Source organism: Solanum dulcamara, chromosome 7 (genome assembly GCF_947179165.1).
Source record: "Solanum dulcamara chromosome 7, daSolDulc1.2, whole genome shotgun sequence".
NCBI lineage: Eukaryota > Viridiplantae > Streptophyta > Magnoliopsida > Solanales > Solanaceae > Solanum > Solanum dulcamara.
The window spans coordinates 66,065,311-66,137,399 of record NC_077243.1 but is presented as its reverse complement, the minus strand read 5'-3'; the positions used below and the strand labels follow the sequence as shown (position 1 = coordinate 66,137,399).

The 72,089-nt window shown below is 37.5% G+C and overlaps 1 protein-coding gene and 1 pseudogene across 1 annotated transcript; both read right to left on the bottom strand.

Annotated features, from left to right (window-relative positions):
- Positions 1-50,952: 50,952 nt before the first annotated feature.
- Positions 50,953-51,396, bottom strand: LOC129894809 (uncharacterized). The gene has a single exon (XM_055970442.1). It carries the CDS (start codon positions 51,394-51,396, stop codon positions 50,953-50,955), a length of 444 nt encoding a protein of 147 aa, XP_055826417.1.
- A 1,207-nt stretch (positions 51,397-52,603) lies between these two features.
- On the bottom strand, positions 52,604-54,384 carry LOC129896977 (L10-interacting MYB domain-containing protein-like; annotated as a pseudogene).
- Between the last annotated feature and the right edge of the window lie 17,705 nt (positions 54,385-72,089).

Genomic DNA, 72,089 nt, shown 5'->3' with positions numbered 1-72,089 from the left:
CACTTCATAGGTTGAGCCTACACTTATAAAAGATAAATACCCGATCTATATGTCTCGCTTCCTGTCATTTTTCCATTCAATTGGGAATACAAATTTCACCTTGATCCTCACCACCTATGATTGGTCTCTAATGGCTCATAAGACTTCCTACGGACTGTAGGTAGGCTCATAGGGTCTACACTGGTCCCTATTTCTAAAACTTTTTTGCAACACTATCATCTACTTGGCCTTCCAACTTCTGGGGTCTCACAGTATATTTTGAGTCTTTTCTCATAATGTCAATGCTTTACTCGACCCCGGTGCTACTTTGTCTTTTCTGAATCCTTATGTAGCCATTAAATTGGAATTCTTCCTGAGTGAATCTTAGAACCATTAAGTGTTTCTACTCTTGTTGGTCTATCTATTCTAGATAAGAGAGTTTATCATGATTGTATAGTCTCCATCTATCATAAAAACACTTCTGTAGACTTAGTTGAGTTAGATATGGCCGACTTTTATGTAATTCTTGGCGTGGACTGGATTTATACTTGTTATGGCCCAGTTGATTGTAGAACCCGAGTAGTCAAGTTTCAATTTCCGAATGATTCGGTTATAAAGTGGAAGCATAGTCCAGCCTTGCCTAAGGTTTGATTCATTTCATACTTTAAGGCCGCAAAGTTAGTCTCCAAAGGGTGTATCTACCACATTGTTTGAGTTAGAGATGACAGTGTGGAGACACCATCCCTCCAGTCAGTTCCAATAGTAAATGAGTTTCTGAAGTCTTTCCTAAGGATTTACCTAGAGTCCTTCCTGATAGAGCGATAGACCTTGGGATATATGGTCTTCTCGATACTCAGTCTATCTTTATTCTGCCATATATAATGGCCCCCACATAGTTAAAAGAGTTGAAAGAGTGCACCTGTCCTATTTGTATTAAAGAAACATGGATCCCTAGGAATGTTTTCAACTACCGTTAACTGAAAAAAGGTTACCATAAAGAATAAGTACCCTCTTTTGAGAATCTATGATATTTTAGCCAACTTTAGGGTACCACTTGTTTCTTGAAGATAGACCTCAGATTAAGCTATTATCAGTTGAAAGTAAGAGAATGTGGCATTCTAAAGACATCCTTCAAAACCAGGTATGGTAAACTATGAGTTTCTAATCATGTCCTTTGGTTTGACCAATGCTCCAACAACATTTATGGACCTCATAAATAGAGTGTTCAAGTAGTATTAGACATGTTTGTTATTGTATTAATCAATGACATCCTACTTTATTCTAGAAATAAGCAGAGAATACAAACCATCTCAAAATTGTTTTCCAAACTCTCAAGGAAAAGGAGTTATATGCTAAGTTTTCAAAATGAGAGTTTTGGCTCTCATCTATGGCATTTTAGGCCATATTAGTTATGGTGAGGGTATTCGAGTGGATTCGCAGAAAATTGAAGTTGTTATGAACTGGCCTAGACCCACATCCCCGACTGATATAAGAAGTTTCTTAGGTTTGGATGGTTATTATAAAAGGTTTGATGATGTATTCTCATCCATATTATCACCATTGTCTAAGTTGACTCTGAAAAAGACTATGTTTCAGGAGTTTGATGCTTATGAGAAGATTTTTCAAGAGTTGAAAATGAGATTGACTACTACTCAAGTTTTGTCCCAACCCGAAGGAACAGATGGGTTTATGATTTATTGTGATGCATCCAGAGTTGGACTGGGGTGTTTGTTGATGCAGAAAGTCAAAGCATATCTTATGCTTCCGAACAGCTTAACATTCACAAGAGGAATTATCCGACTCATGATCTAGAGTTGGCAGCAGTAGTATTTGCTCTCAAGATTTTCTGGCATTACCTGTATGGCATGCATCTTGATGTGTTCACGTATCAAAAGAGCTTACATTTATGTGTTTGGCCAAAAAGAGTTGAACCTAAGGCAGAGGAGATGGTTTGAGTTGCTCAAGGATTATGACATGACTATTCTCTACCATCCAGGTAAAGCTAATATTGTCATTGATGCTCTTATCAGGTTGTCCATGGGGGAGTACCACTCATGTTGAGGAGGAAACGAAAGTGTTAGCTAAAGAGGTGCATAGGCATGCATGATTGGGAGCTCATCTTGTGGACTCTAATGAGGGAGGAGTGATTGTTCTGAATGGGGAGTAGTCTTCATTGGTGGTTGGGGTAAAGTAAAAGCAAGACCAAGATCCTATTCTCCTTCAACAGAAAGAAGATGTTCATAAACAGAAAGTAATGGCTTTCGCCAAAGGGGGGGATGGAGTGTTGAAGTATCAAGGTAGATTATGTGTACTAAGTATTAATGGTCTCCAAGATAGAATTATGGTTTAGGCCCATAGCTTAAAATTTTCCATTCACCCAGGTTCTACGAAAATGTACCATAACTTGAGAGAAGTCTATTGGTGGAATGGAATGAAGAAAGATATACCAGAGTTTATGTCCAAGTGCTCGAATTGCCAACAAGTCAAAGTTGAGCATGAAAGACCTTATGGTGTGGCTCAAAATATAAAGTTGCCAGAATAGAAGTGGGAGATTATCAACATGGATTTCATTATAGGTTTACCACGGTCTCGCAGACAGCTTGATTCAATTTAGGTGATTGTGGATAGAAAGACCAAAGTAGCTCACTTCTTGCTCATTAAAACAACATATTCAGCAGAGGATTATACACAGTTATATATTTGAGAGATATTCAGATTGCATGGAGTCCCTTTGTCCATCATCTCAAACATAGGTACCCAATTAACTGCATAATTTTGGAAGTCATTTCAGAAAGGCTTAGGTTTAAAGGTGAATCTTAGCACCACTTTCCATTTGTAGACAGATGGTAAGGCAGAGCATATAATTCAGAGCCTTGAATATATGTTAAGAGCCTGTTTTATCGATTTCAAAGGTAATAAGATAACTATTTGCCGCTTATTGAGTTTTTTTTTATAATAATAGCTTTTATTCAAGCATTCGAATAGTTCCATATGAGGCTCTTTATGGGAGGAGATGTAGATATTCGATTGGTTGGTTTAAGGTTGGTAAAGCTGAGTTGATAGGTCCAAAAGCTATATAGAAGGTAAAGATCTTTCAAGAGTTGTTGAAAACTATGCAAAGTCATCAAAATCCTACATTGATGTTAGGAGAAGAGATTTAGATTTTGAGGTATATGATTGGGTGTACTTGAAAGTTTCACCCATGAAAGCTGTTATAAGGTTTGAGAAGAAAGGGAAGTTGAGTTCGCGTTACATCGTTCCTTATCATATTATCATGAGAGTTGGCAATGTTACCTACGAGATAGAGCTTTCACCAGAGTTAGAAATCGTCCATCCAGTGTTTCATGTCTCCATGCTTAATAAATGCTTGGGATACCCTTAACTCATTATTCCTACTAAAAAACATTGGAGTGAAAAATAGTTTGTCCTATGAGGAAATTCCTATCCAGATTTTTGATCATAAGGTCCGTACATTGAGGACCAAAGAGGTCACTTCAATCAAAGTTTTATGGAAAAATCAATTCATTGAGGAGGCTACAACGAAAGAAGAATATGATATAAAAGTAAAGTACTAGCACTTATTCTTTCCTCCTAGCATCGATGTTGAAGGAATTATCCCTACTCTTATCTTTGAGATAGTACCTTCTTCAGTTTGACCATTTGAGTGAGTTATTCTTGATGTTGATGTTTTGAGTTCTTGCATTGTATTCATTCCTTGAGTAAATTCTTAGCTTAGTCATCATTCAAGATGAATAATCCCAAGGGGGAGATATTGTAACACCCGTACTATTCTACCTTAGACCAAGCCTGAGAACCAACAAGAAACTTGAGAAGAGTTGAAGAGTTGATTGCCTAATGCCCATGAGTGTCACCTACGGTCCGTAGGAAGTTTTACAAGTCATAGGTGGCCATTCGTAGTCCAACCCATCACTTGGAAAAATATGAGTTTCTTTAACCCATCCCACGAGTAGTTTCTACTTTCCGTAGGAGTTCTTACAAATCGTAGGTGAGGCTCGTAGATGGGGGATAAAATACCCGAAAATTCTGATATGCAAGATTTTTTCTACGAGTTACCAGAATGGTCCATAAAAATTCCTAAGACCCATAGGAAGTGGTCCGTAAGTCCATCAGTAACCAAGCCAAGTTCCTTGGTTCCTACGAGTGGAGTTTCTATCACTCATCTATGGGCCTATGACCCATAATAGAGTGGTCATAGACCCCTTAGGCAGTTTCTAATAAGTCATGATTTGGACCCCAGGTCCTATGAGGAGGAATTTATAGTTCATCGAATATCCTACGATCCATAGGAAGGGGCTTATAAATGGACCAGTTTGTTTTGATGAAGGGTATTCCGATATTTTTCCCACCTTTCTCAAACTAAAATTAAGTCCTTTTGGGACTAAATTTAGCCCCTTATCAGTACCTAATGTGTATTTTCTCTAATTAACACTTAGAAATTTTGAGAGCACATATTGGAGAGAAGAAGCAGAGTTAGGGTTCAAGAGTTTCAAGCCAAGTCTTCGATTTTCACTAAGTTAATCTTAGTTCCAGGTATGTAAGGCTATCATAACTTTATACTAATTTCATCCTCATTCCCTACATCTCTATATAGCCATGTTGAGTTTCCAGTTGAATTTTAATTCTGACAATGTGGATTCTTGGGTTATTTATATAATTTCCATTGAGTTCATGTATATATTCTACTATATATTGTTGATTTTAATGAGTTGGATAATTGAGAATGTGTGCTCATGTTTTCATTCACATGAACCCTAGTTGAGTCTTGATTTTAATTATTTGTGCACTATTTCAAGTTAAAGAGTACTTATTTTCGTCACTTAAATTGAAAAAGGTGTTGGAGCATGATTAGAGTTTGAAAAGTCTCTTAATCACTATTTTGAGCATGAGTATTATTGAGTATAACTGAGTTGAGCATTTTAAACATCTAATTTAAGATTTAATTGAGAAGTCAAAAAAAATTTAAAATACATTCATTGAGTTGAATTATGTCTATTTTAAAAAAGAAAGATGAGTTGAGAAGAGTCGATCTTTGAATTTAGTCCAAAACAAACTAAATGAGTAAAACTGAGTAAACGTACTCACTTGATTTATTAGCATAATGAACTATATTTTGAGAGTAGTATTGACTATCGATCTGGGTAAGAACATAGAATAACTCGAATCCTATAAACTACATAGCCAGCGTTGGATAGAATCGTACCGTTCATTTGGGTAACTCCTCATTGTCCCAAAAGAGGACTTTTATTGGATCCAGAGATGAGTTTGTGTCCCTTACCCTAGCAGGGTATTGGATGACTGTGGCAACAATAGTTGTTTATTGTATCATCACGTAGCTCATATGTGATAGTTGTAGGTTAGAGAAACTCCCTAACAAGTAAGTATTATATTTTCATATACCAAGTTACATTTACTATTTCATGTCTTTTAAAGCATTTTCATTCATGTTATTGCATGCTTTATTGAGTCGCATTATTTCAGAGTTGAGTTCCTTAAGTTGAGCATCTTGAGTAAGTTTCCATCTGTCATTTTGCATACTCATACATTCCATGTACTAACTTCATCCAACCTGTATTGTTTTATGATGCAAATATAGATGATAAAGATCCTTAACAGGCGCATCATTAAAGATTCAGCTTTCTACCCAGTTTGGTGAGAGCTCTTTACATTCAGAGGCACTCTTTTTAAACTAAGATCCGAGCCATTATGCAAATAGGCCGCCCGAACCCGATGACTTCTAATTGTATATATATTTTAGGATAAATTCCTAAATATTTGAAGTGTATTAGATTCATACGGAGCCTCTAGTACCAAGTCGAGTTCAAATCCTTTATCGAGTAAGTTTTCGTATAAGATTTTATAATGGTAAACTTCAAATAATCCTATCTCTCATAATATTAAGTGTTAGGTGGTCCATGACCTATCCAATTAAACATCTACGTGACCTCTCTCCAACGCTACTAAGTTTTTCTTATTTGGAATTAGGAGTAAAATGTTATGACTATTTTACTGGAGATGCTCCAACCTGGCAAAAGTATGCGATGGCTCCGCGTGCCTAAGCGATACGACGCTCGTTTTATATTTTAAGGGTATTTTTATCCTATAACTCTTTGGAGAGTTATTTTAATATCCCTAAATGTGTAGAAAGCAGTTTTTCCTCATTAAAAACTCTCTTATTTACAACTGAACTTTAACGCTCAAGAATTTTTAAGAAAACATCAAGTTAGGGTTCTCTTTCAAGATTCTTCAACATGGTAAGTTCTTCGTCATAGATTTCAAGCTTTCCAATACAAATTTCTTCATCTATTAATGAATATATAAGAGAAATCTTAAATCCTTACCATAGGTTTCCAAGAAAACACATCCAAGAATTTCAAGAAAGGGTCTCTTGATTGTTCTTCTTCGAGTTCGATTATTCTTCGATTTCAAGGTATACAAGGATACTCATAACATGGATTGAGTTCGTCCACTTACCCTACATATTTATTGATTCAAGTTGAGTTGAGTTTCGAAGTTCCATAAATTGAGTTCTTGAGTTATTTATAATTTTTATTGGATTTTGTGTATAAATTTCATGGTGTTCTTTTATATATTATAATATTCCTTGATGAGTTTCTTGAGTTGAGTTCTGTTGATAGTATGAATTCACATTTGCATTCACATGAACCCTAATTGAGATTTTGTTTTTATTTTATGCATTGATGGAGTTTGTAAAGAATGATTTGTGAATATTTTTGCATTAATTATTTTATGCACTATTTTGAGTTTAAAGAATGAATATTTTCATCTTTAATTGAGAAAGAGGTTGACCATGAGTTGAGTTTGAGAAGTCTCTTAATTATCATTTTGAGCATGAGTTTGAGGAATTCCTTAATTATTATTTGGAGAATGAATATTTAGAGTATAAACGAGTAGAGCATTATTACATGAAAACATCTAGTTTGAGGTTGAGTTGAGGAGTTTGTGTTTTAAATGCATTCATTAAGTTGAGATTGTATTTATTTTAAAGAGAAGAGATAAGTTAAAGAGCGTTGAGTTTTGAACTAAGTCCAAAAAGAGACTAAATGAGTTATTTGAGTATTTACTCACTTGATGTATATGAGCATAATAAAGTATTTCGGGAGTAGTATTAAGCACTGATTCGGGTAAGAATAGAGGCAACTCAAAATCCATAAACTACGTAGCCAGTGTAGGATAGAGGTTATGCCCCTCTAAGTCCCCAAGAGATGGGCTTTGATTGATTATGGATCCAGTAAGGGTGATCATACTTTACCCTGCAAGGTATTGGGCGGCTGTGACAACGGCGTGCGAAGCATTTTATCATCTCTAGCTCATAAGTAATGATTGTCGGTTTGAGAAACTCTCTAAGAGTAGATGTTGTATTTTTATATACCGAGTTGCATCTATTATTGCATATCATTTAAAATATTGTATTATTTTATTTCATGCTTTATTGAGTTGAGTTATTTTAGAATGAGTCCCTTGAGTTAAGTTGAGCTGAGTTGACTTGAGTGTCTTTGAGTTTGTTTCCTTTCAGCTATATTACATACTAGTACAATCCATGTACTGACGCCATTTGGCCTGTATTATTTTATGATGCAAATAAAGGTATTAGAGATCATCAATAGGTGCATCATTGAGGATGTACTTCTACAATTTTGGTGAAACCTCTTTGCATTCGGAGGAGCTCCTTTCTTTTCGGTCATTCATTTATTATTTAGTAGTTCTTTGAGGTAGTCGTGGACTTATTTCGGTAATTTTTTACGAGTCAGTTAAAAGCTTCATAGTCAAAGTAGAGTTAAGTAGAAGGATTCTTTCAGAGTCTATTTTTAAACCATAATTTCATTAATGAGTTTATGACATTGAGTTACATTATACTTTGAGTATTTTCAATCTATTATTTATTTATTGATGATAACATTTTTAAATGCCCACTTGAGTTAACTGTCTATTGAATCGAGTCTTTTGCTGAGTGAATGAATGACTGATCAGATCAAGTGGTTCGCTTGGGGCTTGCGATTGTCTTTGAGTGCCGGTCATGCCTAGGGTACCCTTTCGGCGTGACACATGGTCCCTTATCTTGAACTTGTTAATTTTGTGCTTGGTTATTTCCATCATTAGTTTTCTCTTGGGAGGTCTACCATTATTGTTTTTGAAATTTTTTTCTTAGGATTTATAGAAGTATTTTTGTGAGAATCAGGAGTAGCATTATTTGAAGTAATTAAATTTACATTCATTTTGATGTTGCTTTCTTTTGATTGTAAAAGTGCATCTTAGCCTCTTACCTCCTCTTCCATATGAATTTTCATTATCAACATCTCAAGAAAGGTTTTCTTTGGTTCGTGGTGCATACTTTTTTGTGATTCCTTTCAAGAAGGTGGAGGTTTATTGTAACACCCCCCAAAAATTTTCCCTAAGATTCAGAATTTTCTTGTATACGTGTAGGGTCGAACTCAATTATTGTGAAGCGTGTGCATAAGTTAGGATGATTTCCTAAGTAATTAAAGAGTGTTAGAGGTGATGTGGGGTCATAAAGGACCCCTACGACCAAGCTAAGTCCAAAAGATTCATCGTGGCTATGATTTAGGATGAGTTCGTATAAGGGGTCGACTTCTAATGACCCTATCTTTTGAAGGACGACAATCTGGGTGGCCTACGACCTATTAAATTAAAGGTCGTTGAGTCTTCTTTCCAACACTACCAAGAATGTAATTTTTGGAGTTCTGAGTCAAAAGATATGATGATCCTAAGAGAACTAGCACGGCAGGAATTTCAGGCCTGGGTTGCAACTGCTGGAAATCTGGGCTTGGCGCCGCAGTGGCGCGATGCGCCACTATCGCGCCAGGAACAAGCCTCAGTAGTTTGGTCCCTGGCGTGGTGCGCCACTAGAAGATGTGCAGGGTTTTTAAGCCTATTATCCAGAACCCAGAAATTATGGGCTTGGCGCTGTAAGGGCGCGACGGGCCACTATCGCACCAAGAACAAGCCTCAGTAGTTTGGTCCTTGGCGCGACACACCACTATCAGATGTGCAGGTTTTAAGCCTAAATTCGACTTGGCGCCGCAGTGGCGCGACGCGCCACTATCGCGCCAAGAGTATTTTAGCCGTTTTTCCAGATTTTTAAAGAAAGGGCAATTTGGGTATTTCCCCAAATTATATATACACAGCCTTGGGACATTTTTGGGACCATTTTCAGTCCCTCTCTCTCTCTAAAAGTCCTAGAAAATTTCCCTCTCCTCTTCTTCTTTTCCAAATCCATTTCCAACAAGGGTTGCTTCAAGAACTTCAAAGATTCAAGTTTTCCATTGAAGACCCAACATCAAGGTTTTCTTCAAGTCTTCACTAAGGTATGTAAGGCTACTCAAAACATGGGTTGAGTCCACCCATATGCCCTACACTTTCTTTGAGGTTAAATGTTCATGAGAATGGAGTTTCTTGATAGGCCTATGTCCCAATGAGTCTTGTCATCCATTAATGTGATTCTTGTTATGTTGATGTTGTTGAGACACGAAATTTCTAGAAAGAAATTTCATGTGAGTATGAGTTGATGAAGATGAGTTGTTAAACATGTTTTATTGATTTTCTTAACTATGTGGATTATGACAAAAATGCTAATTCTCTTAAATATGTTGTTCATTTTAAATTGTTGGTCTAAAACCTTAGAGTTGTGATGAGTTCCAAAGATGTGTTAAATGAATAGAGAAATGGTTGGATATGTTTGTATGATGCCATAAATGTATATTTAAATTTACTCTTGAATGATATGATTGGAATCGGTCGGATAGTATGATTAGGAGATGTTTGATGGTGATAGAGTTGATGAGTTGACAAGGTTCTAAATGAGACTTATCGATATGATTTGATTGAATTGATTGGATGGAGTTTTATGAGCATTGAGTCTTGGGAGGAGTATCGAGCACCTAATTGGGAAAGAGTATAGTCCATACTCGAACCCAATAACTACGTCGCCAAATGTAGGAGGGGATTGAACCATTAAAGTCGGATGCTTCCCCAAAATTATTGTCCTGACATTATAGGACTTTGTTGGATTAGATCCATGATTTGTTAATTCGTTCATGCCCTGGCAAAGTATGAACATATGCGGCAATAACATCGGTTTGTTGTACTTTCACTGGCTCATAAGTGATGGTTATCGGATAAGAGAAACTCCTGTATAGGTCTTGATAGTACTCTGAGTCAGATAGAGTTGAATTGTATGTGATTGGTCCCATCTAAATCATATTCTTGTTTAGACTTAAGGCACTTGATTGAGTTGTTATTTCTCTTGAGTTGAGATTCTGAGTTGATTTGATTCGGTCCTTTCTGATGTTGTTTCATTCGGCCATTTTACATACTCATACATTCCCTGATGCCATTTGTCCTGCATCATTTCATGATGCAGAGACAGGTACTAGAGATCATCAACCGGCGCACCGTTGAAGATCCACACGCTCCCAGCTAGTTGGTGAGTCCTCCTAGTTTTTGGAGGATGTTGAGTTTCCTGTATAGTTTTGTGTTGTTTCCTTTATTTTGATTGTTGGTATCCATGGGCTTGTCATTGGCACCTCCTAGATTGTTGATAGAGGCTTTATAGACTGGAGCGGAGAAATGTTGGATTATTCTTTTGAATAGTTCTTCTATAACTGTTGGTCGATTTGATAGTTATTTGGCCTTTGGCTCTAAATTATGAATAGTACTTCATTGATTGAGTCTTCCGCTGAGAGAATGTGTTTGAATGAATGTGTGACTGGACCAGGTGGTTCGCTTGAGGCCAGAAATGGCTTTCGAGTGTCGGCCATGCCTAGGGTACCCTCCCGGGGCGTGACAAACATGGTATCAGAGCACAGAGTTCAAGAGTCCTAGGGAGTCTATGAAGCTGTGTCTAGTAGGGTATTGCTTATGGGTATGTTGTGCACCACACTTATAATCAGGAGGCTATAAGATATTAAGAATTTTTTCAGTTCTTTCATACTCTGAATTCGTGCGATAGAGTTAAACTCTATAAAACTTCCCTTCTAATTCGTGCGTTTATACGTTACAGATAATGCCTCCAAAATATACTGTTAGCCAGAGGAATGCTGATAATGTCGAGATGCCACAGTCAGAGGTACGCCCATCGAGGGCTAGGGGCCGACCTGCGAGGTATGCGGAGCCACCTCAAATGCCTACTACTCCGCCTGCACCAACTTCAGAAGCAGATTTTTGAGGGGCGATTGCTATGCTCACTCAATTAGTGGCTGCCCGAAATGGTAACCAGAGTTCGCCAACTCTTAGCTCTAGTTCTCAAGAGTCATCTGCCAGCGCTAGAATTTGAGACTTTCTGAGGATGAATCCGCCGGCATTCACGGGGTCTAAGGTTGATGAAGATCCCCAAAATTTTATTGATGAGATGTGGAAAATCCTAAAAGCTATGCATGCTATGGAGATTGAGGGGGTTGAGTTGGTGTCCTACCAGCTCAAGAATGTGGCAAACATCTGGTATAACCAATGGGAACAAGATAGAGGTGAGGATGCTGAACCTGCTATGTGGGATAAATTTGAGGGAGCCTTTCTTGACCACTTCTTTCCTCGAGAATTGAGGGAAGTAAAAGTGGAGGAGTTTGTGAATCTGAAACAAGAAGGTATGACGGTTAAGGAGTACGGTCTGAAGTTCATCTAACTATCCAGATATGCTCCAGATATGATCCCAGATGTGAGGTCGAAGATGAGGAAATTTGTCTCCGGCTTAGGAAGACATGTGAAGAAGGAGTGCAAAGTGGCATTGTTAATCTCCTACATGGATATTTCAAGATTAATGATGTATGCTCAACAGGTGGAGGATGAGAAGAGGAAAGACATAGAGGAGCATCTGAGCAAGAGGGCAAAATCAGCGGGGCATGAGAATGAACAGAGGCAAAACAAAGGCAACAGGTCCTTCTTCCAGAAAAGGCCTTCCAACTATGCCTCATCTACCGCCAGTGCACCTATGCCGAGGAATAGGTATGATTGGTAGGGACAGAGTCGCCAGAATTTTAGACCCTAGGGTTCTCAATCCCAGGCTAGCGTGGGTCAAGGTTCGCAAGGGAAGCCACCATGCGTCAAGTGTGGTAAGCTCCACTTGGGAGAGTGCAGAGTGGGAGAACAGAGCCCACTATTCTACCATCGCACCACCAGCTAGAGGTAATCATAGGGGTACTACTTCAAGTACGAGCGAAGGTACAAACCGTCTATATGCCATGGGTAGTCGTCAAGATCAGGAGAACTCTCCAAACATTGTGACGGGTATTATTCGAGTCTATAGAGATTGCACTGTGTCAATGCATCATAGGGATACCTTGGCTGACTTAGTTGAGTTAGACATGGTTGATTTTGATGTGATCCTTGGCATGGACTGGCTTTATGTCTATTATTCCTTTATTGATTGTAGGACTCGGATTGTTAAGTTCTAATTCCCAAATGAGGCTGTCATAGAGTGGAAGGGGAGTCCTGTCGTGCCTAAGGGTAAGTTTATTTCCTACCTTAGGTCCAGAAAGCTAATCTCAAAAGGGTGTATTTATAATATTGTCCGACTGAAAGATGACAGTATTGAGTCTCCATCCCTTGAGTCGGTTCCGATTGTCAACGAGTTTCCTGATGTCTTTCTTGAAGATCTACCTGGAGTCCCTCCTGATAGGGAGATCGACTTTGGGATTGATGTCCTTCCTGATACCTAGCCTATCTTAATCCCTCCATATAGAATAGCTTCGGCTGAGTTGGAAGAGTTGAAAGAACAGTTGAAAGACTTGTTAGATAAGGGATTCATAAGGCCGAGTGTCTCACCATGGGGTGCTTCTGTCCTATTCGTGCGAAAGAAAGATGGGTCCTTTAGAATGTGTATTGATTACAGGCAGATGAACAAGTTCACCATAAAGAACAAATACCCTCTCCCTAGAATAGATGACTTATTTGATCAACTTCAGGGTGCCACTTGTTTCTCAAAGATAGACCTAATATCGGGCTACCATCAGTTGAAGGTGAGGGAGTGTGATATCCCAAAGACAGCTTTTCGGACCCGTTATGGCCACTTTGAATTTTTGGTCATGTCCTTTGGATTGACTAATGCCCCCGCAACTTTTATGGATCTCATGAACCAAGTATTTAAACCATATCTTGATATGTTTGTGATTGTATTCATAGATGATATTTTGGTTTACTTTAAGAATGAGGAGGAGCACGCCTGTCATCTTAGAGTCCTCTTGCAAACTCTGAAAGACCAGGTATTGTATGTAAAGTTCTCTAAATGTGAATTTTGGCTTGCATCAGTGGCCTTTCTAGGCCACATTGTATCTGGAGATGGTATTCAGGTTGATGCTCAGAAGATTAAGGCAGTGAAAAATTGGCCTAGACCCATATCCCCGACAGAGATAAGAAGCTTCTTGGGTTTGACCGGCTATTATCGAAGTTTTTTAGAGGGATTCTCATCCATATCATCACCATTGACCAAGCTGACCTAAAAGAAGGCTAAGTTCTAATGGACTGATGCTTGTGAGGAGAGTTTCCAGAAATTGAAGACCAAGCTAACCACTGCTCCTGTTCTAACTTTGCCCAATGGAACAGAGGGTTTTGTGATCTATTATGATACATCTAGGGTCGGTTTGGGCTGTGTGTTGATGCAGAGAGGGAAGGTGATAGCCTATGCTTCAAGACAACTTAAGGTTCATGAGAGGAATTACCCAACTCATGAGCTTGAGCTGGAAGTTGTGGTGTTTGCTCTAAGAATTTGGTGCCACTACTTGTATGGAGTGCATGTTAATGTGTTCACCGATCACAAGAGTTTACAGTACGTCTTCAGCCAGAAAGAACTCAATCTGAGGCAGAGGATATGACTCAAGCTACTCAAAGACTATGATATGAGCATCCTCTACCATCCAGGTAAAGCTAACATTGTTGCTGATGCTCTTAGCAGGTTGTCTATGGGTAGCACTACCCATCTAGAGGAGGGAAGGAAAGAATTAGCTAAAGAGGTGCATAGATTAGCCCGATTGGGAGTTTGTCTTAAAGAGAACAATGAAGGTGGAGTTAATATTCAGGATGGGTCTGCATCCTCACTCGTGGCAGAGGTAAAAGAGAAGCAAGACCAAGATCCCATCCTTCTCTAATTGAAGGAAGTTGTTCACAAACAGGAGGTGATGGTTTTTACCAAAGGGGGAAATGGTGTGTTGAGGTACCAAAACAGATTATGCGTACCAGATGTCGATGATGTTCGAGAAAGGATTATGGCTGAAGCGCATAGCTCCAGATACTCTATTCATCCTGGCTCTACAAAGATGTATCACGACTTGAAGGAAGTTTATTGGTGGAGTGGGATGAAGAGAGATATTGTGGAGTTTATTTCTAAGTGCCCGAATTGCCAACAGGTAAAGGTTGAGCATCAAAGGCCATGTGGTTTAGCTCAAAATATAGAAATTCCGGAATGGAAATGGGAGACGATCAACATGGACTTTATTACAGGTTTACCGAGGTCCCAAAAGTAATATGATTCCATTTGGCTGATTGTGGATAGAATGACTAAATCTGCTCACTTCTTGGCAGTTAAGACTACTGACACTTCAGAGAATTATGCAAAATTATATATACAGGAGATCGTCAGGTTGCATGGGATCCCCTTGTATATCATCTCAGACCAAGGAGCTCAATTCACTTCCTAATTTTGGAGATCCTTCTAGAAGGGACTGGGTTCAAAGGTGAACCTTAGTACGGCCTTTCATCCCCAGATAGATGGCCAAGCGGAGCACACCATTCAGACATTGGAGGATATATTGAGAGTCTGTGTGCTTGACTTCAAAGGAAATTGGGATGATCACTTACCTCTCATAGAGTTTGCATATAATAATAGCTATCTTGCAAGCATTCAAATGGCTCCTTATGAAGCTTTGTATGGGAGGAGGTGTAGATCGCCAATTAGGTGGTTTGAAGTTTGTGAAGTTGAGGTTGATCGGGCCTGATTTTGTTCACCAATCCATAGAGAAGGTGAGAGTTATTCAAGATAGGCTAAAGACAGCCCAAAACCGCCAAAACTCTTACACCGATGTGAGGAGAAGAGACTTAGAGTTCGAGGTAGGTGATTGGGTGTACTTGAAAGTGTCACCCATGAAGGGTGTTATGAGGTTTGGAAGGAAGGGGAAGCTTAGTCCCCGATACATTAGTCCTTACTAGATTGCGAGGCGGATTGGGAGTGTCGCCTATGAGTTGGAGTTACCTCCGGAGCTCACCTCTATTCATCCGGTATTTCACGTTTCGATGTTGAAGAAGTGCTTAGTCGATCCCTTATTGGTAGTCCCCATTGATAGTATTGGAGTTAAGGATAGCTTATCCTATGAAGAGGTTCCGGTCCAAATTCTTGATCGCCAAATTCGCAAATTGAGAAACAAAGAGATCGCCTCAGTCAAAGTCTTGTGGAGAAACCAATTTGTTGAGGAAGCCACGTGGGAAGCGGAGGAAGATATGAAATCTAAATATCCCCATTTATTCGTGCCTACCAATGAGAATGTTGAAGGTAATGCTCATTCCCTTGACTTGAATTCGTTTGGGCATTTTGAGTTTGGATAGTAATTTTTTTTTTATTTGAGAAATTGATTGGTTGATTGACTGAATTCTGATTGTGATTTGTACCCCGATTTCCATTCTTGGTTTACTCGTCATTCGAGGATGAATGATCCCAAGGGGGAAATATTATAGCACCCCAAATTTTTTCCCTAAGATTCAGACCTTTCTTGTATACGTGTAGGGTCGAACTCAATTATTATGAAGCGTGTGCATGAGTTAGGATGAGTTCCTAAGTAATTAAAGAGTGTTAGAGGTGATGTGGGGTCACAAAGGACCCCTAGGACCAAGCTAAGTCCAAAAGATTCATCGTGGCTAAGTTTTAGGATAAGTTCGTATAAGGGGTCGACTTCTAATGAACCTATCTTTTGAAAGATGACAATCTGGGTGGCCCACGACCTATTAAATTAAAGGTCGTCGAGTCTTATTTCCAACGCCAGCAAGAATGTAATTTTTGGAGTTCTGAGTCAAAAGATATGACGATCCTAAGACGAACTAGCATGGCACGAATTTCAGGCCTGGGTTGCAACTGCTGGAAATCTGGGCTTGGCGCCGCAGTGGCGCCACTATCGCACCAGGAACAAGCCTCAGTAGTTTTGTCCCTGGCACAGCGCGTCACTAAAAGATGTGCAGGGTTTTTAAGCCTATTTTCCATAACCTAGAAAATATGGGCTTGGCGCTGTAAGGGCGCGATGCGCCACTATCGTGCCAGGAACAAGCCTCATTAGTTTAGTCCTTGGCGCGATGCACCACTATCAGATGTGCAGGTTTTAAGCCTAAATTAGACTTGGCGCCGCAGTGGGGCGCCGCACCACTATCGCGCCAAGAGTATTTTAGCTGTTTTTCCAGATTTTCGAAGAAAGGGTAATTTGGGTATTTCCCCAAATTATATATACACAGTCTTGGGATGTTTTTGGGACCATTTTCAGTCCCTCTCTCTCTCTCTCTAAAAGCCCTAGAAAATTTCCCTCTCCTCTTCTTCTTTTCCAAATCCATTTCCAACAAGGGTTGCTTCAAGAACTTCAAAGATTCAAGCTTTCCATTAAAGACCCAACATCAAGGTTTTCTTCAAGTCTTCACTAAGGTATGTAAGGCTACTCAAAACATGGGTTGAGTCCACCCATGTACCCTACACTTTCTTTGAGGTTAAATGTTCATGAGAATGGAGTTTCTTGATAGGCCTATGTCCCAATGAGTCTTGTCATCCATTAATGTGATTCTTGTTATGTTGATGTTGTTGAGACAAGAAATTTCTAGAAAGAACTTTTATGTGAGTATGAGTTGATGAAGATGAGTTGTTAAACATGTTTTATTGATTTTCTTAACTATGTGGATTATGAAAAAAATGCTAATTCTCTTAAATATGTTGTTCATTTTAAATTGTTGGTCTAAAACCTTGGAGTTGTGATGAGTTCCAAAGATGTGTTAAATGAATAGAGAAATGGTTGGATATGTTTGTATGATGCCATAAATGTATATTTAAATTTACTCTTGAATGATATGATTGGAATCGGTCGGATAGTATGATTGGGAGATGTTTGATGGTGATATAGTTGATGAGTTGACAAGGTTCTAAATGAGTCTTATCGATATAATTTGATTGAATTGATTGGATGGAGTTTTATGAGCACTGAGTCTTGGGAGGAGTATCGAGCATCGAATTGGAAAGAGTATAGTCCATACTCGAACTCAATAACTACGTCGCCAAACGTAGGAGGGGACTGAACCGTTAAAGTCGGATGCTTCCCCAAAATTATTGTCCTGACATTATAGGACTTGGTTGGATTAGATCCATGATTTGTTGATTCGTTCATGCCCTGGCAAAGTATGAACGGATGCGGCAATAACGTCGGTTTGTTATACTTTCACTGGCTCATAAGTGATGGTTATCGGATAAGAGAAACTCTCATATAGGTCTTGATAGTACTCTGAGTCAGATTGAGTTGAATTGTATGTGATTGGTCCCGTCTAAATCATATTCTTGTTTAGACTTAGGGCACTTGATTGAGTTGTTATTTCTCTTGAGTTGAGATTCCGAGTTAATTTGATTCGATCCTTTCTGATGTTGTTTCATTCGGCCATTTTACATACTCGTACATTCCATGTACTGACGTCATTTGTCCTGCATCATTTCATGATGCAGATACAGGTACTAGAGATTATCAACTGGTGCACCGTTGAAGATCCATACGCTCCCAGCTAGTTGGTGAGTCCTCCTAGTTTCCGGAGGATGTTGATGTCACGCCCCGGGAGGGTACCCTAGGCACGACCGGCACTTGAAAGTCATTTCTGGCTTCAAGCGAACCACATGATTCAGTCACACCATCATTCATTCACATTCACTCAGAGGAAGACTCAATCATAGACACACTATTCATAATATAAGGACTGAGGGCCAATCACTATCAACTCATCAAACAATTATAATAAGACTACTCAAAAATAGCAGTCCAACCTTCCCACACTCTAGTCTATGAAGCCTCTATCAAAGTCTAGAAGGTGCCAATGACAAGCCCATGGCTACCAACAATCAAAATAAAGAAAACAAACAAAACAGTGAAGAAAGTCTGGCATCCTCCAGAAACTAGGAGGGCACACCAAGTAGCTGGATGTGTGTATATCTTCAACGGTGCGCCGGTTGATGATCTCTGGTACCTGTCTCTGCATCATGAAACGATGCAGGCCAAATGGCATCAGTACATGGAATGTACGAATATGTAAAATGGCCGAATAAAACAATCATCAGACAAGGATCATCCAACTCGCAAATCTCAACTCATAAATAAGTAACAATTCACTCAAGGGTCCTAAGTCTAACAAGAAATGGTTTAGACCGGACAAAATCCCATGCCACTCAACTCAACTGACTCGGAGTACTATCAAGACCTAATTGGGAGTTTCTGTTATCCGACAACCATCACTTATGAGCCAGTGATAGTACAATAATCAGACGTTGTTGCCACGTCCGTCCATACCTTGCAAGGGAATGAACGCCTCCCTAATCATGGATTCCATCGATTAGTCAAGTCCTATCATTTCAGTATAATAAAATGGGAAACATCCGACTTTAACGGTTCAATCCCATGGGAAGCATCCGACTTTAACGGTTCCATCCCTACCTACGTTGGCGGCGTAGTTTCTGGGGTTCGAGTATGGACTATACTCTCACCCGCTTCGGTGCTCGATACTCCTCCCATGACTCTATGCTCATAAGACTCCATACGATCATCTCAAACAAGCCCTCGCGGCTGGTTTTATTTAGAACTTTGCCGACTCATCAACTCTATCCTCAATTCAACTCAATCGAGTCATAATGGCAAGTCTCATTTAGGACCTTGTCCACTCGTCAATTCTATCCTCCAATCAACTCAATCAAGCCTAAATTAGATAAGCATTTATAACCTCCCATAAACACAACAAACCATTCCTCTCCTCATTTATCACACCCATATGACTCATCACACTCTAAGGTTTTAAACCAACAAGTCAAGAGGAATACCATATTTAGAAAATTGACACATTCAACATAATCACATGGTTATGGAAATCAACCAAGCATATTACCAAACCATCTCCATCAACTCATGCTAACAAGAAAGTTTTAGAAATTCTTAGCTCAATAACTTCAACACAATAAGAAATAATTTAATAGGAGATAAGACTCATTCAAACATAAATCTATCAAGAAACTCCATACCTTAAAATAGATTTTTGAAGAGACCTTGTTGTTGGGTCTTCAATGGAAACTTGAAGTCTTGAAGCTCTTCGAACAAGTCCTTGTTGGAAATGGAGAAGAAGATGAAGAGAGAATTTTTAGGGCTTTTTAGAGAGAGAGAGAGGCTAAAACATTATGTTCCCAAATGCTCAAGGATGATACATATATAATTTGGGACAAATTCCCAAATTGCCCCTTCTCAAAAGTTCTAAAAAATAGGCTAAAACACTCCTGGCGCGATAGTGGCGCATCGCGCCATTGCAGCGCCAGGTCGATTACGCCTAAAAACCTGCACATTTGTTAGTGGAGCACCGTGCCAAGGACCAAACTACTGAGGCACATTCTTGGCGCGATAGTGGCGCATCGCGCCCTTACAGCGCCAAGGTCATATTTTCTGGGTTCTGGAAATTTGGCTTGAAAAACCCTGCACACCTCGTAGTGGCACGCCGCGCCAGGAACCAAACTACTGAGGCATGTTCTTGGCGCGATAGTGGCATATCGCGCCACTGTGGTGCCAAGCCCAGTTTTTATTTCCAGCAATTGCAACCCAGGCCTGAAATTCCTGCCGTGCTAGTTCATCTTAGGATCATCATATCTTTCGACTCCGAACTCCAAAAATTACATTCTTGGTGGCGTTGGAAAGAAGACTCAACGACCTTTAATTCAATAGGTCGTGGGCCACCCATATTGTCATTTTTCAAAAGATAGGGTCGTTAGAAGTCGACCTCTTATACGAACTCATCCTAAAACTTAGCCACGATGGATCTTTTGGACTTAGCTCGGTCCTAGGGGTCCTTGTGACTCTTCCGCTGAGAGAATGTGTTTGAATGAATGTGTGCCTGGACCAGGTGATTCGCTTGGAAGCCAGAAATGGCTTTCGAGTGCCGGCCACGCCTAGGGTATCCTCCCGGGGCGTGACATTTATCTACTATACCACAAACAATAAAGTTATCTTCAATTTTGATCTACTCGAACCTGAGCTCTTCAACGATTATTATAAAGTCTTGAGCTTGTTCTACCAATGATTTGTTGTCCACCATTTGGAAACGGAAAAATTGGCTAGCAGCATATTTTTTTGCTCCAACTTCTTCGGTATCATGCTTTCCAAATTTTCTTTGCACTAGAGTAAGTTCTATCATAATCCAAGGTAAGGCTACGTACAATAGACTCTTGTGGTCGGGCCCTTCCCTGAACCCTGCGCATAGCAGGAGCTTTTGTGCACCGGGCTGCCCTTTTTTAGAGTAAGTTCTATCATAATAGTCATAAAAATTATCAGATAGACAATTAAGAAGATAATACCGACACTTGTATCAATACTCATCGTACTTTTCCACTTTCTCTCTAAGAGAAGTAAGTTCATCATCATTCATAGAGGTGTTGTCTACTTTGTTTGGATTCTTTTCAGTTAGCACATAAAAAATATTGAGAAGAATTAAGTAAAAAATTACTTTACCCTTCCATCTCATGAAATTGTTATCATTGAACCGTGCTTGTTAAGATCTCCCATCTTGATATCCGTTGATTTTTCAATTGTTGGCATTGAATCTCCTTATAATTGTTGGTGAAATTACATATTATAAATTACAATTGAAAAATAAAATGAAGAAAATATCTTCTGACAGAGCCGCGGGTAACCTGATCTCTTTAAGGAGATTCAAGTCCACTGCCGCAAATCTTTTCACCGTAGTAGTCCTCTTGACTTATCCCCTCCAGGATACAACAGCTTAATCACAAAGTATAACTCAACAAACTCTGAACAAGAGTTGAGTCCAAAGCTCCACAAAAAGAAATAAGAACTCTTTTTTTTGGACAACTTTTATGCACTCTATATTTTCTTGTATTCAAAACAAAGTAAGACCATCACTATTTATAAGTGAGGAATTCTTCCTTGCAATGAATTGAAAGATAATGAGATAGTAAATTAGGTATATAAAAAATCTAAAAATTACATAAGTTACAAGGTATAATGGAGAAATAAAAAGTGAAATAATGGAGTTTCAATTGACTAAGAAATGGTCATAGTTGACCATGTTAGTCATTAGAAGAAAGACAATTTAGCCTAAAGAGCATTAATCTCCAAAGGAATAATGCAGCAATGAATTGACCCAACGACAGCAACTCAAGCAATACTAGCAGCACTCTTAACTCCAAAATAAAGAAAATTAATATAATAAATATTAATATTAAAATGCCAATAAACCAACATACTCTTTATAAATAAATTATATCTTAATAAAAAAGTTTCGTATTGCATAAAATTGTAGTCTTAAAACTTTTTTCTAGCAAATATGCGTAATTTTAAATTTAATCAACTTCAAACTTCAAATCTGATAACTATTTTAGAATTAGTGTCCTATTAATGGTGAAGTTTTAAGCAGCCATACCAATTCTACAAGGAAAGGAACACATTAAACAGGTTCATATTTTTATATATGGAAGGCATTTACTTTGAACAAGATCCTAGAAGTTGAAATCAATTAAGAATTTAAATTTTCTTTAATTTTAGGATTTGATTCTACTGCGATGTGTTTTTCACTTCCCCACAATTTTTTTTACCTTATACAATTAGTAAATAAGCATTTTTGTTTCATTTTATAAAAAAAATGATGAAATTTATTCACCACATCGGAAACATATAGTAAGAAAAGAATCACATTACAAGGAATATAGTAATAAAGGATTTTATTTCCTCACCAATACATAATGACATAATTATGTAAAACTAATTGAATACATATTTCTTTTTTACCAAAAATAAAATAAAATACATATTCCCATTAATATTACCAGATTATAAAAGGATACGATCATCTTTCACTTAATTTAGTAAAATAATGCAAAGATTTGATTATGTAAAACAAATTCGTGTGTAAAGTTAGAATACCCCTTATCTCAACTGTTGTCATAACCATTAATCCCTATATCATCTAGTATTAAGTTAATGTAATAGCACTAATTTCATTATTCAAAGGAATGTAAGTTTATGCAATTGGATTTACCGTAATCTAAATATCTTGTATATAATTTTTTTTAAAATTGACGTGACATACATACTAATATTATTACAGAAAAGAGATTTTAAATCTATAATATTATAAAGTCACGAACCTTGCAAAGGCTAAATTATTCCTTCAGAAAAATTAAAATTAAAATATTTTCAAAATATATAAAAATATTTTTTTTAACAAACTAAAAAAATGTGGAACAAAAATGGAATCGAGGAAGTCTATTATCCTAAATATAGGAAAATGAAAAAGAAATTCAGATATAATCTAATTTTCATAGTCGCATATAATTACTCTGTGTAATACATATTCAGTATGTAGAAATACATTCAGTATACTATAAGAATTAAATTTAAAATATTTATAATACTTAACTCAAAATACACTTGTTTGTCGACTTAAACAGACATTTACAATATTGCTAGGGGCTATATGTGCGAGGTGAAATACAGACACCTGAAAATATGGTCACCCAATTACTCCAATTACTAATGTGAATTATTTTTGTGGTGAAATATTTTCGAAATCAAATGTATACCAAGAATATCATTATAAAGAAATATTATTGGTATGAACTAATAATATTTTTCTTGCCTCACAAAATATATGATTTTTGGTTATAAATAACTTGGCCTAATTTTTTTTATTGTGATTGTCAGGAAATAATGTGCAAAACACGTGTATAGAGACTAGTTATTATAATAGTATGAATATAAATGCTGATTGATCAAAATATCATTCAAATGTTAAATGACCTTTATACCCTTCTAAACACTAATCAAAAAATTTAGGTGACAAAACTTATAAGTCCAATACCCACAAGTTTTAGGAGACTCCCCACCACACCCCCCACACCCCAAAAAAATAACTGCTTCCAAACCTAACCAAAAGTCTATGTTTTTCTAATTTAATTGTGTTAACTAAAATTTAGATTAGTGAATACCAATACCAAGGGGAAGTAGGAATTAGATCGATAGGGCACTGCTCTCGTAACAACAACAAAAGGTCATGTCGAAATTTCATTACCTTATTCCTTAAATCCTAAAATGGAGACATTCGTACAGCAGGAGACTCCAGAGACCTCGAGTGTAATATACACTACCATCGGCGAGACTTTAGCCACGTCTTAATCCGAATGAGGCTATCAAGAAAGTAGTACCCGCATACGACAGATCTGTGGAGCTTTTTGGGTCGAAAACCTGTTCGACTTCAGAACCAATCTCAAAACCCCTGTCCTATCCTCTCTCCCCAAATCTCAACTCGTAATTTGAAGAAGAAAAAAAAGAAAATCCAATTAGAGATAAGCTGCCCATGAGCATCTTGACATAGGTAAAAGGGAATGAGGAGGAAAGTCCCCCCCCCCTCCTTCCCCCCAAGCTTGTTCTCTTTTTCTCCTTGAGTCGGATTGTCACGACCCAAGCCTAGGGCCTAGACGTGACATGGCGAATGAGGAACCCGAAAGTACCTCAAACAAGCCTCTTAGCATTCTTTTAGCCTTTCATAGGTAATGACGATAAATGAAAAAGCAGAAATCATAATAGTAAATATTCAACTTACATATGTCCAACAATACCTCTAACTATTAGATTTAACGGGGCTAAGACAAGTCCCTAGCTCACCCTTAATCATAATAGAAGAAATACCATAGTAAAATATCTCAACATATCATAAGCTAGAAATATAAAGGAGTATTGTTCCCGGAACATGGGAACTCACCAAAAGTAGTCTTCAAACAAAGTCTCAACTAGCCACGTGGAGGAGAACGAGGAGGAGCACTGATCCCTACATGGTGATATCATGTAGGCAAAAGAGTATGCATTAGTACTTTGAATGTACTAAGTATGTAAGGATGCATGAACGTGGAGGAAACATTATAACATTTATGTAATATGGAACATAATGCAATACATGTATAATAAATCATATGGATATCCTTTAAAATATTTATTTTGTGGGAAAATAACCATAACCGATATTTAAGACCATGCGAGCTATTACATGGAATCGAACATAACCCCCTACGTTGGCCGGGGAGACTACTTGCCAGGTAGAACTCCGTCAATTTCATTCATTTCTTTAGCTTTAACTTTAAGGGCTATTTATGGATCCATTAGCCTAAGCCTACAAGGGCTCCTATGTTGGCACATAGTTAATAAGACAAGGGGTTGCTACTAGGATTCCCTTACCGAATCCCACCTCAATGCCTCATTCGGTGCTAAGTCAATCCCACGGAATAGTTTAATACTTCAAAATATTCATAGCATATAACTTGAGAATTCAAACATCATATTCAGTAGAATAGCTCATTAAAACATTTAAAAATTCAAATATGCAAGAATTGTCCTTATTGCATAAAGAATCCATCATTCATATTATTTCATCATTCTTTATTTTTATAAGACTCCCTTTCGATCATAGATATTGCTTTCACAAACATTCATTTGGAGTCAAGGCTTTCAAGTCAAACTTTATTAAAAACATAGTAAAATTAGATGGGTTCAAATCACTTCGACTTGCAAATATGTATGTAAATAAATATACATAAATACTTTAAAATCCATTAATTAAAAATCATTCTTTAAACAATCCACCATGAATTTTAAGAACCTTTAAATAGATAAATAGAGGAATTACTTGTAAACCATCAATTCATACATATGAAATTATGTTGCATCAAAATACAACAATAATCATTAGTTTAACCATGATTCATACTATTAAGTAAAATTAAGAATTTTCCGTAAGAAAATATTACTTGAAACCAAGAGATTTAATTGAAAGAGTTTTTGGACTACATGGGTGGAAGAACCCATGGATAAATACACACATAACTTAGAGTAGAGCTTTAAAGAAAATAAATATAATTTATCATATAATTAAAATAATTTAGGCATGAGAGTGAAAGGAATACTCTCATTGAAGCCTTACATACCTGGAATCCGAAGCTTTAGTCGGAACCGAAAGACTTAATAAACACTCTTGAGTCCTAACTTTTCTCCCCGCTGGAACATTTTGTGACTACCCGGAGTATGTGAATCACCGGAATAGTATTTCTTCACTACTAAGAACTAAAACTATATTTGAGAATGTGTAAAGAAGTGTATAGAGAGAAGACTTGCTTGAGAAAGCTTGATGAATAAAATGAGGAAATAATGTGGGTATTTATAGGTGGGAAAGAGAGACCTAACAATAAATAAAATAATTATAAAGAAAAATCTGAAAATTTAATGTCATATATTGATTGTAACACCCCTCAAAAATTTTCCAAAGATTCGGGCCCTTCTTGTGTTCGGGAGGGGTCGAACCCGAGTATCTTGAAGTATATTCGTGAGTTAAGATGAGTCTCTGAGGGACTGAGCAGTGTTAGAGGTGATGTGGGGTCACCAAGGACCCCTAGGACTGAACTAAGTCCAAAAGATCCGTCGTGGCTAAGTTTAGGACGAGTTCGTATAATGGTCGAATTTTAACGACCCTATCTTTTGAAGGACGTCAATCTGGGTGGACCATGACCTATCAAATTAAAGGTCGTCGAGTCTTCTTTCCAACGCCACCAAGAACGTAAATTTTGGAGTTCGGAGTCAAAAGATATGACGATCCTAAAATGAACTAGCACGGCAGGAATTTCATTTTTGGCCTGGGTTGCAACTGCTGGGGAAATGGCCTTGGCGCTGTAAGGGCTCGAAGCGCCACTATCGCGCCAGAAACATGCCTCAGTAGTTTGGTCCTTGGCGCGACGCGCCACAAAAAGTTGTGCAGGGTTTTTCAGGCCAAATTTCCAGAACCCAGAAAATATGGCCTTGGCGCTGTAAGGGCGCGACGCGCCACTATCGCGCCAAAAACATGCCTCAGTAGTTTGTTCTCTGGCACGGCGCACCACTACGAGGTGTGCAGGTTTTAGGCATATTCAGCCTGGCGCTGCAATGACGCGATGCGCCACTATTGCGCCTGATGCGTTTTAAGCCTATTTTCAGAACTTTTGAGGAGGGGTAATTTGGGAACTTACCCAAGTTATATAGATATTGCCCTTGGTCATTTTGGGATCAAAAATTTCCATCCCTCTCTCTCTCTAAAAGCCCTAGAAATTCCTCTCTCCCTCTCTCTTCTTCATCTCCTTCTTCTTCTCCATTCTCAACAAAGATTTGTCCCAAGAGCTTCAAGATTTGAGTCCTCCATTGAAGACCCAACATTAATGTTTTCTCCAAGTCTTCACTAAGGTATGTAAGGCTATCCAAAACATGGGTTGAGTCCACCCATGTGCCCTACTCTTGCCTTGAGGTTAGATGTTCATGAAAATAGAGTTTCTTGGTATGGTTTATGTTTGTATAAACTTTGTCTCCTATTTATTTGATGCTATATGTGTTGATGTTGTTGAGCTAAGAAGTCCCTAAAATCCTTCATGTTAGTATGAGTTGATGGAGATGACTTGTTGTTATGTCTTGTTGATCTCTTTAGCTATGTGATTATGTTGTTTAAGTCAATTTCCTTAAATGCGCTATTCTACTTGAATTGTTGAGTTGAAGTCATAAAGTTGTGTTGAATCTTGAGGAGATGTCATAAATGTTTATATAAATGAGGCTTGATTGAGTTGATGTGAGGATGGAATTGACGAGTGGACAAGGTCCTAAATGAGACTTGCCATTATGACTTAATTGAGTTGAAATGAGGACCGAGTTGATGAGGTGGCAATGTACCGCATGAAACTAGCCGTGAGGGCTTGTTTGAGATGATTAGAGGAGTTTTATGAGCATGGAGTCATGGGAGGAGTATCGAGCACTGAGGCGGGTGAGAGTACAGTCCATACTCGAACCCCAGAAACTACGCCGCCAACGTAGGTAGGGATGGAACCGTTAAAGTCGGATGCTTCCCTTGGGATCGAACCGTTAAAGTCAGATGTTTCCTATTTTATTGTCCTGAAATGATAGGACTTGACTAATCGATGGTATCCATGATTAGGGAGGCGTTCATGCCCTGGCAAGATATGGATGAACGTGGCAATAATGTCTGATTATTGTACTATCACCGGCTCATAGGTGATGGTTGTCGGTTAAGAGAAACTCCCATTTAGGTCTTGATAGTGCTCTGAGTCAGTTGAGTTGAGTTGTTTATGAGTTATCCCCGTCTAAACTATTCTTGTTAGACTTAGGACATTTGAGTGAGTTGTCCTATATTTATATATATATATATGTATGAGTTGAGGTTCTGAGTTGATGTTGATGTCTTCTTGATGTTTGTTTCATCCGGCCATTTTACATACTCGTACATTCCATGTACTGACGCTAATTGGCTTGCATCATTTCATGATGCAGAGACAGGTACTAGAGATCATCAACCGGTGCTCCGTTGAAGATCCACATACACTTCCAGCTAGTTGGTGAGTCCTCCTAGTTCCCGGAGGATATTGAGTCTTCTTGTACAATTTTGTTGTCATTTCTTTTATTTTGAGTGTTGGTAGCCATGGACTTGTCATCGGCACCTTCTAGACTTGGATAGAGGCTTCACAGATTAGAGTATGGGAAGGTTGGACTGTTATTTTGAGGAGTCCTATTTTACTTGTTTTGTTGGAGTTGAATATGTTTGGCCTTCGGCCCTGTAATATGAATAGTATGCTATGATTGACCCCTCCTTTGGGTGAGTGTGATTGAATGATGAGGTGACTGAATCAGGTGGTTCGCTTGAAGGTCAGAAATGGCTTTCAAGTGCCGGTCACGTCTAGGGTACCCTCCCAGGGCGTGACAAACATGGTATCAGAGCATAGAGTTCAAGTGTCCTAGGGAGTCTATGAAGTCGTGTCTAGTAGAGTCTTGCTTATGGGTGTGTTGTGCACCACACTTATAATCAAGAGGCTATAAGACATTAGGAATTGTTTCACTTCTTTCATACTCTGAACTCGTGCGATAGAGTTAAACTCTATAAAACTCCTTTCTAATTCGTGCATTTGTACGTTACAGATAATGCCTCCTAAACGTACGGCTAGCAAGAGAAACATTGACAACGCTGAGATGCCCCAATCAGAGGTACGCCCAGCGAGGGCTAGAGGCCGACTTGTGAGGTATGCGGAGGCAACCCAAGTGCCTGCTACTCCGCCTGCACCCATGTTAGAGGCAGAATTTAGAGGGGCGATTGCAATGCTCACGCAACTAATGGCTGCCCAAAGTGGTAATCAGAGTTCGCCGACTCTTAGCTCTATCTCCCAAGAACCATCTATTGCCACTAGAATTATAGACTTTCTGAGGATGAATCCGCCGGCATTCACGGGTTCTAAGGTGGATGAAGATCCCCAAAACTTTATTGATGAGATGTGGAAAATTCTAAAAGCTATGCATGCTACGGAAATTGAGGGGGTTGAGTTGGTGTCTAATCAACTCAAAGATGTGGCAAACATTTGGTATAGCCAATGGGAACAGAGTAGGGGTGAGGATGCTGAACCTGCTAGGTGGGATGAATTTGAGGGAGCTTTTCTTGACCACTTCTTTCCCCGAGAATTGAGAGAAGTGAAGGTGAAGGAATTTGTTAATCTAAAACAGGAGGGAATGACAGTTAAGGAATATGGCCTGAAGTTCATCCAGCTGTCCAGGTATGCTCCAGAAATGATTCCTGATGTGAGGTCAAAGATGAGGAAGTTCGTCTCCGGATTAGGGAGGCATGTGAAGAAGGAGTACAAAGCAGCATTGTTGATCTCGGACATGGATATTTCGAGACTAATGGTGTATGCTCAACAGGTGGAGGATGAGAAAAGAAAAGACAGAGAGGAGCACCTGAGCAAGAAGGCAAAATCAGCGGGCCCTGAGGGTGAACTGAGGCAAAGCAAGGGCAACAGGTCCTTTTTCCAGAAGAGGCCTCCCAATCATGCCTCATCTGCCGCCAGCGCACCTATGCCGCAGAACAGGTATGATTGGCAGGGACAGAGTCGTCAGAATTTCAGACCCCAGGGTTCTCAATCCCAGGACAGTGTAAGTCAAGGTGCGAGGGGGAAGCCATCATGCAGTAAGTGTGGTAGGCTCCACTTGGGAGAATGCAGAGTGGGAAGGGTTGGTTGTTATAAATGCGGCCAAATGGGCCATTTTCAGAGGGAGTGTCCAACAGGGGGAAATAGAGTCCAGTATTCTGCCACCACACCGACGGCTAGAGGTAATCAGAGGGGCACTACTTCAGGCACCAGCGGAGGTACCAACCATTTATATGCCATAGGTAGTCGCCAAGATCAAGAGGACTCTCCAAATGTCGTGACAGGTATGATTCGAGTCTCTTCTCTTGATTGCTATGTTTTGATGGATCTGGGTGCCAACCTATCTTTTGTGACTCCATATGTGGCTAGTAAATTTAATAAAATTCCTGAATGTCTTCTTGAGCCTTTTAGTGTGGCCACTCCTGTCGGTGATTCTATCTTAGCTAAGAGAGTTTATAGAGATTGCACTGTGTCCATTTATCACAGGGATACCTTGGCCGACCTAGTTGAGTTGGACATGGTTGATTTTGACGTGATCCTTGGCATGGACTGGCTCTATGTATGTTATGCCTCTATTGATTGTAGAACTCAGATTGTCACGTTCAAATTCCCGAATGAGGCTGTCATAGAGTGGAAGGGTAGTCCTGTTGCGCCTAAGGGTAAGTTTATTTCATACCTTAGGGCCAGGAAGCTAATCTCAAAAGAGTATGTTTATCATATTGTCCGAGTGAAAGATGACAGCATTAAGTCTCCATCCCTTGAGTCGGTTCCGATTGTCAACGAGTTTCCGGATGTCTTTCCTGAAGATCTGCCTGGAGTCTCTCCTGATAGGGAGATTGACTTTGGGATTGACATTCTTCCTGATACCCAGCCTATCTCAATTCCTCCATATAGAATGGCCCCAGCTGAGTTGAGAGAGTTGAAAGAGCAGTTGAAGGACTTAGTAGATAAGGGATTTATTAGGCCGAGTGTCTCACCATGGGGAGCTCCGGTCCTATTTGTTCGAAAGAAAGATGGGTCCCTTAGAATGTGTATTGACTACAAGTAGCTGAATAAGGTCACCGTAAAGAACAAATACCCTCTCCCCAGGATAGATGATTTATTCGATCAACTTCAGGGTGCCACTTATTTCTCAAAGATAGACTTGAGATCCGGCTACCACCAGTTGAAGGTGAGAGAATGTGATATTCCGAAGACTGCTTTCCGGACTCATTATGGCCACTTCGAATTTTTGGTCATGTCCTTTGGGTTGACTAATGCCCCCGCCGCTTTTATGGATCTCATGAACCGAGTATTAAAACCATATCTTGACTTGTTTGTGATTGTATTCATAGATGATATTCTGGTTTACTCCAAGAATGAGGAGGAGCATGCCCATCATCTTCGAGTCGTCTTGCAAACCTTGAGAGACCAGGTATTGTATGCAAAGTTCTCCAAATGTGAATTTTGGCTTACATCAGTGGCCTTCCTAGGCCATATTATATCTGGAGATGGTATTGAGGTTGATGCTCAGAAAATTGAAGCTGTGAAGAATTGGCCTAGACCCATATCCCCGACAGAGATAAGGAGCTTCCTGGGTTTGGCCGGGTATTATCGAAGGTTTGTAGAGGGATTCTCATCCATATCATCACCATTGACTAAGCTGACCCAAAAGAAGGCTAAGTTCCAATGGTCCGATGCTTGTGAGGAGAGTTTCCAGAAACTGAAGGTCAAGCTAACCACTGCTCCTGTCTTGACTCTGCCCGATGGGACAGAGGGCTTTATGTTCTATTGTGATGCATCTAGAATTGGGTTGGGCTGTGTACTGATGCAGAAGGGAAAGGTGATAACCTATGCTTCGAGACAGCTTAAGGTTCATGAGAAGAATTACCCAACTCATGACCTTGAGCTGACAGCTGTGGTATTCGCGCTTAAAATCTGGCGCCACTACTTGTATGGAGTGCATGTCGACGTATTCACCGATCACAAAAGCTTGCAATATATCTTCAGCCAGAGAGAACTCAACCTGAGGCAAAGGAGATGGCTTCAGCTACTCAAGGACTACGACATGAGCATCCTCTACCATCCAGGTAAAGCTAATGTTGTTGCTAATGCTCTTAGCAGGTTGTCTATGGGTAGCACTTCCCATGTGGAGGAATGAAGGAGGGAATTGGCGAAGGAAGTACATAGATTAGCCCGATTGGGGGTTCGACTCAAAGAGAATAATGAAGGTAGAGTAAACATTCGAGATGGGGCTACGTCCTCACTTATAGCAGAGGTAAAAGAGAAACAAGATCAGGACCCCGTCCTCCTTCAGTTGAAGGAAGTGGTTCACAAACAAGGGGTGATGGTTTTCACCAAAGGGGGAGATGGTGTGTTGAGGTACCAAGGTAGATTGTGTGTACCTGATGTCGATGATGTTCGAGGGAGGATTATGGCCGAAGCGCATAGTTCCAGATACTCTATTCATCCAGGCTCCACAAAAATGTATCATGACTTGAGGGAAATCTATTGGTGGAGTGGGATGAAGAGGGATATTGCGGAATTTGTTTCCAAGTGCCTGAATTGCCAACAGGTGAAGGTTGAGCATCAAAGGCCATGTGGTTTAGCCCAAACCATAGAAATTCCAGAATGGAAGTGGGAGATGATCAACATAGACTTTATTACAGGCTTGCCGAAGTCCCCAAAGCAACATGATTCCATTTGGGTGATTGTGGATAGAATGACGAAATCAGCTCACTTCTTGGCGGTTAAGACTACTGATACCGCAGAAGATTATGCAAAGTTGTATATACAGGAGATCGTCAGATTGCATGGGGTCCCTTTGTCTATCATCTCAGACAGAGGAGCTCAATTCACTTCCCAATTTTGGAAATCCTTTCAGAGGGGATTAGGTTCGAGGGTGAACTTGAGTACAGCCTTCCATCCCTAGACAGATGGCCAAGCAGAACGCACCATCCAGATATTGGAAGATATGTTGAGGGCATGTGTGCTCGACTTCAAGGGAAATTGGGATGATCACTTACCTCTCATAGAGTTTGCATACAACAATAGCTATCATACAAGCATTCAAATGGATCCTTATGAAGCTTTGTATGGGAGGAGGTGTAGATCGCCCATTGGGTGGTTTAAAGTTGGTGAAGCCGAGCTGATTGGGCCTGACCTTGTTCACCAAGCCATGGAGAAGGTGAGATTTATTCAAGATAGGATAAAGACAGCCCAAAGCCGCCAAAAATCTTACATCGATGTGAGGAGGAGAGACTTAGAGTTTGAGGTGGATGATTGGGTGTATTTGAAAGTATCACCCATGAAGGGTGTCATGAGGTTTAGAAAGAAGGGGAAGCTTAGTCCTCGATATATTGGTCCTTACCAGATCTTGAGGCGGATTGGGAGTGTTGCTTATGAGTTGGGGTTGCCTTCAGAGCTAGCCTCTATTCATCCGGTATTCCACGTTTTGATGTTGAAAAAGTGCATAGGCGATCCCTCGTTGGTAGTCCCCATTGATAGCATTGGAATTAAGGATAGCTTGTCTTATGAAGAGGTTCCGGTCCAAATTCTTGATCGCCAAGTTCGCAAACTGAGGAACAAAGAAGTCATCTCAGTCAAAGTCCTGTGAAGGAACCAATTTGTTGAGGAAGCCACATGGGAAGCGGAGGAAGCCATGAAATCTAAATATCCCCATCTATTTGTGCCTACCGATGAGAATATTGAAGGTATTGTCCATTTCCTTGATTTGAATTCATTTGTGCATCTTGAGTCTTGATTGATAATTGATTAAGAATTTGACTGAGTTTTGATTGTGATTTGTACCCCGAGTCTGTTCTTGATTTCTCGTCATTCGAGGACGAATGATCCCAAGGGGTAGATAATGTAACACCCCTCAAAAAATTTCCAAAGATTCGGGCCCTTCTTGTGTTCGGGAGGGGTCGAACCCGAGTATCTTGAAGTATATTCGTGAGTTAAGATGAGTCTCTGAGGGACTGAGCAGTGTTAGAGGTGATGTGGGGTCACCAAGGACCCCTAGGACCGAACTAAGTCCAAACGATCCGTCGTGGCTAGGTTTAGAATGAGTTCATATAATGGTCGACTTTTAACGACTTTATCTTTTGAAAGACGTCAATCTGGGTGGCCCACGACCTATCAAATTAAAGGTCGTCGAGTCTTCTTTCCAACGCCACCAAGAACGTAAATTTTGGAGTTCAAAGTCAAAAGATATGATGATCCTAAGATGAACTAGCACGGCAGGAATTTCATTTTTGGCCTGGGTTGCAACTGCTGGGGAAATGGCCTTGGCGCTGTAAGGGCGCAACGCGCCACTATCGCGCCAGAAACATGCCTTAGTAGTTTGGTCCTTGGCGCGACGCGCCACTAAAAGTTGTGTAGGGTTTTTCAGGCCAAATTTCCAGAACCCAAAAAATATGGCCTTGGCGCTGTAAGGGCGCGACGCGCCACTATCGCGCCAGAAATATGCCTTAGTAGTTTGGTCTCTGGCGCGGCACGCCACTACGAGATGTACAGGTTTTAGGCGTATTCAGCCTGGCGCTGCAATGGCGCGACGCGCCACTATCGCGCCAGGTGCGTTTTTAGCCTATTTTCAGAACTTTTGAGGAGGGGTAATTTGGGAACTTACCCAAGTTATATAGGTATTGCCTTTGGTCATTTTGCGATCAAAAATTTCCAGCCCTCTCTCTCTCTAAAAGCCCTAGAAATTCCTCTCTCCCTCTCTCTTCTTCATCTCCTTCTTCTTCTCCATTCTCAACAAAGATTTGTCCCAAGAGCTTCAAGATTTGAGTTCTCCATTGAAGACCCAACATCAATGTTTTCTCCAAGTCTTCACTAAGGTATGTAAGGATATCCAAAACATGGGTTGAGTCCACCCATGTGCCCTACTCTTGCCTTGAGGTTAGATGTTCATGAAAATAGAGTTTCTTAGTATGGTTTATGTTTGTATGAACTTTGTCTCCTATTTATTTGATGCTATATGTGTTGATGTTGTTGATCTAAGAAGTCCCTAAAATCCTTCATTTTAGTATGAGTTGATGGAGATGACTTGTTGTTATATCTTGTTGATCTCTTTAGCCATGTGATTATGTTGTTTAAGTTAATTTCCTTAAATGCGCTATTCTACTTGAATTGTTGAGTTGAAGTCATAGAGTTGTGTTGAATCTTGAGGAGATGTCATAAATGTTTATATAAATGAGGTTTGATTGAGTTGATGTGAGGATGGAATTGACGAGTGGACAAGGTCCTAAATGAGACTTGCCATTATGACTTAATTGAGTTGAAATGAGGACCGAGTTGATGAGGTGGCAATGTACCACATGAAACTAGCCGTGAGGGCTTGTTTGAGATGATTAGAGGAGTTTTATGAGCATGGAGTCATGGGAGGAGTATCGAGCACTGAGGCGGGTGAGAGTACAGTCCATACTCGAACCCTAGAAACTACGCCGCCAACGTAGGTAGAGATGGAACCGTTAAAGTCGGATGCTTCCCTTGGGATCGAACCGTTAAAGTCGGATGTTTCCTATTTTATTGTCCTGAAATGATAGGACTTGACTAATCGATGGTATCCATGATTAGGGAGGCGTTCATGCCCTGGCAAGGTATGGACGGACGTGGCAACAACGTCTGATTGTTGTACTATCACCGGCTCATAGGTGATGGTTGTCGGTTAAGAGAAACTCCCATTTAGGTCTTGATAGTGCTCTGAGTCAGTTGAGTTGAGTGGTTTATGAGTTAGCCCCGTCTAAACTATTCTTGTTAGACTTAGGATATTTGAGTGAGTTGTCCTATATATATATATATATATATATATATATATATACGAGTTGAGGTGCTGAGTAGATGTTGATGTCTTCTTGATGTTTGTTTCATCCGGCCATTTTACATACTCGTACATTCCATGTACTGACGCCAATTGGTCTGCATCATTTCATGATGCAGAGACAGGTACTAGAGATCATCAACCGGCGCTCCGTTGAAGATCCACATACACTTCCAGCTAGTTGGTGAGTCCTCCTAGTTCCCGGAGGATATTGAGCCTTCTTGTACAGTTTTGTTGTCATTTCTTTTATTTTGAGTGTTGGTAGTCATGGACTTGTCATCGGCACCTTCTAGACTTGAATAGAGGCTTCACAGACTAGAGTGTGGGAAGGTTGGACTGTTATTTTGAGGAGTCCTATTTTACTTGTTTTGTTGGAGTTGAATATGTTTGGCCTTTGGCCCTGCAATGTGAATAGTATGCTATGATTGACCCCTCCTTTGGGTGAGTGTGATTGAATGATGAGGTGACTGAATCAGGTGGTTCGCTTGAAGGTCAGAAATGGATTTCAAGTGCCGGTCACATCTAGGGTACCCTCCCGGGGCATGACATTGATGTCATGGATGATGTTAAATGGAGGACAATTTATGTCATGAGTGATGTAAAATGTATCTAGATCTTTCCATGGTAGGTGAAATGAGTTATCTTTGACAGAATACTTCTTTTTGGAGCTGCGTTTGAACAGGATAAATTCCTTATTAGGATTTGGTGTCTTCATAAGAATTGTAGATATAGAAGTCTAGTTTTATGTCATTCAAGAATAAACCAATTTGGATAATTCTGCAGTAAGATATGATTTTTTTCTATAAACACTCCTTTCCGTCACAGCATTCTGTCTTACAATAATTAATTTATTTGACCTACTTAACCTCCTAAACTTAAAATATGGTATTCACAAAAGTTGTAGGTAATAATCTTGTGGTTACTCAGAAATTTGAATCACCTAATTTGGACAACTCTATAAAAGGTTGTGCCCAAATTACAGAGGTTGTATCATTTTTAGGCGAGAATTGAGACATCGTATACAACGTTTTTAGGGGATGTTACACGGATGAATCGAGGCTTCCAAACCTTCCAAAAGTAATAGGAGTGTGTTCTTTCTTGGCCCTCTTTTAAACTGTCTATGCCTTTATACCTGGTTATAAAAGTCAGAAAGAAAGTAGCTTCTTTGATATTATTCCTTATCGAAGTAGATAGCAATTATAATTTTACCAAAAAAACTTCAACTTTTTAGCTATTCTAAATAACGTGCCCATGAAGGGATATATCATTTTCCTTATTATTCCTACAACTAATTTTATTCTTTCACTTTTTATATTATAGCAACTTAAAAATATGCTTGGGAGCAAAAAGTGGGGGGAAATGAGAGTCCTAAATTTTAATTTAGTACGAATGTAGTCATGGTTTTCTTTATAAAATATTGTGTTGTTTTAAAGTACTTTTGTAATTTTTTATTTGACTAGAAGTCTGCAAGTTAATTATTTGAAAAGATGGATCGGATGAAACTAAGACTTTTTGGACACTTATAAATGTAGAAGAAAATATATTTTTTTCAAATCTCTTATATATAAAAATGTAGATCTCTTATGAAAAGGCCATAAAACTAATTTTTAAAACATCGTAAGTAGCCTACAAAATCAATACTTATTCAAGTTAATATCTTATTCGGCCAAATTTTTGAGACATCAAAGTATTTATTTTTCTTTTCAAAAGTACTTATTTTAGAAAATTCAATTATTTGGCCAAGTTTTTAGAGGGGGGTGGGGGGAGGAAGTATTTTTGAGCGGTAGTAGAAACATTTTTTTCAAAAGCTAAATTGTAATGACCCGATGGTCATTTTCTTTATATCTATGAATTTTGATGTTTAGAACTTTACTGTAGCGACCCCAAGTTATTTATGACTTGATAGAACTGACAGTTCCATCACTTGATCGTTCGTTTGATTTTTATGCAAGTTCCCGTATTTTGGAGCTTTTGAAACTTAAACGATTTACTTCAGTCAAAACTTCAGGCAAACGGTCTCAAAATGCAATTTTGAAGGTATCTTAGCTCTAGAACATCAAGTATGGTCTAGTAGGACCTTTCGTTCAGCTCCCAAGGCTTTCAGTCTCATTTTGAGCAACCTTGTGGCTTTTGGCTATAATGGAGCCTTGGATGTGGGACTCACTTTTTTAATCGAGATGACCTTGATTGAAAGTTTCGAAATCTTCATCGATTCCGAAATGTCAAATTTGATGGGGTAGCATAGTATTTTGTGCACACGGGGTTCCAAACCAATTCTGAGAACCCGATCAGAGTTTGTTGGGACTTAGTAAGTTTGGGCTGGTGCCTGTGCTGGTGTAGCCGCCTAAGCGGTCATGACACTGCTTTAGCGGCTAAGGCGCCACTAAATAAGGACTTTCCAACAAGGGCCTAACTGCTTTAGCGATCCTTACACCACTTTAGCGGTCATCGTTGATATTTTATATTCGTTAATCAACCCCTTTTTCATTATGTTTTTCTCCCTAACTTGAATTTGGGAGCTTATTTAGAGGTGTGAATTGCTGGTATTTGTTGGAATTCACTGGGGCATTGCTTTGGGATCGTCGGGGGAGCATTGGGGACTCGTTATTGCGGTAAATACTTGTCCCCAGACCTCTCTTTTTTCCTTTAGTGGTGATTGTTGACCCTTTTGATTGTGTGGACTATTTTGGGTGATTTTAAGTTCGGATTGTACCCATTTTTGGGGTACAAGTTTCTGTCATCCTGATGGGCAACCTATCTACCCAGTTGCACTGCTCTTCTAAGTGTATTATGATTTCCACGGCCTCTCTGATTTCCTCCTCGCCCACTTTATAGATGTCTTCTGTAATTATTACCTCCGCCTACCGATACCACTACTCTGACCCCCTGCTATACATGATCAGTCATGTGATGGTGGGGGAAATTTCTCCTTATGTGCCTTGGTTCCCCATGATTATAATACCTTCAGCCAAGAACGACCTGCTTCCCTATGCGAATAAAGCTCCCTGACCATCCTGAGTAGGATTCTATTGTAGAGTCCCTAAGTAACCACCTATAGAAGAGGGCATGGCTGACTGAATTAGCCGTATTGCAAATGTCAACCTACCTGAACCTCTGGAGTAAGAACCATTGAAATTACATGTATTATTGGGCTTCTTAGCCAAAGCCTTGCCCTGCCCATCCCGTCGAACTCCTTCCATTTTCTTCATAAAGTTTGTCACTTCATTAAAGCTTTTACCTGCAGAGGTCTATGAAGAGAAAATACATGTAACTAAATATTCAACCCCTTGATGATCAAATGGTTCCTTTCATCCTCAGTAGTCACCAACTGTGTATCATATCTAGGCAAGGCATGAAACTTAGCCTCATAAGTAGCTACAGTCATGCCATCCTACTCAAGAGCCATAAACTCATTCTTTTTACGATCTCTCAGGGGAACATACTTCTCCAAAAATAAGGCATGAAATTGAACCCAAGTGAGTTGCAGCAAAACTGACGATCAACATTTCATAAGTCTCTCCACCGCTACTTAGCTTCACCTTGAAGCTGAAAAATCACAAACTCAACTCCATGTTGGTGTACTATGCCTAACTTGTGAAGTCTCTCGTAACAATCCAGGATGAACTTGAGGCATCCTCACTTTTAGAACCCTTAAACATAGGACGCTTCAACTTAAAAAACTTGGTCAATATTTCATGATTAGTGCAGTCATCATTGGGCCAAGAAGTGGATGGAAGAAGGCACCAATACCCAATGCTCCATCCATCTGAGGGACTGCAGCAGCAACGAGACAAGCGACAGGAGCTTGAGCACTAGGCACTGTAGGAATGGCTCTAATGGCGACCAACCCACTTAGAAAAGTCTTAATCTGCTAAGCTATAGCTGGGTACAAAAGGGGAAGTCCTAAAACCTTAGCCTTAACATTCTCCTCCTTCTCAGCATCCTCCTCAACCTCTACCTCCATATTCTCTTCTACTTCAACTTGGGGTGCGGGAGGGGCCTCTCCACTCAGAACATCATTAGCTTGAGCTTCATCCCAAGTATGTGCGTACCTTCCTCAATCTCTACTGCGTACTCTTCTCCTACCCCTACCTCTACTACGTCCTCTCACTACAGGCTCATTTTCTGGTTTATTGATAGAAGCTACGAGTCGGACACTGTTGTATCATATGTTAACTATCTACATATAAGAGAGAAAAAAAAAGTTATATACCAATTTGGATCACCAAATACCAATTGAAATTAAGTTATAGCATGAAAGGAGAAGAATATAGAGAGATTTACCAAAGTCCTATAGCCTCTCGAAAAAAGTACAAATATCTATGTACCGATCCACAAGACTCTACTAGACTCATTTGGGTAGAATGAGATCAACAAATATTGGGATCTGATACTGTCATGACCCAAAAATCGAGGTCGTAATGGCACACATCCCAAATTCCATCCTAAAAAAACCATACAAGACTGCCAAAGGGAAGTCAGGCCACAATTAAACACAATAAATGGACAAAAATGAAATTATCCCAAAACTTGGTGTCATAAGTATAAAGAGCATCTAATATAAGGTTCGAGTCTGAAGATACAACATAAGTCTCTGAATGATACAAAAGGCTGAGAAATAAAGATAGACTAGTGACGATCCGAATCTCGGGACCTCACCACTAATCTAAGAATACATAATCTGCTAGAATATCACCTACCACGTGAGGTACTGACTAGTATTTGCATCAAAAAAGGACACAGAAGTATGGGTGAGTACAATCCACATGTACTCAGTAGGTTTTAGCCGATTGAGTATAAGGAATTAATTAAAATTATGAAATAAACTAAGGAATGCTTCCACCTGTAAACAAAAAAGTCTCACTTCGGCATTGGTGTCGCTAGTTTAAATATATAATGGCGCGAGTAAAGTAAATCCATAATAATAGTTCATAATCACAATGCAATGCAATATAATGATATAATGATGTGGTTGTACGGTGGAATCAAGACTGTCGCACACCCTGTCATATACACTTGTCGAGCTGTGCTACCAAGCAGGACCCATGGGGGTCTGGCAGACCATATACCTCAATCACAATATCTCATCATCCTTGCTACCTCCTCGTGGTCAAGGGATCACAATGTATCCACTACCCTATTGTAAAACTGTATTGGTCAAGGACTCAAGATACAAAGGTTTAAAGGTATTTTATTTTCTTTCTCAAAAAGAATTTCCATATTTCTCAATTTCCCATGTTTCATGACATGATGAATGAGGATGAATGCATCAAAACATGTATGGCATGGAAGTAATATTCAACTCACATGTTGTACAACGTTCAAAGTTCTCAAAACTTAACCTACACATGATATTCACCCTCAATAAATAGTAATGGGAAAGAAATACTTCAATTTAAATATTCACCCCTTTCTCAACAACATTTCAATACTCAAATATGCTCAAAACCCCAACTCAACCCCTCAAACGGGCATCACAAGTCAAATAATATACTCAAGCCTCTCTCTCAGGCAAATCATAAATCACATGTTCTCAAAGCAAATAAGATAACAAATAAGGCCCCTACACGGGCTACGTAATACAAATAAACCCCCACATGGTAATACATTAATAAATAAGACCCCACACGGGCAACACAATATATATATATATATATATATATATATATATATATATATATATATATATAACATTCTCAACTCATACTACAACCTCATCCCAAAGTCTATAACATATGAATGACTAATTACCCTATCTCTGTCTCAAAGAAGAATAGTCAAACCTACCTTAATTGCCGAAATTGCACCTGAATACGTCCACCAGACAAGAAACTCTCGAATTCAACGTCCGGAATGACAACCCACTATCAACAATGAAACATACACATCACACGGAGTCCAATGACACCTATATTTATAGGTTTCAGAATGGGGGGTAAAATGATCCAAAAATTAATTATTTTTTAAAAAGGTCAAATATGGAAATTTATTGTACAATCACATTTTACTGGTAATAAGAAACTCATGGTTGAAAAACCCATAAAAATAGAGCTCAAAATGAGTTAGAAATCACTATTTTTCTTAAATTCGGATTAGGGAAGAAACAAATATTTTTGGTGTTTGAAACTAAGATATAGGAGTTAAAATCATCAAATACTTAATGAAAAAGGAAGATTTATGTCAAAAATCGCTTACCCAACACTTTGCCTCGAAAATATCTTTTCAAATCGCCTCAAGGAGTTCAAGAACTCAAACAAATGGTGAAAATATTAAAATGAGAAAAAAGGGGCATTTTGTGCCCAAAAGTTACTGCTCACGCATGTTACTATTTACATGTGTTGACTGCTGACCGCGTGTTGACCGCGCATTAACCGCGGTCAACTTACACCACTACCCTTCAAAACATATTTTTGACCCTCAAAACTCATTCAAAACTTATAAATATAAACCAATAGTGCAAATTGATCAGAAAACACATTACAGAGCCAATGAAACAAGCAGTATCATCATCTGACACTCGAAACTCAATTTGTTGAGCAAAATCAAACTTAGCTCATAAAAATTAAACTTTTCAACTCAAGACCTCAAATCCATGTATTAACCCCCAAATGTGATTTCGACAACTCTCCTAGATCAATTTCAATATTTTGGGGTTGATGGAACTAACGGAACTCCATTCCAAGACCCGTAGCTCCAGTTGGTACCGAAAACTACTTTTAACCCTTAAAGCTTATGAAAACTCAAAAACTCACACAATCCATAACCTATTAAGATTTTAACAAAACCAACAACACAAACAGATCAAATAACACTCAGGGGAACTGAAGATAGGGGTAAAATGATAATTTTGCATAAATTTCTGAAAATGACCATCAAGGTCATTACAATATCCACCACTAAAAAGGATGTTCTTCCTCGAATGGGGTCTCAAAAGGCTGAGGGTACCGAGCCTACATATCAGACTCTAACTCCCAAGTCACCTCCCTAGCAGGCCGATGCTGCCACTACACCTTGATCGAAGTGAACTCGTTGGTCCTGAGTCTACAAAGCTGCGTATGTAGGATAGCTGTCGGCTCCTCCTCATAAGTTAAATCCGGACCAAACTCTACCGCATTATAAGAAATCACATAAGACACATCCGGTATGTACTTGCGAAGCATGGAAATATGAAACACCAGATGGACAGCTGACAATTTAGGGGGTAAGGCCAAATCATATACCACCCCACCTACTCTCTACAAGATTTCAAATGGGCCAACAAACCTTGGGCTAAGCTTGCCCTTCTTCTCGAACCTCATCACACCCTTCATGGGCGATGTTTTAAGCTGCACACAATCACCCATCATGAACTCTAGGAGATGAACCCTCCTATCAGCATAACTCTTCTGACGACTCTAAGCTATTAATAGTCGACCTTGAATCAAACGTACTCACTTCACAGCATCCCTGAGTAAGTCAGTATCTAATGCATCAACTACAACAGAATCAAACTATCCAATGGGTGATCAACACCTACGACCATATAATGCCTCAAATGGTGCTTTCTGAATTTTGGAGTGATAATTGTTATTATAGGCAAACTCCGCTAAGGGAAAGTGTTGGTCTCATCCGGCACCAAAATCAATCACACAAGCCCTAAGCATATCCTCCAACACCTAAATAGTCCACTCGGACTGACCATTAGTTTGGGGATGAAATGTTGAACTCATCTCTAGCCGCGTACCCAAACCATGCTGTAATTCATCCTAAAAGTGAGAGGTGAACACTGAACCCCGATCCGACACAATAGAGATAGCCACCCCATGCAGCCTAACAATCTCACAAAGATAAATCATAGCGAACTGATCTGTATTGTAGCTAGTATTCACTGGAAGGAACTGGGCTGATTATCCCGAGAGATTGTGTCCGCCAAAAGCGCCGCCTAGTCCTTTCAAACCTTAATAATAGCAGACGTGCTCCGACAACCTATCCCAAATTTGGTCAATCGATCGACTATCACCAAAATAGAGTCATACTTATCCAATGCCATGGGTAATCCAGACATAAAAACCATAGTGATACGCTCCTATTTTCACTCAAGAATGGGAATCCTCTGCATAGGACCACCCGGTTTCTAATGCTCATACTTTACTTATTAGAAATTTAGACACTTAGCCATAAAATCAGCAATGTCTGTATTCATGCGACACCACCAATAGTGTGGTTTCAAGTCATTAAATATCTTTTTCACTCCCGGGTGAATCAAATACTTGGAATAATGAGCCCCCTCAAATATCATATGTACCCGCGTATGAACTGCTCAGAACTTATTTTCCCGATGAAGAGGTATCAATTGTAGGAGAAGATATCTCCGAGGTATACCCTGGTTAGAGGGTATTTTTTGATGGGGTGGTGAATCATGAAGAAAATGGAATTAGAGCAGTCCTAATATCAAAATTTAGACAATATTATCCTATGGCGGCCAAACTTCAATTTCATTGCAAGAACAACATGGTTGAGTATGAAGCATGCATCATGGGTCTAAAGATAACTATCGGTAAAGACATTCAAGAGTTGCTGGTAATCAGAAATTCAGATTTACTAATTCATCAGGTTCAAGAGGAATGGGCCATGAAGAATTCAAAGATTGCACCGTACATGAAGTTAGTGCAAAGGTTGTGTAAAAGATTTCGCAAGATCAAGTTTAGGCATACTCCAAGGTTGCAGAATGAATTTGCTGACGCTCTTGCTACTAGCTCCTCAATGATCAAACATCTGAATACAAGTTACATTAACCCTATGGAGATATATTTGAAAGAGCAACCCGCTCACTGTTCACATATTGAAGCAGAACCAGATGGAAGGCCTTGGTATTTTTACATAAAGAAGTATCTAGAAATGAAACTTATAAAGATAATGAAACCTTCAATCAAAAGAAAGCAATGCGTCGAATGGCTAACAATTTCTTTCCAAGTAGAGAAACCCTTTATAGGAGGACTCCATATGTGGGACTTCTTAGATGTGTCGATGCCATTGAAGCTACGAAGATTCTCGAACAAATTCACGCAAGAGTTTATGGAACTCATATGAATGGGCTTACCTTGGCGAAGAAGATCCTTATAGACGGCTATTTTTGGATAACTATGGAGCATGATTGTTGTAAGTATGTGCAAAAAGTCATTAATGTCAAGTGCACGGTGATTTGATTCGAGTACCTCCTCACGAACTCAATTCTATGAGTTCTCCTTGGCCATTTGTGGCTTAGGGTATAGATATCATTGGTCCAATAGAGCTAGTCGCCTCTAATGGACATAGGTTTCTTCTAGTTGCCATTGATTACTTTACCAAGTGGGTGAAAACAGCCTCGTATAAATCAGTTATGAAGAAAGTAGTAACAAACTTCATCCGTAACAATTTGATATGTAGATTTGGAATATCGAATTCCATCATTACCGATAATAGAGCAAATCTCAATAGTTATTTGATGAAAGAGATATGTGAGAAATTCATGATTAATCATCGAAACTCAACCGCATATCATCCTCAAATGAATGAAGCAATAGAAGCTGCCAATAAGAACATCAAAAAGATTTTGAGGAAAATGATTGGCAATCACAGAGGTTGGCATGAGATATTGCCATATGCATTGTTAGGTTACCGAACCACTGTTAGAACTTGCTAGTATATGGGACGGAAGCCATAATCCCCACCAAAGTAGAAATACCTTCGTTGAGAATCATTCAAGAAGCTGAATTGAGCAACGCCGATTGGGTTCATAATCGAATTGAATATTTGGCTTTGATTGATGAAAAGAGAATGACCGTCGTTAGCCATGGTCAATTGTACCAACAAAGAATGATTCATGCTTTTAACAAGCGAGTGAGACCAAGAACATTTGAAGTTAGTCAGTTGATTCTCAAATGCATTTTCCACATCAAGATGAGTATAAAGGAAAGTTCGTGCCAAACTGGCAAGGACCATACATGGTTTGCAAAGTGTTATCTAGAGGTGACTTAATATTGTTCGAAATGGATGGAAAAAAGTGTCCGAAACCAATCAACTCAGATGCCATCAAGAGATACTAAGTTTGAAGGTTTAGAGTTTTCTTTTATCACTTTACTTATAATTGTGTCATTTGCTTGTAATCGTTTCCATGCTTGTTTGTTTTAAATTAACCCTCCTCTTTGTTTGGACTACGTCTGACCTGAATTCTCAAGAATGAGATATGTAGGCGGCCTATGTCAGCCTCGGTCATTTTCCTATTAAATCTCTCATTTTTCATTTATCTCTCGAGAGGAAAACTACGTTTGACCTGATTCCTACCTCAACGGGATATGTAGGCGCCAAAATGGTTCGGTCATGTCTCCCGTAAGTTCTCTATTTATGTTAGAAATTGGGATAAAATTTTTGAGAGGGACTCAAAAATTTCAAAGAAGATCTTTCTATAGAAGAGTCAAGACTAAGGTACATCAGAAAAAGCAAGTGGACAGAATTTTTGAGAGGGATATCTTATTGCTAGTTTAATATTCACCAAGACATCTAACTGGGACCTAAATTTGTTAGGACAACCTCAAAAATGTATCAAGCAGTATCACACGTTTAAAGGAAGTTTTGAATATTTTCAACATGATCACAAATTTAAAGCTAACTGAAAATGATCTTCATCTTCATCTGAAGGTTTTGGTCAGCTGCAAAAGTTCAAGACTAGCTTCAAATGATCCCCAACATTATTAGAAGTTTAATGTCAAGCTCAACAATCTCCAGCATCATCAGAGTTCAGAGTCAACTACAAAAATTTTCAGCTATGTCAGAACTTTTCATCTTCAACCCTCAAAGATTCTGAGAATTCTCCTAATGAGCTATCAGACATGCTTAAAACTTCAAACCAAGGACGTTCATCTAAGCTATGCGTGACATGACATTTGGTAGTGACCCTTTCCAAATTAATTTTTAAAAAACTCATCTTTCTTCAAAGCTTTTAATATATCAAATATTTTGCATAAAATATATTTTTGTCTTATGTCTATCGAGAAGTAGAAAATCAAAGCAAGCAACCGAAGATAGCAAGATAAGGAGCAAACAAACGGAGTATTCAATATAGATCAATTCATTCAAAATTAATAAATTTTCTATTGATACAGATTTATAAAGGATCATCATATCCCTCTGCTCAACAAGAACAAAGAATGTCAAAAGAACAAAGAGTTTTCAAAAGTGATAATTTTCCATGAAGAAAGGAAAGTCATTAGGATTCATTAGACGAAAATAAGACATTCAAAATACAAGCAACAATGCCTCATTCAAATCTCCAGCAAACCATGAGCCACAACTAATATAAAGTGTTGGAAAATGAGTATGATATTCGTGCACTAATGCCGAAGTGATCAGGCACTGTGTACACATTCTCAAAAAATTTCCTTAAGATTTTTGCTCAGTCGTTAGTTAGAACGACAATGTGTCTATTACTTATTTCCTTTTGAGTATAGTAATAGGAAAAAGAGCTACTTTCAAAGCATGCAAGCGTCTATAATGACCTCAAATTGTATTATCCAGCGTCAAAGATATCTAATGGGCATACTAAGTCGCATCAAATATCGAAGAAGGTTTGAAGTGCAACTAGCCAAAATATTTGATACCATGGCAAAAATCGATCAAATATCAGCATCTGATGGATATCGATCATCATACTATCCATAAAGCATCATCATTCCTACCAATGAAGCATCATCATCCTATCAATAGGACATCATCATCATTATCATTATCATTGGCAAGATGGTCACTCATATTATATTACCAGAAGTGGTAATTTTCAAAAGGGTCATTCATATTATATTACCAGAAGTGGTAATATAATTGTCAAGAAGGTCATTCATATTATATTACCGGAAGTGGTAATTACCAAGAGGTTCATTCATATTATATTACTGGAAGTGGTAATATAATTGCCAAGAGGATCATTCATATTATATTATCGAAAGTGGTAATATTACTGCCAAGAGGGTCATTCATATTATATTACCGAAAGTGATAATTGCCAAGAGGATCACTCATATTATATTATCGGAAGTGGTAATACTATTGCCAAGAGGGTCATTCATATTATATTACCATAAGTGGTAATTTCCAAAAGGGCCATTATCATATCATTGCCGAGAGGGATATCATCATCATATTGCATCATATCAATTCATCATCATATTGCATTATATCAACTCATCGCATATTGCATCAAAATTGAAAAAAAGTGGCATTCGAAAAATAATATTATAAATCACATCAACTTAGAAAGTATGTTTTGTTTGCTTTACGTCAAAATCGGAGGAGGCTGACGTGCCGACATAGTAAAGACACTACTTTCCTTATGATTTCTACTAATGTGTTTTATTTCAGTATTTGTCGAGAGCATCCAAGAGGATGAATTATCAAATAAACCACAGGTGAGGATGACATAAAAAAGGATGCATCACACTATGGAACTTTTTCTTAGCAGCAAACTGGGACGTAGTCTGAAGAGGAGTATCAAACACTTAAGACAGGAGTTGTAGAGCGACTTCCATCATAATCAAACCACGCCCCTATCATAAGGCATGTGGGTATTTCTTTAAGTTCGTCAATTTTAATTTCACATCTGGAAAACTTCAACTATCACGGGAAGCAACTTTTCAATCTGAGTGACAATATACCAAGAACTTTATAAATTATGGCTATGTAAGTTCTTAATTATGGGTGTGAAGCGTGCCACATTCATGGCTAAGAGATTTCAAGTTTCTTTTTCATACTCAATTTAATTGTCACTCCTCCCAACCGAAGGTTATCTTAGCATAAAAGATATCCCTTTCAATCGATCGAGTCGAACTACAAACAATCAGATTCCTAAGTTTAAGGATATATAGGCGGGCTCGATATTGAAAAATCGACTGTACTCTAACTTCCTCATCTCATTCCCGAGCATTCTGGTTTCTCCATAATCCGACACCAGGATAGCTCTTTGAATTCTTTAAATTCGTGTACCAAATCAAGCGTCTTGAACTACAAATGACCCAAATTCTCATATAGCCTGAAATATGTAGGAAAATCGATACCAGAGTCCGGCGATAATTTCCAAAGTCCGTACCAAACTCCCTTCTAGGATGATGAAATGTGGTCGGTCAAAATTGGACTTGTCAAGTTTTTTTGTCCAGGATCTCTTTCTCAACCCTATCCAAAGAAAGGGATATGTTGTTGACACCCAATTTTGACTCTCCACAAACCTATATTAGTTTTCGAACTTCTTCAATTTTAAAAAAAAATTAAAATAATTTGATTGCAAAAATCCAAAATATTTTTCATGTTATTCTTAATTAATTTTGTCATTTTTATAATTTGGAACATATATATTTATATATAGTTATATCCTTCATTACTACTTTTGTGATTATTCAAAAATAATCTCAAAAAGATTTTGTTTTAATTAAATATTTTGTTAAATATTTTGGCTTAATTAATAGATTTTATTCAAGCTAATTAATTTTTAAAATTAAATTAATTATTTTACTTTATCGAGATTATGAAGCTCGTTAATTAATTAATGTTAATTCGTCCCATTAAATTTTTAGTCGAATTTCCTAATTAATACCTACAACTAAACAACTTCCTACCCAATAACACCTAACCTACCCAATTACAACACTACAACACATCAATACATAGCACTAAACTACATAATTTCGTACAAATATATACCAATCCTACACCTGTACACCACTACAAACCAACAGCACACCACACTAACCAAAGAACAATTCCCCCATAATCCATTTTCCCCTTTTACACGTATACAACAAAACCCCACTGACTTATTCAATTATCATTCCCACAACAACAACAACCAACAACCGACACACTCATATCAGCCTACTCGTTTTCTCCAAATTTAATTCCTACATCAGCCAAACAAATGATCCCAATGCGAGTACATCTACAGAGCAACATATACTCCTTCAGCATACACACCTACGTACAAAATCATGCGTACTCACACACTATTCCGTCTTCTTCCTCGACAGGAACAACGAACTCCGACGACATTTCAAATCCGTCGTCCAAACGGTAATCTCTTTCTCTCGATCCCTCAATTATTAACTTTGGCTTAGAAAAATATCCCTCAAATCTAATACGAATCCAAGAATGTCAAGATCGAATTCGAATTTTCAGGGGTATATTTTCCTCTTACTTGACTTCTCCTTCCTTCTTTCCAATTGGTATATTAGGATTCAAATTGTTACTTTTTTGCTATAAATAGAGGATATTTGGTGGTCATCAATGAGGGGAAAAAAACAGACAGAGTTGGAATTTCAAGATTGGAAAATAGTATTCTTAGAAATCAAACCCACAAAGGTTTGAGACTCAGATTTTATATTTTTCTTTCAAGTTCTATTTAATATTTTTTGGTGAGTTTGAAGTAAAATCACTCTCCGCTCGTCGTCTCCAGTTCACTGCTCCGGAAGAGGTAATATCTCCTCCTTTTAGTTTTGTATATTTTTATTTTTCGATTGTAGAGTTGAATCTTTGAATATAGTAGTGTTGTTCGTGTTTAAGATTTCATAGTAAGGATATGATTTTGGTTGCTCGAAGATGTCTTATTATTTTTTTTGACAATTTTGTGTCTCTGTTTGTACTTTAATTTAATTGGTCCCTAGATTCAAATATTTGTTGTTATGTTTCTTTGAAAAATAATTTCATAATTAACTGCCTGTCTAAGACTCCAGGCTTTGATCTTAAACGTTTATTCTGTAATTTCTATGTGTGTGTTCTTGTCTGGTTCATTTTCAAAATTCTACTTTTTATTTTATTAGCTTGTCTTATTGTACTGAATTATTTTATTTTTGTTTACTGCTTAAATCATGATAAGATTAATAACATTATCGTTAATTGGTTTGCAATGCTCTGCCCATACCCTCGCAGTCATATGTTTGACAACTATATAAAATGAACTTAAAATGAACATTTCAGTGAAACCTTCAAATTATGCATTAAATGTAAATTATTGTTTAAACTTTACTATCTATTTTTATTCTTGTTTATTTTATGTATTACTTGTTAAAGGAAAGTTTGGGACAAAGACTATATATATATATATATATATATATATATATATTGCATATCTATTTTAATACATCTTATACACGTATGCATATAAAATTTATTACTTGTTTATTTATTTTATGTGTGTAGTATTTTTATTAATTAAATAGAAATCCATTTATTTGCTAACCTTATATATTCAATTTTATTCAATTCATATCAATTTTAGCCAAATTATTCACAATTCATTTCAATTATATCCTATTTGAACCAAATGTGGTTAGTTTTAAATCTTATTGCCAAAAGATTTAGAGCCCGTTTGGATGAGTTTAAAAAAAGTAACTTTTATGTATGAAGTGCTTTTAAAACTTTTATGTGCTGAAAGTTATTTTTATAAATAAGCAGTTGAGTGTTTGGATAAAAGTGTTTATGCTGAAAATAAGTTGTTGATGTGTTTGGCTGTCAAAATAACTGAAATACCCTTAAAGATGTTAACACCATAATAAGTAGATTTAAAAGATTTTTAAACTCTAAAGTTGATTTTAATCAAAAGTAACTTATAAAATGTTTCTAAATAAAATGTTTATTTAAGTTATTTTTTTTATAAAATGTTTATTTAAGTAATTTATAAAATGTTTCTAAATAAAATGTTTATTTAACTTATTTAAGTTATTTTTTTATAAATTTTTATTTAAGTAATTTATAAAATGTTTCTAAATAAAATATTTATTTAGGTTATTTTTTTTATAAATACATGTCTCATTTACACTTTCTAATGAAGTTTGTTGGAGTAATGTGGTTGCTTTAGTATCTTTTGTTTCCAACCGAAACCACTCCACTATAAATACAAGAAGTGGAAAATATTCATATAATACAAGCATCAAGCATTAGAAATGTCACTAGCAATCATATCACGAAACCCCAACCAATAGACATCATTTTGTTCTCCTACATCTTGGACATCTACATTGTTAGCTCTTGAAGTTGTGCCAATATCATTAGAATCAACCGATGGAATATAGATCTCATTCTCGGTTGTTTGGAATACATCATCCACATTGCATTTCTTTCTAATATAATTGTGAATGGTCATAGTAGCAAGTACGATGTCCCTTTGTGTGTCAATGTGATAGTATGGCATGTCTCTCAAAATAGACCATCTTACTTTCCAAACGTCAAATGTGCGCTCTACTACATTTCTACAAGAAGAGTGTAAATAGTTAAATTTCTCAATGCATCCTCTTGGCTCTCGCAATTGTCGAGTTGCACCGCGGCGAAATTCAGCTAGGTGATATCTTACATTATTTCCTTTGTATGGAGCCATGTATCCTTTCATGTGTGAATATCCTGAATCAACTAGCTAATATTTGTTTCCGCGTGGATGTGGAAAGTTGAGCTCTTCTCTACGAAGGGCATCAACAAATATATGACTATCGTGAGCTGCTCTTTCCCATCCAGCCCATGCAAATGTAAAACACATATTAAAATCAACAACGGCAAGAATATTCTGAGACGGATAACCTTTACGTCCAATATATGGTATCTCTTGACCTTGCGGTAATCTAGCTTTAACGTGTGTGCCATCAATTGCTCCAATACAGTCCTACAAGAAGTGAATGTAAATTAAGAGAGATTTTTAGTATTATGCCATATTTTGGACAACTTGATGCAAATATATTAAGAAGGTAGGGTATTAATTGAATTGATTGAGTCAAACAAAAATTGTGTGACGTTGATTTATTTAATATTTAATATTTAAACTACTAATTTAAGTAAGGCATGGTGCATTTTGTTCTATGTTAATTAGTTAGTATGTCATGAACTTTTTAGTTAAATAAAATTTAATACAGTTGGCCAGTAGCTATAACTAGTAAAGCATCTTAGTTAAATGAATTTAATTTTATATATTGACAATTTGACGGTAGAAAAAAAGTTTATATATAATTAATACTAGTAAGGGTGTACATACGCTAGGTTGGTTGAGGAAAGGGATTTGGTCGGGAAGTAGGGGTATGCACTATAAAAAAATTAAAATTAGCTATAATGCAAAATAACAAATTATCATAAATGGGGTACTTACTTTAAAGAAAGGGAGATATCTTTGTTTACATGGCTTGTGAGCATCGCAACCATCATTATAATTTGGATGTGGTTGAATGATATCTCTTGCAAGCTTGCAAACGGCCTTTAAAACACTATGAAAGTGTCTATGAATTGTCTCTCTAGAATGTTGAAAGATATCTTGTATCATTCGATTTTCAACTCCATGTGCACAAGTCATCAAGATTATGCCTAACATTTCATGTATAGACATTCCACGAGTGGGTTTAAGCCCATATTTATCAGTTAGGTCATTGGATAGATCAATGAACACCGCTTTCTTCAGTCGGAATTTTTTATAACGAGTCTCATTTCCTCGTAATATCTCTTGGATAAACTCATTTCTAGAGCGCATTGATGTACGACAAGGTTCTTTGCATAGGTATCTTTCACAATACATCAAAATGTATTTACCTGTTATATGACATAAAGCCATCCACTCCTTCTGCTCTCTCGGAATCTCTTCTAGTTCTTGATCTTCATCATCTAACAAATCACTTAAATGAGGAGATACCACATTGCTAATATCCCAACTCTCCATTTAACTGAAAATAAAAATGCCTTAAATTAGTAAAGAATGAAAGTTTTTCCAACAACCAAATTTCAAGATTTTTTAGAAACTCCATCATTTCAGTGCACTCATTTCTATCTTCGAAAAATCACATTGTAAATCTCAAATTGCTATTCCATCAAAGAAAAACAATCACAGCAATACATTAAGTTCCCACATTCATTAAAGCCAACACAACAACAATAATGATAAGGTCTAAGGATACAACCACAACGTTAACACAACATTAACAATACATAAAGTTTATACGCACAACCACAACGTCAACACAACATTAACAAAACATAAAGTTTACACGCACAACTATAATGTTCGAACATTAAACAATAAAAACATTCAACCATAGCAATGCAATCATCCCATTTTCTCAAGGTGTAACTGATAGTTATACTCCAACCAAGATTTTCAAGCTTCATCAGTTTCCATCTTAAGAAACAGTTGACGTACATCCTTCTTAAGAAATATGTTGCAAACATAGTTGTACTTTCCACTCCCAGGAGGAATATCAGAAAAATTTGCCAACATATTCATACACTTATCGATGACGGGATCATCTACCGAAGGGGATGTAGCAGTGCTTTTACTAGACATAAACTCGACTAAAGAGTGTATATCCTCTCTGAATGATGCCGCACCTGATTTTGCCTTATTTTTTTGACTTGATTGCCAGTGCCAGTATCATCAATTGAACCTCATCTTTTAAGTGACGTCTTAGGAAATATAATAGATTCCACATTCTGTATATCATCATTTTCATCATTTCCTTCATCACAAGGATTGACCAAGTGTTCCTTGTCATAGCCACCAATATTACTTGTTCCTTCTTCATCAAGATCTACTCCAATGTATTCCAGACATTTGTTCTTGATTTGCTGCACATGCTCTTTCTCCAGTTGCAACAATATCAGAAAATAACGCATAGTAGCGATACCATAGAAGTGAAAGATCTACTTTCCTGAACTTATTGTATCGATCATCCTCCTGTAACCAAAAAATCAAAAACTACTTTAAACTAACCAAGCAATTTAACAATGAAAGAAAAAAGAAAGATAGTGCAAAATAAATGTTGATGATAAAATAAATGTGCAGAAACAGGAGAAAAATGTTCCAAAAATTATTGGCAGTGATAAATGCATGGATATAGATAGTGAAAAAGCAGAAGAGAAATGTACCTTAATTTTTCGCTCCCACCAATCATCATCTGCTATAATTGTATTTTTCGTGGCATCCCATCCTAAACATGTCTCCCCTCTCATCAACTTCTTAAAAAGAATCCAATCTTTTTACATGTTATCCCAATGATTTTTCATTTGTTTTTTATCGTAGTTTTTTTCTGTGGCTCTATTGAATCCTTCAACAACATTATTCCATCCATCTCTATTTAAATGAGTGTGTGGTCTATGTTCTTGTCTAATCTCATTTTCACACAAATCTATAAATTTAATGTTGGCATCATCATCCCACTTAGCATTACTTCGTGCTTTACTAGTTTCCGACATGATTGAATGTAAATAATCTGAACAAAGGAGATTTGGCATTAAATAAATCATTTCTATTAAATAATAGGATAGACATTTGGCATGAATTACCACTCCATTGGAAGCAACTGCTACTACTACTGTTAAGAACACCACATTAGAAGCAACTGCTAAGAACATCACAATATGGAACTCAGTAATAAAAAAGATTGAGAAAAAAATTAGCAGGATGCCACAAGAGGTATTTACCAAAAGGGGGTAAGGATGTACAGGTCAATATCACACCACAAGCATCCAAACAGAAAATTCTTCAAGCATACAAGATATCGAAAATGGTATTTTGCAGCACTGTAACTATAACTAATCTATCAGAAGTCAAATCAAGCATATTAATGAAAATTTAAACTTTCAAGTCCCTAATCTAGATATTTATCCAGAAAAAGAAAATCTTAACATTAATAGAGACCACAGATAGTAATCCAGATCCTCCAATGTTTGATCAGAATACTATTTTTACTGGTTGGATATTATCTTAGTTCAATCAAGTGCTTAATTATCAATCAAGGGGGAACAAAGCAAGCACATTCCATTACCACTTCCATTCAACAACTTTAAAAACTATAGCAAAGCATGGTCTTTATAGACCTCTTAAGAAAATTACATGTACATAGATTGTGTATATATATGTGTAATATACAATCTTCACACCAGCAACTCAAATAAATAGGAACCCTCTTAAACAGATTTTATCAAATAACCTTAACATTCTTTATATAACAAAAATTGTATCTTTATATAATAACAATTATATCTAACAAAAATTGAATCTTGGAAACTATATAGAGAAAATATTTGATAGATAAAAGGTAGTTCATTGAGGTGGGTATGTGGGAGGTTTTGGGGCCGGGGGGGGGCAATGGAGGGACAGAATTGAAAGATTGAAGAAAATCCCTCACAATGATATTTTGGGAAAACTTCAGATTAGTTTTGATGGGCTGAACAAAGAGGAAACGAGAATGTTTCTAGATATTGCCTTCTTGTACAATCATGAATCAAGAGATATGTGGAATGAGTATTTAAGAGTTGTGGCATCTACTTGATTGGAATAGATTATCTTGTCGAAAAATCTCTGCTATCCATCGACAGATATCCTAGAAATTGATGCATAATATGATTAGAGAAATGGGTGAAAATGTCACAAGGGAAGGGTACGCTAACAACAGAATATGGCTTCCCGAGGAGGTTCGTTTATAAAAAGAAGAAACCAAAATTTTAAGAGCTAAAGGGAGTCCACCGGCATACTCCACCACTTGTCTTGAAAGTTCCATAAAATCTTTTTTTGGTGATTTTTCACTAAAAGCATGCCTACTGGACAATTCAAGAGCTTCATTTTCAGGTAACAGTTGCACTTGATACACGTTATCCCCAATATGACTAATTAATAGGTGCTTGTCTCTTGCTGTTAAAATAATTCTGTTACCCCTACCAAACCACTCTGCTCGACCAACTAAACATTGCAATTGTTCTTGATGGTTTACCTTTACATCAAAAAATTCTTTTCATTCCATTCAACAAAAAAAAAGGTGAACAAGAAGCTCAAATATGAAGATATGCAGAGATTTAACTTTCCTCAAAAGGGGATTTTTGAGATCTACAATGGAGAGATTGTGGAGTGACAGAGGAAGAAGCAGAAATCTCAAGATCGACAAAAGAGAAAATTATTAGAAACCAAAGCAAAATTAGATTTCACAATATGTCAGCAGCTTCAACAATGGCAGTTGTGGTAGCATCAAACTCGTCTCCGCTGTTGAAATCTTCATAGCTATGTATCTCTATTCTTGGTGGACTTCAGCAGAAGAAGAAATGAGGAAAGTGATTGAATGTTAGGGTTAAAATAATAAAAAGGATAGTTTGGGAATTTAATTAAAATATAAGGGATATAAAAGTAATTTACATGGTCAAAGAAAATAGCTTTAAGCACTTTAGGAAAAAAAAGTTAGGAATCCTAACTTTTCATTTTTCGCTGACTTTAAGAACTTTATGGCTTAAAGTTAGCATTAGGCAAACACGTCCAAAAGCTAAAAATGGGCAATCCAAACAGTCTCTTAATCACATCTATACATTGCATTTCCATCAAATACCAAGAACCACTCATCAAAATCGATCAATGGTCCATATCAAAAGATCATTTATTTCCTATTTTAATTCCTAAAGATCCCAAACCCTAAAAAGAAAAATGACTCTTTCATCTTCTCCAACTAAGGAGCAGTGTCGCTCCCCCTCTCACGTACCACCACCTTCACTAAAGAACCACCGCCCCTCACATCTCTCTCACCCTCGCTCGCTGTCACACACTGGCGAACAACCTTAAAATAGCCTCTCTCTCTCACTCTTCTCTTGTCGCCGGTGAGATCACTCCGAACAACACAACCAAACGAACCCTAACGCCCTGCTTTCATCTTCCCTTTCACCGGCGAGACCATCGGCGAAGAACCACAACGAACTCGCACCAAACCTTCTGTTTCAGCTGCATCTTCAACGACTCCATCAACACCTACAAGAAAAAGTCCAAGGACTGCGCCGATGACTTCAGCAACAACCACCAACGATCACCTCACGCCGATGAGAATAACACAGTCTCCATCGTCATTCCACCATGACTGGTGGAGACCACCAGTGGCGACGACACCAATGCCTTCCCTTCTCTCTTTCTCTGATGAAACCCCAAGCACGGATGTCCGACAAGGCTAGCAACTACCGACACTATCTCTTTCTCCTCTCCCTTCTCTAGTGAAGCACTAGACTCCAGTGATGACGACGTGCACTACCTTAGATAGAACTTGGCTGAACAAAAGTTTGAGATGTCAGCTCGTTAAAGATGGATCTGTCTAGGTTCGACCATTTTTTTTTATTTCTTCTTTCTTTGTTTTAAATCTTTGAGCTATTTCATGCTTGTTCTTCTTGTGAAAATAATTTCGTTTTTGGTATTGAGTATTTTCGTGTTTAGTGTTAAGTTTTAATATATGTTGATACTTGATATTGTATACTCTATGTTTGTCTAGTTAAAAATTCCATTTATGTGGTAAGCTTGAATCGTTGGGATTTAGATATTGGCTCACTGATTCTTCAACTTAATTATTTTTGTTAATTTTGATTGTATTTCACTGATCTTGGCATTATTAAAGCCTTTAGTATACTGATTATGCCCTTATTTTCTACACATTTCATTCCCTTAACTGATTAAGTAGCTTTTGAAATTAGAATAAATTCTGTATTTAGTTTAATTGTGTGTAATCTAATTTGTTAAATTGTCTCCTAATTTCAAAGTCTAATTATGGTAAGATGTAATATTTCTTGATGAATTTTTCCTTTCATAGCATATATAATCGATGTTCTTAAATTTGAATAACTCTAAACCTAATTTCTTTGGATTCTCAATTATTCCTGTTAGGGTAAAGGTTATTTTATTTCTGCCCATAATTTATTATTTTCTTTCTAACAATTATTGACAACGGGTCCGCTTGGAATGATATTTGGGACTTTTCTGACAAATATTAATTGTGTTTCATAACTTTTTCACCAATTTTTGAAATAAAGCTTGATTAAGTTTGACCAAATCACAATAATTGATTTGGTTGTTGAAAATCTTGATAGATTTGTTGTTGAAATATTTTGGATTTTGTGGTTGAAAAACTAATCCCTCTTTTAAAATATTTACTCCTCTCATTGACTATTTATAGGGAAAAGTTTGACTAAAAATGGGGGGCAACCATTTTTGTTGATTTTCTTGGTTTCTTAGTAGTTTGGGATAATTATAAAATAAAACCCCATCCTCATTTGATGAAAGGGGGAGAAAAAGAACAAGAACACAAATACAGAGAATAGAGAAAAAAAAAGAGAAGATAAATTTCTACTTTCCATTTTTACATCTAATATTCATTTGAACACACAAGATTTTTAAACCAAAAAAAATACTCATTGCTCTCAAGTTCTTTCTTTTGGCATTTTGGTTACTCTATTACTGGTTTGGATCTTGGATATTGCTACTTTTTGCATATTGATAAAGATCCTATTAACCGGTTAGTAATCTTTTTCTTATTCTATTAATATCCTTACTTTAAGTTCTTGCATAGTATAGCTTGTTAAATAAATAATATGGAAAGCATCCAGGTTAGTATCTAAATCCCTTCTCTCTTTGTGTATACTTTGTTCATTTTATAGAGATATGATAATTGTTTTCTCTTCTCTGTTTGCCTATAAACGTTATAATATCGTATGTATGTTGTGTGTTATCGTATATTGTTTGTTGATGTCCTTTAAATAGGTTTTGAACTCTAGAAGTTCAAGATAAGAAGAGTTGTTGGGAGAGGACTTTCGAATTTATTTAGTTTAATTTTTTGACAAGCTTATGTATTTTATTGTATTTATTCTTTTGACTCTACAATAATCCGTATATAAAAAACTACTCATATAATAACAATAAATATTTGGGGACTATTTAAGAGTGAGGGGAACCTACGTGCTACCTGCTCATTAGTATCGTATATATGTGTGTGTATGTGTGCGCTAGAATACTTGAGATAATTCTATATACATGACTGTTGAATGTGCCTAACTCTCTGAAAATAATGTTTTGTCACCTAATTAAAAAAATTAATTATTTTGTATGTTTAAAACAATTAGCTATTCAATTACTTATTCACATGGCATCAATTGGTCTATAAAAACTGATTCGCTTAACGTTTATTGCCTTTAACTCATATTTCTCATGTACGAATACGTATCTAAACAATGATTCCATAATAGCATGTATGTAAGATCTACTAACTTCCATATATGTTTCAGCATATATAGTTAAACAAGTTCGTATGAATTATTCATTATTTCAATTATAAATCATGACTATAGGTTATAAAATATTTCAGTATGTTTCCGTACAAAATAGAAATAATGTCTATAGGATTGAAGTATTTTTGTTATGTGGTTAGAAATCATGTTTATAGGGTTGACACATTATTTTTTTGCAATGTTAGAAAATATGCCTTCAAGATCTTCATAAATATTTTCAGAAATCATGTATACAAGTGCCCCCATAATATGTCTGGTATGTTAAAAAATTAGTTTAATACATTTTAGCATGTTATTGAAGTATAGAAGACACATATCTAGGCTATAATTCGCTTTGTGTAACACACATTATAAAGTTTTATTCCTACGATCTCCTAATTGCCAGCATGTTAATCAATATTAGAAATCATACCTTTAGGTGCTATGCAGCAGTTTAACATAGTAATAAATTCAGCATGCCTCTTCATCCTTAAGAAATGCTATTGGCCTATAGTAATCATGTATGTAGGCTTTAATTAATATTTTGTGTGTCATGTGATCAAATATCATGTTCATAGGAGCTATTTAATAATTTTAAAGCATATTGAAATCATATAGATCCCATGTCTATAGGACCAAATGAATAAATTTTTAAATTAATTCTTATCGAACTCAAGTTTGCAGCATGCTAATCGAATATTTCTTTAATAAATTTCAGCATGATAAACTCAGATATAAAATATGTCTAATGTATTTAGTAAATATTTTGATACTGTGGAAGATACGTTTCTAGACCTTTATAAATTTTAGCATGATATTATATATAGACATCTTGACCATAGGCTGTCAAATAATCTCAGTATATCTGCTTCACATATATATATATATACATACCCTGCTTGCAGCATGATAATTTGTATACCATATAGACGCCATGCCTAGAGAACATCCAACATTAGCATATTAAATAAATTAGATTAGCCTCTGTTTATCTGATTATTAATTCTCCCTCGTCATAATAAAATACTGCATCTTTTAAAACATTAACAACTATGTTGTTATAATGTTTGGTTGTGTATGTGCGCACACGTATTTATAATGACCTTTACAACTTGTATGTGTTTTCAAGCATGTTAAATAATTAAATTAGAGGCATATTTGAGATTTTATGTGCTAATTGCTCGTCTTATTTGTTTTGTTTGACGAAGTGCCTAATTAGGAGACCTATATTTTCTTTAGTCTAAGACCTACCCTAATAGTACGTCCAATGCCTCTTGAATATTAAGTTGGGACATTAGATATCTTTTAGAATGTTAGTTTTTATTATTTCTTTTAGATCGCTTCAAGATTATAATAATAAATAAACCTAGGAGGGGTAAGGGTAGATAGGCCCTTCGAAAATGATGAAAGTCAACCCGAGCTGAAAAAATGATAAAATACTATATTTTTGGCTTCCGATTAATAAGCTAGCGCTGATCCAAAAATATGAGTACATAAATATTTTTGTTTCATCTACTTTTAAATATTTTCGTTTGTATATATTTGGGGTAGTTTAAACTGAAATGATTTCTTTTAGGTATCATTAATTCCTACTATTTCGCTTGCCTTTACTCTTATTTAATTAGTTGATAATATTTATTTTTATCCTGTATTAATCCTAACACCAATTTTTTAGTTTAACTTAATTAAATCCCTTAAAGAGAGACTTTTTTATGATTATTTATTTTCATTTAAATAATTTATTTAAATTATCCTTCTTTTAGTTAATCGTTTTCATACCAAGTTTATTTCTCTTATAAATTAACCTAAATATTTTTAAAGTTTATATTTCTTTCAAACTATTTAATGCCCTGATTATTGTTAAACACATTTTTCCAAAGTTAGTCAAAATCAGAGTTTTCAAATCGTCGGATAACCGCGTGTTAAGCCACTTTGAATGCTTAACACCTTCTCAAAGTAGAAATTAGAACCTCATACCTTTTTCTCTAAATTTTTAAGACTTAAATCTGTTAGGGTCTTTTAAATTAAGTTTTCTTAATTTCTTTAAAAAATTAAGTGGCGACTCTTCTTTTTCTAAAATTAATTTTTTCTCTAAAGTTGAAATTGATTTTAAACCATTTTTTTCCGACATAACAATGGAAACCCTTGTTGTTAGTCTAGTTCCTTGGTTTATTTTATTTTGCTTTATTTTTATTTATTGTTTGTTTATGACTCAATATTAATTACTACACATGTTTAATGTATGTAAAGTTTGTCTCTCCAATCTCTTTTTTCCCCAAAATGGCTTTGTCCGGGTTCTTTATTCATGATTATCTAATATGTGAAAGAATTTAATAGCGTTTCACTAACTAACTTATAAATTGTTTTCATTTATTGAAGCATGTTATATTTAATTTTTGGGTTATTGATCCTGTTTCTAATGGGTTTCTCTATGTTTCAAGTATATTCCTTAGCTCTAGTTTTAATGCATGTTTTATGATTGACTGGCATACCAATCTAAATTCAGTCTTTATTCAAGTATATTGTTAGAATGCCAGCTACACATTTGATATATCTCTTTGTTGAATAAGTTGAGGATAAAAAATACACTTGCAAATTTAGATTAGGTTGAATTGCAATTTATATTTGTTTGATGAATTAACAAGTCATGACATTTATATTTGTATTTTATATATGTATCAACTGCCAATAATGTGTCATTGTGTGCTTTTCTCTAATCCTTATCATTTTTAATTTTTTTCATGTGACATCAATTTGAGTCCATTTTTGGACTCTACTATTGCATATCGTTGAGTTTTGAGCCAATTCCATCTCGTTCAAATTACTAAGAAGCTGATACAGGATTAGGAAAGCAAGTATACAGTCGCAAAAGTCAAAAAGGGTATGATATATAGTTAATATACAACTAATATACATTGGATGAGAATTGGGATAAAGCCCCAAAGCAACAGCGAATTTGGCCCAAAAAGGGGCCCAAATTCATTAACTCTTTGTTCTTTTAATTATTTTGATAATAATTATCCGACCAATTATAGTTAACTCTAACTTTAAATATTTTAAATTAACTTAGTCGAATTCCCCAGAAGATGAACTATTTTCTTTGTGTTGGTTTATTTTAACAAATTTCATTTTATCAACTCTTTACATTTTTTAATTTTATTTTATTTACATAATCAAAAAATATTGGTCAAATTTTACTTGTCTTTAAAAGTTTAAATTTCATTTGAGTAAGATCTTTTTTTTTTCTTCTAAGAAATAATAATAAAAAATAAAAAAAATGAATGATCTCAAACCTATATTATCTATTCAAATTTTTTTTAATAATTCAATTGTCTCAAGTTAATTCCTTCAAAACAATTTTAATGTATTTATTTATTTTAAAAAAAAATAATTCAAAGTTAGTCAAAATTAGAGTTTACAAGTCGCCGGATAACCGCGCGCTAGCGGCCACTTTGAATGATAGCACCTTCTCAAAGTGGAAATAAGAACTTCTTTTCCAAATTTCTCTAATTTTAAGACTTAAATCTGTTAGAGTCTTTAAAATTAAGATTTCTTGATTTTCCTTAAAAATTAAGTGGCTACTCTCTTTTCTAAAATTGATTTTTTCTCCAAAAGTTTAAATTAATTTTAAACCATCTTTTTCCGACATAACAGAAAGTCATTAATAGATTATATAAGGTATTTGCTAGCTTTTATGCAGTAAGACAGAAGGGGAGTGATAATGTTCAAGTACACCTCTCGAAAGAGATATAGACAATCGTTAGCAGTTAATTTTACCCAACTAAGAGTCGAGATCGAACCCATAGGTAATAGATTGAAACAAAGTCTATTAGCTATACTATTCAGTAGTAGTTGCTACTTTCCTAAAATAAACATGCATAAAGTAAAATGGGGGGTTTTGTTTTTTAATTTAGTTATCACTTAATGGTATTTTGACAAAGTAACTAACAATTACGTTGTGAACAATATGATAATTTAGCTAGGATTGTGTTCCCAATGACAGGTAACTCAAAAAACAAGTTGTATTCATGATATCGTTCAATGTATTGCATGCAAAATCTAGCGAGTTACGTAACATCTAATTCACCTCCAGGTCCTTCTTAGACGTATCTCATTCATCTCTTTCCGATCTCAGAATGTATGATTTACTAAGCCTCTCTCTAGATCTCAGAGTACTATCTCCTCCCAGTCTCAAGTAACTTAGACGAAGTTTATCTCTTCTTTCGAAGTTAGACTCTTCGAATTGCTGTTGTGATATTTTGTTCCTAATCACTACCTCCTCCTGGAAAGCAATGAATATAGGCAAGTTCTTAATGCGTGCACTCAGTAAAAAAAACTTTTAAATGAATAAAACACAATACATGCAAAAATAAATTACGAATATCAATCCTACATCTTGCCTATTTAATAAAATTGTCATGGTTTCCACAACCCTAGTTGTGGGCTTAGCTACTCATAATTATAAGTAAAAGAACAAAAATTTGTGTAGAATTCATGAATCAATACCTACACGAATAAAGAAGAAAACCTTGAATCAAATACACGAACCACAAATCAAGAATGAAAATCGGAATGATATTTCAAGTATCAATCTCCAAATATAGTAGAGTGTAGCTTCAATGTGTTCACAAAGTACTCAAAAAAAAATGAAGAACCCTAAAAATAAAATAAATTCAAGTATTTATAGAAATACAAAACCAAATCCTAAACCAACTAGGAAACCTGAGCGACGCATGTCACGATGACACTTCACTAGTCGTGGAGCTATTCACGCTCTATGGTGTGTAGTCGTGGTCATCTCCTTTGAAAATTTGCTGCATTGATAACATCTTCACGATGGGGGATTTCACGGTCCGTTCAGAACACCATGATCCGTGAGCTGTACCATTGACATCTCCTTGAACTTTTTCTTTGAATCTCTGTATCCTTCAAGGGCACTATTCACGATCCGTGAAACTGTATATGACCTGTGAATTAGCTTGTGGAGTCTTCTTTGACATTTTCCTAAATCCAATTTTTGCTCACCATTCATGAAACCTTTCACGGCCTGTGCAAACTTACACGCCCCGTGAAGGGTGTCGTGGGAATGCACTTTGTTCAATTTATTCAACACAGTCTTCAGCAGTTCTCTTCATGAGGCCCTACCACGGAGCTTTCACTGGTCCACGATTCGTGAAAACTCACGTGAACCCATACTTAGCCAGTTTTTTTCACAACAACTTATTGATTAGTTTAAAACCCATGCACGACTCCAATTTCCTAAATAACAAACAAACCACACATCATATCTACTAAAACAAGCTTGTAATGCACTAATCCACCATTTGGAGTGTCGAAAGTGTCCTAAATACGCGACACATCAACACCTTCAACTTAGAACCATTGTTTGTCCTCAAGCAATGACACGAAACAATACAACATGACGCAAAAACACAAAAGACTATAAGAGGATATATAGCATCCCCACACATCAAATCTGACTGTCCTATTCAATTTTACTCAACTATGCAATAACTCACAAGGATAGATTTACGACATTGCACTGTAAACGACAGTGAACTAGTCAACATAGCTACTCAACAGCATAATCATAGAGCCCTTACAACAAAGAAGTCTCTTGCACAATATGCAAAAACAAAACAACGACTGAGATGAACTCACTCACACTCACGAAAGAAGTTCAATAAATGCAAATATACAGACCATAGGCTTGCCCTTATTTTCTACACTACACTTTCGAATAGCTCCCTTAGAATCACATTAGGAATTTCTTTGCTTGTAACGTTGGCTCGGGCTCACGTAGGATGAATTTAGGATTTAAGTGACTACTTTTCCCCTCCTTGATGCTACTTTGACTTAGCCAAACTATTTCATCCCTTTGATTACCTTTCTATTCTTGCCCAGATGTGGCTTACGCCTTTGTTTTTTTCTTCTTCTTCTTTTTACGTGTGTTTTCTTAATGCAATTCTAACTTTCATGATGCATCACACTTTTTCTTTTATTTCCTCAGCGGCCACACCCCCTATGCTTATTTTTTTCTCATCACACACTCTTTTCATAGTTTCCTAGGAGGGACCAGGGCCAAGATAAAGGCTCACAGACTGATTCTCCTTATAGTAGTCACCCTCAACATAGACTTTTAGCTTGAGTTGAGGTATACATTGTCCTTGGAGGGACCAAGGCCAAAATAACGATTCACAGATAGACAAGGAAGGTGAATTGTAGTTAATCAAAGAAAAGGTCTATTCAGGCTCAAACTTTGGGTTCAAAGGATATGCTTTCATTTGGTCAGTTATTTTAGGCTAAGTGACTCATTTTCAACAACGCCCTATGATCCTATCCTAATCAAGATATTCAATCATTTCATTGAGACTAACCAGGCAAGTTCTAGCTTACAGATGCATTCAAACTAGGAAGTTAAGCTCACACACATGGCATATCTGTTACATTGTTCAGCACTAATCAACACAGTCTTGTCCTAGCTAGCATTTGATTGACAAGTCAATATGTACAATGTCCTATAAAGATCCTAGCAAGTCAATTTTCACAGTCAAAGCCAATCACATTGCATTTCATAAGATTTTCAATTGGGAGTCATTTTTGTTCAGTTCAACTCATTCTTTTCAAAGGATACTATATATTTCTATAGACTCTTGTATTTACACAGAACCTAAACATGTCAGTTCTACTAGACATACGCTTGTGAGAAAAGAAACATGACAAGAAAAACTCCAAGAGTCAGGATGCCCCACCTCCTATCAAAAAATATATGCATTGTCCTTAATTACACATCAATATGCTCAAAAGTAAATACAAGGGAAATGATCATACCTGTAACACCCTAGGTGTTAGTCAGTGGTGGTGTAGTGGCACCAGCGTGGACCGGTGCACTCAATGATGGAGGCTCCCTCGAAGGGCCATCGCCTGTAGAAGGAGTAAGTATGTTGGAAAGCACTTCACTCACAGTCTCAGCTGGAGTGGGGATATCAGCAGTCCCAGAAAGTGCAACTCTACTAGATGATGCCCCAACCTTAGTAGCTTCAACCTGCTATCTCAGTAGTTCCGCCTTCTCCTGGACTTTCTTTGCTAAGATGCACTTCGCTCTCTTTTCTACTTTCTTCTCAGATCTCTTTTTATTTTCATCCTCATCCGGGGAGATACCTCTCTGGCGCTGCTTCTTTTCCTTGCCCTTTTTATTGGACTTGGGTGCAAGAGTATAACCCCATGCCTTATCTAATCTAATGAGCCCAGGAGGAAGAGTAGGGGCAACAAATAACTATAGTAAAGCATCAGTGACAATCGGATGTGTAGCAGCGGTGAATCTCTCCTAAAGCGCAGTCAAGTCTCTCCTGAAGTCTTCTAACAGAACTCGCATGGACTCTATATACACAAAACCCAGACTATCCATATGTGCAGTAATGTGGGTCTCTAAACCATCAACACGACCCTGCAATAGTGAAATCTCTAGTTTGAAATTTGTGCAAAGGTGGGTCTCAAGCTGCTGACCCTGAGTCTGAACCACCAATGGGAGACGCTCTATGATCTGGTCCATTAGTGCCCTAGTTTGATGATACTCAGTTACCAGGCGTGCAAGGAACTCATACAACACACTCGTCATTATCCTAGGACTCACCGTAGGCAGAGGAGGCTGAATCTCACCTTCGAGTTGCTCAAAAGCCTCGTCAGTCTGTAGGGCAGGAGAGACTCCTTTATTGACAGATATTTTAGAGGTTGACCTGGTGTGATAGATATTGGACAGCTACTCGGGATGTTTTGACCTTATAAAAGGGGGTCTCGACATCTTTTATCAGGGAAATATTTATGGACTTAGTGACTATGGTGTGCTTATCCAAGAATCGGCAAAAGGAACTTTGTAGTAGACACATAGCGACCAAATTAGGCAAGGGAAGGAGAAACCAACTTTTTCATTAAGTGCCCAGTCTCGCATCTCTATCACTATCAATCGACCAACATACAAAGCATATCGAGACATGATGCAGGCTACCAAAGATGCTTGAGACGGGAGAAGGGTATTATCATTAACAGTGGGCCTTAACCAGGCATGAATTACGGCCCACCAGAATTTAGCTGCGAATTTGAGAGATGCTTTGGTGATTGGTTATCTCGGGTTAGTCATCCAAGCTGCCTCAGCCCCCTCGATAGTAATAACCTGATGGGTGTGGAGTATACTCAGGACCGTGTAAAAATCAGTGAATAGTGGCCTCCGATATGTCGACTCGAGCACCCCTCAACTGTATTGTATCTAATGAAGGAAGCTTCAAAGCCAAAGACTTTTTCTTATTCTTTCGTGAGGTCTCATCAGTGATTGAGTTTAGAATGGTAGCTGCATATGCAGAATAAAACTCCTGGATAAGCTGCTTAGAATAGCTTTCTTGCAGTCTACTCATCCTCCCAAATTGATGGTTGTCAAATAAGGCCTTTATCTCAGGCACTGAGGATAGGTTGTTGGTGACAACTCTAATCTCTAGAACTATGGCCCGTTTGCTCAAGCCCCTGGACCATTTGGTCAGACCATCATTAAATATTTTCTGAGCCCCTAGACTGATCATCGAGTCCGTAAGAAGTTTATAAGAGTCATTCATTTGACTGGATCAGATTTCCTTATGGTTGCATACTGCTCAATACTATCTCCGCTCCCAACTTCTTCTTCGCCGTTTCCAAAACCATTACCTTCTTTATCGGAATGCTCACCCTCACTGCTTTATTCATTTTCCAATATTGCCACCTTCTCTTCAGACTGGGAGTGAGCAGTTTCGGCCTCGGTGGCAGCCATTGCTGTAGTAGTGCGTGGTGGGTGAGGCGAGACAGCCATGTCACATCGGACTTCAGACCCACTAGATGCCTCTTCTCCTGACTCATGTTCTGAGTTTGCTTCTGATTCTTGGGAAGGTGAGTCGTGGAGTCAAGACTTGGGTTTTGTGCATTTAAGTCCTATGGTACCTGAAGAGAAGATGAGCGGTTAAAACATAATCAAGAAAGTACGACGAATTTTGAGCGGCTACTTAGACTTCCCCGCTAATATACAAGCATAGCAATAACCCTTAAGAAGTAATGTCACTCAATCAATCATAGGGTGATCACAAGACAAAACTATTTTTTATTTTTTATTTTTATGCAAATGTTTTTACATGGAGCTCATAACGAGCTGTTAATCGCACCACGGATCGTGGACTGTATCATGAAGGGGATACAGTGGGAAAATATTTTCCAAGTGCTGGACCACGATTCTCTTAACGGTCCGTGAAGATATTCACGCCCCGTGAAGAGTTCCGGGGTCCCTCACGTAGAAAGTTTCCCAATTTCACCTACGCTAAAGACCCACGGGCACTTACCACAGACCGTTAAGTGCAATACGGCCTATGGAGGTACTGTCATCCCAGGTAAGATAGTTCAACAATGGTGTAATTTACCCCCATGTCCATTTTCAACTCAAGCATACCAATATCAATAAAATAACATCAAATTCAAGCAACTACACTCAATATCATGCAAACCCACCCTCTTACACATTTTATTTTGATTCAACTCAAGAATGTCGACCCACACCAAAATGCCAATGAAGTGCTTTCAATGAAAAATTCAATCACATTATACACATTTACCAAGAGTATTACCACATAGTCCACAACACCATAGGAAACTAGCAAACATATAAAATGGACTTACTTGAACTAAGAAATCAATCGGACTAGGGCTTAGACTGACGCGTGACGCTTGGGATTTCTTCACACTGATGCAGACTTGATACACTAAATTAGTGGGAAATCGATGGCATGGAGTTGTTGTTTCAAGTGTGGGAATTCAAAGGAGAGTGATTCAGAGTGGAAGTGTAGAGGTTTACCCATGTAATTTGTGAAATATGGGTAAAAATCATAGTGGGAACTATCAATTTAGGTAACAGGTTAAATTGGTTTGGGTCAAACTTGTCGGTTAGCCGACCTGGTTACACGGATTATGAAAAGATTCTGTGAAAAGGAAAACGAGACATGAACTGGTCCATTGAATTAGCCTTAGTGAAGGAGATGAAAACTTACCTAAGGGTTCATGGACAGCTAAACGGTCAGTGAAATTTTCACAAACCGTAAACACAGCATAAACCTGAAGCTTTCCAGGCTTTATCTTTAACGCTCTCACACTATGGGCCATGGTGTTATCCACATCGCATGGACTGATCCGTGGTAAGGTACCACATGTCAGTACCCGACTTTTTCTTATTTTTTGGGGCCCTGCACTTGTAAAAACCACTGTGACACTATAACAATATCAAATAAAAAGATTGAACCTATGTAAAACTAATACAATCCTTAGGTTTCCTCCCAAGCAGCGCTTGATTTAACATTGCGGCACGACGTGGATCACTCCACTACTAAGACTTCGTAAATATTTTCCCATGGGTTGCCACCCATGCAGCGCCTAATTTAACATCGTGGCATGATGCAGGTTCCTTGACTACTCAGACTTTATCAAGCTGGATCTCTTCAAAAACTTTCACTTTATCAGGAAATCCCAAGTACCGTTTCACCCGTTGTCCATTCACTTTGAAGTTATGACCATCTTAAGCTTCAAGTTCAATTGCTCCATGAGAAAATACCTGTGTGATGGTGAAAGGTTCAGACCACTTTGATTGTAGTTTGCCTGGAAACAATCTCAGCCTGGAAATAAACAACAATACTTTGTCCTCAATGCTGAATTTGTGCTACTCAATATGCTTATCATGATATAGTTTCATCTGCTCTTTGTAAAGATAAGCACTCTCATGCGCATGCAAGAAAAACTCATTCACCTCATTGATTTGATCTAGCCTTATATGCACAGCTTCACTCCAATTCAAGTTCAACTTTTGTAGGGCCCACAACGCCTTATGTTCCAGCTCCACAGGCAAATGACATGCCTTTCCAAGCACTAACTGGTATGGGAACATACCAATGGGTGTTTTGAAAGCTATCTGATTTGCCCATAGAGTATCATCTAGCTTCCTCGCCCAATCAGTCTTGTTGGCATTCACAGACTTAGCTAGAATCTCTTTGATTTCTCGGTTTGACATCTCAACCTGACCACTAGACTAGGGATGATATGGAGTAGCTACCTTGTGTTGTCGCATACTGTATTTTGCCAATAGAGTCCAAAAGATCTTATTGTAAAAATGGGAGCCCCTATCACTGATAATAGCCCTAGGAGTCCCAAACCTGGAAAAACTATTTCTCAGCAGGAAACCAACACTACTCTTGCTCTCATTATCTAATAAGGCGACAACTTCCACCCATTTTGAGACATAATCAACCGCCACAAGAATGTATTTCATCTCATATGAGCTCATAAACGGCCCCATGAAATCGATTCTCCATACATCAAATAACTCTACTTCCAGGATTGGTGTCACGAGTAGCTCTTGACGCCTAGATATGTTCCCCTTCCTTTGGTAGTGGTTACAGCTCTTCACCAAGTTATGTGCATCTTTGTAGATAGTAGGCCAATAATATCCATATTATAGCATCTTTTGCATTGTACGACTCCCACTATGGTGTCCACCTACCTGTGAGGAGTGACAGGCCTCTAAAATGCTTAACATTTCTGCTTCTAGGATGCACCTCCTGATGACATTATCAGCACACATCCTGAATAAGTATGGCTCATCCCAGAAGTACCTGTGAATATCATGTAAGAACTTCTTTTGCTGGTGGAAAGTAAGATCTTCAGGAATAAGATCACTAACAAGATAGTTAGCATAATCAGCAACCCAAGGGTTAAGATCAAGAGTGGCAGCCAAATCCTGTTCATCTGGGAAGGAATCATCAATGTCAAGCTTGTTCTTACCTTTATTTTCATCTTCAAGCCTAGACAAGTGATCAGCTACCTGTTTTCACTCCCTTTACCATCCTTTACCTCAAAATCAAATTCCTGGAGCAATATCATCCATCTAATTAACCTTGGCTTAGCATCTTTCTTGGTCATCAAATATTGAAAGGTTGCATGGTCAGTGTGTACTATCACCTTGGTACCCAAAAAGTACGCTCTGAATTTTTCGAAGGCATACACCACTGCCAATAGTTCCTTCTCGGTGACTATATAATTCTTCTGGGTTGTATTTAATGCTTTGCTAGCATAGTATATGCGATGAAAGATCTTGTTGAGCTTTTGCCCTAGCACAACCCCTAAAGCAACATTGCTAGCATCACACATGATCTCAAATAGGGTAGACCACTGGGCTGAGATCAACTTCTCCTTCAAGTACTCAAACGCTTTCATACACGCCTCATCAAAGTAGAACTTTATCTCCTTCTCTAATAACTTGCACAAAGGGTGTACAATTTTAGAGAAATCCTTGATAAAATGCCTATAAAAACCTACATGACCCAGGAAGCTGCGGATACCCTTTACAAAGATAGGGGAGGCAGTTTCTGAATCACCTCTATCTGCGCCTTATCGACCTCCAACCCTTTTTCAAAAATCCTGTGGCCTAGCATAATACCCTCTTTGACCATGAAGTGATATTTTTCTCAGTTTAAGACTAAGTTAGCCTCTTCACATCTCTGCAAGGCCCTGCTAAGATTCAACAAACAGTCATTGAAAGTATCACCTACCACTGAAAAATCATCCATAAATACCTAAATAGTGTCCTCCACTATGTCAGAGAATATAGATATCATACAGCGCTGGAATATAGCAAGAGCATTACATAGTCTGTATGGCATGGTCTTGAATGCAAATATGCCATAAGGACAAGTGAAGGTCATCTTCTCCTGGTCCTCTAGTGCTATGGAGATCTATTTATAGCTTGATTACCCATCAAGAAAATAGTACCAACCTTTACCTGCCAACCTATCTAACATTTGGTTCATGAAGGGCATTGGAAAATGATCCTTGAGAGTCCAGTTGTTAAGCTTTTTGTAGCCCATGTAGACTCGCTATCCAATGACTGACCTAAGTGGGATCAGTTCATTCTTATAATTCGTGATGACTGTCATACCTCCCTTCTTATGGACACATTGAATAGGACTCACCAATTGTTGTCGGGTATAG

Bases quoted from the DNA above. Each gene is read 5' to 3' on its own strand.
- LOC129894809 (XM_055970442.1), bottom strand. From the start codon at position 51,396: ATGGCTCCATACAAAGGAAATAATGTAAGATATCACCTAGCTGAATTT.